This window comes from Astyanax mexicanus, chromosome 15, assembly GCF_023375975.1.
Source record: "Astyanax mexicanus isolate ESR-SI-001 chromosome 15, AstMex3_surface, whole genome shotgun sequence".
In the NCBI taxonomy this organism is placed as follows: domain Eukaryota; kingdom Metazoa; phylum Chordata; class Actinopteri; order Characiformes; family Acestrorhamphidae; genus Astyanax; species Astyanax mexicanus.
In genome coordinates, this window is record NC_064422.1 from 46,194,917 (window position 1) to 46,267,005 (window position 72,089).

Below are 72,089 nucleotides of genomic sequence, written 5' to 3' on the forward strand. Positions count from 1 at the left end.
TTGTTGTTTTGATCAAAAATGGAAAGGGTCTTTTTTATATGTTAAAATAAACCACCGTCCCCTCATGAGGACACTGTTTTTTTTTTTGTTCTTGTTTTTTTTTTGTTCGCTTTTTTGCAAAAATGACTTCCTGCACAAGGACAAAGTATAGTTTTTATACTTCTTAGGTCCTAGTAATCCCAAATACCTAGGAGAAAGTAAAAATTGTCAGGCATATGTCCAATATAAGTATATATAAGAATGGACAGATGAATGGTCCCCCTCGGGGACGCGCACAGCCAGCGGACATGCCGTCTGATAGACTGTGAATTAGGCTAAATGACGAACTAGCGTTAATTTACCCGGCTTTTACAAGAATATATCAGGGAATAATTACCGATAATAATGAATAATTATCAGTAGAAATTTTGAATAGTTTTCATAGCAACATCCACTGTGATTAAACTTCAGATAAAACAATAGTTTCGATGCATTATATTTAATAAAACCCTATTTATATTTAATAGCTATTTACAGCATAAGGACTTCTTTATTTTATTCAGTGTGAAATATTTTAATACTCGCCCTCAATTACCTCAATTACAATTTGCATTTCACCGTCATTTTCACTAAACAAGTTACTTAACTTATCTAACCTGAGTTGGCTAACCTAGTTTACTAGTTAGCTTTAGTGTTAAGTAGCTAACGCTAGGTTAAAAACCTAACTTAGACACTAAACTTGGGGATAAGAACAAAGTATGAATAATAATGAATTGATGAAGAGGAAATGATCCACTTCCCGAAAAAAAAAACTGCAGAGAACGCTTCCCTGAGATTCTGTTACAACAGTTAGTTAACTGCTGAATAAGCCACTGCTTTACTTCAGAAATTTAGTAAAACAGTAAAATACAAATATCAGTAAGATCTGACTGTGAGCTGTAAGCCGTATTAACTGTACAGAAAAACACTGTTTTTTTTTTTACACAAGAGGGGGGGTGTCACGGATGACCCAGGCAGGGAGACGAGGAGGCGGACACAAGTGCTGGTAGGGTGAAAATAAATAATAATTTAATAAATAAATAACAAGAAAACAAGGAACAAGTAACATGAAACAAAGATACACAAATAACCAATAACCAAAACAAATAAGGGGTTAACGATAACAAAACAGGGAGACTAAAGAAACAAACGAGTAACTGAAACAAGACTAAAATAACTAAACAGAACAAGGATAACCAAATAATAAAATAAACCAAATACTAACAAACAAGGAACTAAAACAAGACAGGATTAAGTAAACTGGGCAAGGGAGAAAAGAAGCAAAATAAACAAGGAGCTAGAAGTAAAACGAGATAAACACTGAACTAGGAAACGAGATATGAAAACACAGAGAAACGCTGAGAGACAAAACGACATGGGAAGGTGCAAAGACCGACGGAGGACAAGGTGGCAGAGGAGGGCTATTTATAGTAACATAAAACACACTAGAATTGGAAACACCTGGGGAAGGGGCGGAGCTACAAATGAGAAACACATGGTGGAAATCTACTGACAGGAGACACAGAGAGGCACAGGTCACGTGGGGAAGACACACAGAGACATGAGACAGGGCTAAGACGTGACAGGGGGTTTTCAGAATGTACACAACCCAACTTCCAAAAAAAATCCTGGATGTGTAATTTTAGATTAAATATTCTGCCATCTCTTATTTAGTTGAATGGAAATAGGCGGGGTTTAAAGTACTAGGCATATAGGGCGTAACCTAACCGTAGATATTAAGTAGTGCAGTAATACAGATTAAATTATGTACAAGGTATAGCTGGTATCAGCAGATACAACAAATACTAAACATAAACCTGTGCAAAAATTGTATACCACAGTTAGTTCCTACTCTGCAGTGTGATTGGCTAAGAGGCATTCTATGAGTGTCGTTATCAGCCGGTAATGCACTGTAACCGAAGCTCTCCATGTGCATATTACTCCGCCCACATACAGGTAAGCTAGCAACCATGCAGCGCTTACAAACCAAACAGCACAGCTACAAACAAAGCAGCAATGGAACTATTTTAATTGGTGGAGTGTTTATAACCAAACAGATCCTATTTACTCCTCCTCTTTAACTCTTTAAAATATTTCAATAAACAGTAATAATGGAACTGTGGTATAATTGCTCGAATAATTATACACTTGAGGTTTGTGCTATATTGTGTAATATTGGCATTATATAGTAATAACACGAATCTCAAGTGTAATATTGCTTAAGTAAAGTGTCCAGTAGTGTAATAGATAGATAGATAGATAGATAGATAGATAGATAGATAGATAGATAGATAGATAGATAGATAGATAGATAGATAGATAGATAGATAGATAGATAGATAGATAGGTAGATAGATAGATAGATAGATAGATAGATAGATAGATAGATAGATAGATAGATAGATAGATAGATAGATAATTGTCTCACCTACTACAAGCGCTCCATGTATTACTCCGCCACATACAGGTAACCAAGCAACGATGCAGCGCTTACAAACCAAACAGCACAGCTACAAACAGAGCAGCAATGGAACTATTTTAACTAGTGGAGTTTTTATAACCAAACAGATCATATTTACTCCTCCTTTTTAACTCTTTAAAATCTTTCAATAAACAGTGATAATGGAACTGTGGCATAATTGCTCTAATAATTATACACTCATTCGTGCTATAATGTGTAATATTGGCATTATATAGTTACAGCACGAACCTCGAGTGTATTATTGCTTAAGTAAAGTGTAAATAGTGTCCAGTAGTGTGAATATACAGGATTTACAGTAAAGTGTCAATAGAGACCCAGAGTATAAAGTGCAAATATGTATAATTAGAAAATTTTCTCATCATTTTAGTCAAATTAATCATTTTAGTCTATTCATCTACTTTTAGTACTTCTAGGAATTTCCAAAGCGTACTTACCACTGTACTTTTAGCCCCCCACACACAAAAACACACACACACAGGAGGGGATGATCAGAGGACGCTGTGTTGGGAGATCAGAGAACGGGAAGCTGGAGGAACAGTGGAAACAGGGGTGCAGGTAATGGGTTTAAATGGTTTAAATGGTTGTAAGTGAGGTGAGTTAGAGGGTGAGAGCTTCAGCACAGCGGCTGCAGAGCATCACATTCTCTAATTATCACACCACATGAAAGGCTGTGATTGGATTACAGCGCGGGACGGGTGCTCTGTGATCCTCTGCAGCGGGACGGCGAGCGTTACAGCACCAAAAAACCCAGAGAAACACCAACCAGAGGTCCGGAAATCCGACCAGACCCGGCCTCATAACAAACACACGCAGCGCTTTGACTGTAATTACATTTATCATTTAAATAAGTTATACATCGCTTGTTAATTAGTGTATTTTCTGACTAAAACAGCCTGTGATTCTTCTTCATCTCGCCTGAGTGTCAGAGCATGCAGACGGCACGTGGTCCCACTTTACTATCATTCTATTATACCGAGTTTATCTACAGTTTAACCAGGAATACTCCAGAGACACGAGCGCAATAGTTAAAACTAGAAAAGGAAAGTTCGATAACAATCTTTAAGTTGGTTTGGAAAAGTGCGCTAATAAAGTTGAAAATTTAAAATGGTTGCTAAGCTGTTTCTGTCTGAAGCGTGTGAAGAGTGGTTGCTATGCTGTTGACTTTCGGCTAAACATTAAAGTCCAAAAAGTTTTAGATAACATGGTGGAATGCTAAAAATTGTCTGATATAGGAAGGTGTTGCTAAACGGTTGCTAGGCAGTGGCTAACATTTTCCAAGTGGTTGCTAATGTGTTGCTAAGTTGTTGCTAGGCAGTTGCTATCATTCCTAAAGTGGTTGCTAAGATGTTGCTAGGAATTTGGTACGGTATTCCAAATGGTTGCTAAGGAGTTCCTAAGTGGTTGCTAGGCCGTTGCTAACATTTTCCAAGTGGTTGCTTATGTGTTGCTAAGTTGTTGCTAGGCAGTTGCTTTCATTTCTTAAGTGGTTGGTAAGATGTTGCTAGCCAGTTGCTAAAGTATTCCAAATGGTTGCTAAGGAAATGCTAAGTGGTTGCTAGGCAGTTGCTAATGTTTTCTAGGTGGTTGCTAAAGTGCTGCTAAGTGGATGCTAGGCAGTTGCTAACATGTTCCAAGTTGTTGCTAAGCAATCGCTATTATTTCTAAAGTGGGAAAAAAAACGCACATTTACTAATAATCTAGATAGTATTAACAATGTGATAGATAGCAATTATTATAAGATCCTATTATAGTGCTCTGAGGGGTCCAGCATTAAAAAAAAAAAAAAAACTGTCACTATGATCAGGAGATCGCTTGCTGTCGTTTCGAATCCCGGTTTTGCAGCTTGCCATCAGCTGCCGGAGCCCTGAGAGAGCACAGTCGGTCTTGCTCTCTCTCTGGGTGGGTACAGTGTACAGTAGATGGTGCCCTCTCTTTCCCCTCATCACTACTAGGGTGATGTGGATCAGCACAAGGCTGCATCTGTGAGCTGATGTATCAGAACCGAGTCGCAGCGCTTTCCTCCGAGTGTTAGCGCTGTGATGCTACTCGGCTAAAAGGTTAAAAAGGAGGCGGGGTCTGACTTCACATGTATCGGAGGAGGCGTGTGCTAGTCTTTATCCTCCTGGTGTTGGGAAAACATTGATTGGTTGAGAAATAAGTGATGTGCACTTATTTGTGAGTCTCCTAGTAGAACTTTATGCTAAAGCATTAGGTTTTAACACACTTCTCAACGTCTCTTTCAGTAAGACAATGCAAAGCGACATACTGAATCTATACCAACATCATATCAAAGCAGAAGAAGAGAAGAAAAGAAGAGTCTTGGTTTTAAATAACTAATATTTTAGGGGCTCAGGTGGTTTTTGATTCAGAGTGGAAATTGTAACAGTATTTTTTGCACTATAAGGTGCACTTAAAATTCTTTAATTGTCCCCCAATCATCAGAGCTCCTTATAATCTGGTGCTCCTTATGTATGAATTCTATCAGTCAGGTATTAAGGAGCAGTAAAGACACTCCACTGAAGTACAGAGTTATACAGGAGATTCAGTTTAGTTCTCCAGCACCCAGACTGGAGCAGCATTAGCATTAGCAGCTAACCACGTTAAGAACTAGCTCTTTCACTTTTCAGAGGTGTGCACTTCCTCACTGCTGTTGTCCATTTTCCCTTCTGCACTACAGTCATTACTGGACATTTACAACCAAGTAATAATTACTAAACACATTCTGATATTCAGGGGTCATTTTCTGTCGTTTCAGGACATAAAACCCGTCAGCCTCACATCTCCTATTACCTGTAAAGCAGAACAGTGAAACCGGTCCATCCCTCCAGTGTTTATGAGTAAAGCTAACCTTGTTACCAGGCAGATAAGAACACAACCTGCTCTTATGTCTGAAATCTGAGTGTTCTCCTGTTCTTTACACAGAATGGACGGACTGGTCCGGCTGGGAGAGAAAGAACCAGAGGCGCGATTTGAGCCCAGACTATTCCTCAACCCACCCAATCTCCATTATCAAACACTGAGTTAAATCTACTGCTGAGAACAGGTGAGTATAGAGTTTTAAATTACATTATCACACAGATTTACATAACGCAGCTTTCTAGTGTTATAATATTTTATTCCTAGCGCAACTCGGTCACCTCACTCGCTTATACAGCTCTGTAAAAAATGAAGAGAGCACTTCAGTTTCTGAATCAGTTTCTCTGATTTTGCTATTTAAAGGTTTATGTTTGAGTAAAATGAACATTGTTGTTTTATTCTATAAACTACAGACAACATTTCTCCCAAATTACAAATAAAAATATTCTCATTTAGAGCATTTATTTACAGAAAATGAGAAATGACTGAAACAATAAAAAAAAGATGCAGAGCTTTCAGACCTCAAATAATGCAAAGAAAACAAGTTCATATTCATAAAGTTTTAAGAGTTCAGAAATAATCAATATTTGGTGGAATAACCCTGATTTTTAATCACAGTTTTTTTCATGCATCTTGGCATCATGTTCTCTTCCACCAGTCTTACACACTGCTTTTGGATAACTTTATGCTGCTTTACTCCTGGTGTAAAAATTCAAGCAGTTCAGTTTGGTGGTTTGATGGTTTGTGATCATCCATCTTCCTCTTGATTATATTCCAGAGGTTTTTAATTTGGTAAAATCAAAGAAACTCATCATTTTTAAGTGGTTTATTATTTATTTTCAAAGATCACATAAAAAACAAGTGAGAACAGACTAAAATAAGCATCAAATTTGATGAGAAATCAGATCTGGGATACTTTTACTTTAGTATAAATGTGCATCATGGTGCATTCACATGCCTCCACTGTGCTTGTTGTTGGTTTCTAAGCTGAGGTTTGAGCTGTAACTCTGCAGCAGTGTTATATGTGTACACATGCCCACATTTGTATTATTATATTTATGAGGGATAAAGGTTTAACTGTTTATTAATGTAGCTAAAAACTGCTACACCAAACCTCACTCACCCAATCAAGACAAAGGGGTACAAACTATATCCTTTTCACATGTAATATTAAATAATACAATACATGTACAGCATCCATGCTGGGAAATATCTTATAATACAATTTTAAACACCCAAAAAGTGGACCATAAAAATCACTTTTAACTCTGGTGATCTGCCTGCCTCTCAAATGATTGGTCACAAGGCTTCGGACTTCATTACAGTAGCACAAGCCACAGCTCTTCTGTAGAAGCTGCTATCTATCTTTTCTAAAAACACTTTATTGCCTTTAGTATATCAACCGCATGAAGATTTGAGTTTGCAAGAACTTGAATTCGCGAGATCGCTCCAATTTACAATTCAACCTTAAATGCTGCTAATTTAAAATTTCACACTAAATACGGCTACTTTACAATTCCACCTTAAATGCTGCTCTTTTACCATTCCACTGTAAATGCTGCTAATTTACAATTCCACCTTAAATACTGCTAATTTACAACTCCACCTTAAATGCTGCTTATTTTCCATTCCACCTTAAATGTTGCTAATTTTCCATTTCCCCTTAAAAGCTGCTAATTTACCATTCCATCCTAAATGCTGCTGATTTAAAATTCCACCTTAAATGCTGCTAATTCACAGTTCCACCTTAAATGCTGCTAATTTACTATGTCACCTTAAATGCTGCAAATGTTTACATTCCATCCTAAATGCTGCTAATTTACAATTCCACCTTTAATAATGCTAATTTACAATTTCACCTTAAATACTGGTAATTTTCAACTCCACCCTAAATGCTGCTGATTTACCATTCCACCTTAAATGCTTTGGCTTTTAAGGTGGAACAGATTATTTATATAAGAATCTAGGTTTAGTTTTATGTGGAGCATTATAAATTCTATAAAAAGTTTATATTAAAAATTCTGTAAAACATCAGCAGAAATCTTAAAAATCCTAAAGCACTTAACATCTATTACAGGCACAATATAACATGCACATTTTTTAAGGTGGAAGGGAAATATATTTTAAGGTGGAAGGAAAAGTGTGAACAATAAACTAAAAGCTTGGTACTCTGGTGGCTGCAGTAGTGAGGGATTAGCTGCTCATATGAGTAGAAATGAAGTTTAAAATTATACTTTTTATAGAATATAAATTTTATTTTCAGGACAAGAAAACTACTAACTTAAGAAATGTAAAAGAAACAATCCTAATAACTGTAGCTTTAAGGAAATTATCTCTTCTTTCATCACGCCATTGTCATTACATTATCACTGTGATTTAGTGCTTATCCCAAAACAGAGATTATAACACAGTACACACACACACTCACCTTCAAACACACACACACACACACACACACACACACACACACACACACACACTTTAACCCTCTGGGTATATGTGAGTGTGTTTCTCAGTAAAGGTAGAGGTGGGTTAGTACTCAGGCCACACTTGCCCAATTCGGCCTTTGCTGCCAGCTACGCAACACACACACACACACACACACACACACACACACACACACACACACACACACACACACACACACACACACACACTTCACACTCACTCAGCAGGGCAGCAGGATCGAGCAGGTAAGACCTTTCTCCTCCTCTCAGCTGATCTGGATCGTAAGTGTGTCTCGACGCTGGAGGTGGTCAGTGCTGGCGGTTGTGGACGGTTCCTGTAGTCAGTGCAGGTACTGGTGGTGACTGCTGGTGGTGGTTTTCAGTGGTCGACAGTACTGGTTGTAGGCTGGTTGTACTGGTCAGTGCTGTTGAAGGTCAGTGCTAGGTGGTCAGTACTGGAGGTGATCAGTGCTGGTGGTCATCAGTGCTATTGGTGGTCAGTGCTGAAAGAGGTCAGTACTGCTGGTGCTGGTCAGTGCTGGTGGTGGTTGTCAGTGATGGTCAGTTCTGGTGGAGGTGAACAGTGCTGGTAGTGGATAGTCCTGGAAGTGGTCAGTTCTGAGGGTGGTTGTCAGTGCTGGTCAATGCTGGTTGTTGTGGTCAGTGCTGAAAGTAGTCAGTTCTAATGGTGGTCAGTGCGAGTGGAGCTGGTCAGTCCTCGTGGTGGTTGTCAGTGCTTGATGTAGTGGTCAGTGCTGCTGGTGGTGACCATTGCTGGTGATGGTTGTCAGTGTTTGTGTTGGTTGTGGTGTTAAGTGCTAGTGGTCCTGGTCAGTGCTGGTGGGGGTGATCAGGGGGTGCTGGGATGGTCAGTGCGTGTGAGAGCCATTGTGGAAGTTGTCAGTGCTGGTGGTGGTGGTCAGTGCTGGTGGTGGTCAGTGTCGATCATGGTCAGTTTTGGTGGAGGTGGCCAGTGCTGGTGGAGATGGTCAGTGCTGGGGTGGTCAGTGCTGGTGATGGTCTATGCTGAAAGTGGTCAGTGCTGGTGGTGCTGGTCAGTGCTGGTGGTGGTCAGTGCCGATCATGGTCAGTTTTGGTGGAGGTGGTCAGTGCTGGTGGAGATGGTCAGTGCTGGGGTGGTCAGTGCTGGTGATGGTCTATGCTGAAAGTGGTCAGTGCTGGTGGTGCTGGTCAGTGCTGGTGGTGGTCAGTGCTGATCATGGTCAGTTTTGGTGGAGGTGGTCAGTGCTGGAGCAAGTCAGTGCTGAAAGTGGTCAGTGCTGGTGATGGTCAGTGCTGGGGTGGTCAGAGCTTGTGAGAGCCAGTGCTGAAAGTGGTCAGTGCTGGTGGAGATGGTCAGTGCTGGGATGGTCAGAGCTTGTGAGAGCCAGTGCTGAAAGTGGTCAGTGCTGGTGGAGATGGTCAGTGCTGGGGTGGTCAGTGCTGGTGATGGTCTATGCTGAAAGTGGTCAGTGCTGGTGGTGCTGGTCACTGCATGAGGTGGTCAGTGCTAAAACCTGTCCTGGTGGATCAAACACAGCAGAACTTTATAACTGGTGATGGTGTCAGGCTGTATGTCAGTCAGTCTGTCGCTCTGTCTGTCGCTCTGTCAGTCTGTGGGTTGTGGTCGGACAGTGTTGGAGCAGAATGTGAGGTGAGGTCAGGAACACCCAGTAAACCAGTAAACGCTCTGTATCCCAGGATCGGATGTGGTGGCTGAGTAGAGATAAAGGGCCCGTTGGGGCGGGATGGGGCGGGTCGGAGGGCCGGCGGGAGGAAGGGCGGGACCGGGAGAGCGGGACACTCGAGCCGAGAGGGAGGAGAACTTTAATAAAAGAGTCTGTAGAACATGAATGAGACCGGAGCCGACTGCAACCCGAGACTCGGGATCACAGGAACCCGATCACCAGGCCCGACGAGCGCGACCCGCCGGGAACAGACTGCTGATATCAGATCCAGATCAGACCCTTACAAACTAACACTGAGTCTGAGAGACCTGAGATACACTGATAAAACACTGTGAAGATCAAACACTGGATTATTATTACAATATAACAATATAATAAACATAAAAGACAAATAGACAAATAGCAAATAGAGACATGTGTTACTAGTAGAGCTTTGTATTGGCAAAACACATCACAATACAGGGGTTACAATTCAATATATCACAATATACTCTGATACTTTGATCAAATAAATATTATTACTGTTATTACTGTTATATACGACTTTATAAAAACTGTCATAGTATAAAAACACGCTATAATATTTATAAAAGTAAATGAACATTGGAATTCAACCACAGAGTTTAAACACAACTTGACTCCAAATTAATTTATGATAATAAAACTACTTGACTTGACTTTATGTTCATTGGTAGTGCACCTTATAATCCAGTGCACTTTACAGTCTGTAAAATACGGTACAGGTGTCTCGTACATTTTTTGGAATGTCAGTGTATTTTGTCAACATTTTAAGATGATCTAACCAATAGAAATGCTCCAAAAAGGTTTGGCGATGACATGTTTTCTTTGATTAATCACTAAGAAATAATCCTGAGGTCTGAAGAGTTTGAGTTTTTGAACTGAAGTGAGAACATGTTTGTTTAGTTTTAGTTTTTGTTTGAGTTTCTCATTGTTTCATTGTAAAACATGAATCACGATAAATACAGTACATGGTATTATATCTAAACATTTTGAGTTTCCTTGATTTTTCCAAATTGCTGAAGATGGATGATCATAAGCCATCAAACCACCAAACTGAACTGCTTGAATTTTTGCACCAGGAGTAAAGCAGCATAACGTTATCCAAAAGCAGTGTGTAAGACTGGTGGAGGAGAACATGATGCCAAGATGCATGAAAAACAAAAACTGTGATTAAAAACCATCCAGGGTTATTCCAACAAATATTGATTATTTCTGAACTCTTAAAACTTTATGAATATGAACTTGTTGTTTTCTTTGCATTATTTGAGGTCTGAAAGTTCTGCATCTTTTTTTGTTATTTCAGCCATTTCTCATTTTCTGTAAATAAATGCTCTAAATGAGAATATTTTTATTTGTAATTTGGGAGAAATGTTGTCTGTAGTTTATAGAATAAAACAACAATGTTCATTTTACTCAAACATAAACCTATAAATAGTAAAATCAGAGCTGTGTATACATAATTTTTTTTGCATTACAGATCAATACTAAAGCTATCCAAACTAGGGAAAAAACTGTAAAAAGAATATGTTTTATTATAGTTTACATTCTTAGATTAAGACTGGATTACTAGAATGCCAGTGTGTTTTTTGTCAACATTTTTTTTGATAATTTGACCAATATAAATGCTGCCAAAAGGCTTGGCGATGACATGTTTTCTTTGATTAATCGCTAAAAACCAATCCTAAGGTCTGGATTTGAGTGTGAGTTTAATTTTTTGAACTCAAGTTGAGAGTTGAGAACATGTTTGTTTAGTTTTATTGTGAGATCTCATTGTTTGAGTGAGTTTCTCATTGTTTTATTGTAAAACATGAATCACGATTTCTCACGATGCACGAAATTTCTTGAGGAATTGCCACAAAAACCCTTTCCTAAAGAAAATGATCAGGAATAAAGAGTGGGGAAATGTTTGGGTAAGAGGCGGGCGGGGCTGGCGCTCGCTGCTGTTTGCATTTCAGACGTTCTTTCTGATTTCACTCATCAGATTTTCATATTTCCTATAAACCCTGAGTGAGAGCAGGTGTCAAACAGCATTTCCTCTCCTTCTGCTGATTCTTTCTATTATTATACTTTATTTTAACGTCTGTAGCTCTGCAGAAGGACATTTAATGAACAGCAGACTTTACCCTGGGGCCGAGTACTCTACCTACACAACCTGCAGCACCAATTAGTCCCCAACTACAGGACGTTCCTGCTCCACGCCAATGTTACACAACCGCTAACGCTGCTAATCTTAGCTCCCGCGTTCCGCTTGGGAAGGTCCTGTAATGGACCTGGTAGAAGTTTAGCTAAATAACACACGCACTGCGCTTTTATCCAGCAGAGTACAGGAACAGTGAAGGTCAGAATGGGTGAATCAGGTCCTGCAGCTTAGAGAAAAAAAACTACAAAAAAACAAATGTTCCGTACCAGTGAACCCTGACCGGCTGCAGGAATGTTATTTGCTTCAACTGGGCATGTAATGGACTTGTAAGAAGCGCCTGAAGCCGAACAGGAAACATAACATCAGCAGCGAAGCGCAGAACATGTAGAACACATGTAGAACATGCAGAACCAGTGTTAATGTAATTAATTTCGACCTATTTTTTGTGACAAAAACATTTTAACAAAAACTTTTAATATGAAATAGCTCACTTAGCGTTACGTCACCCATGCACAGGAAACAGGAAGTGGAGAAGGCGGAGGCTTTTGAAGCGGTGAGCAGGTAAATGTAACTTATAATAAATCAATGAGATAAACTTTAATGTAGCTTAATAACAGAACGACAGCACTGTGGAGTCCGGATTATTATTAATACTGTATATTTGTGAGTGTTTGGTTAGTTTATTACAGCGGAGACGAGTTCTTGAATTAATACAGACTTTATATATTCAGTAAACTCAGCGCTGTGGAGTTTATAAATAAATACATTTTAATTTGATGCACAACATAAAGCCAATATTTATGCCTTTTTAATTTATTAATGCCCTATATTTTTGATACATACTTTAATTTAATTTATTAAATTATTCATTATAAATCTGTTACTTGTGGTATTTATGTCTATTTTGCTATTTATTTCTATTTGTGTTTGCAGTGTGGAAATGTATGTTGTGAATTAAAAAATTAAACCAAGCAGTCATTCACTATTAAGTGAAATTTCTTCTTTTCTCTTGTGTATTTTTTAATTGCTTTTTAAGCAAGCAAATATATTTTATCTGATTACTCGATTAATCGAATCGGTTTTTCAGTAGAGAACTCGATTACTAAAATAATTGATAGCTGCAGCTCTAGTCTATTCTACTGAAATGCCAGTAATGTAAAGTCTAAATCTGTACTGCAGTGGAAGTGTTATATCACTTTATTTGTTCCACCATAGTTCCACAGGTAACTTGTTTTAAATCATTTTAAAGTTAGCATTATTTAACTGCAACAAAACTTAAAGGCTATTATTTTAATAAACATTATTATATAAGCTCTGTTCCCCTGTGTTTCAGCGTTTCCTAGTGTGTTTCCCCAGTATTTTTCCATCACGTGTCTGTAATTTGTAGCTCCGCCCTTTCCCCAGGTGTTCATTGTTTGCTGTCGGTCTTTGCACCTTCCGTCGAGACGTTGTCCGTCTCGTCACGTCATAGCTATAGTTTTGCCACGTTTCGTTATTGCCCTGCTCCACGTTTCTAGTTCTTTGTTTAGTTTGTATTATTTGTTTATTTCTTGTTTGTTACTATTCCTGGTTTTGTACATATTTACGTATTTATCCTTGTATATTTTCCCTAGCCCTGTTCAGTCACTTTCTGTTTAGCTTAGCTCTTGGTTGGTTTTCCCTGTTTGTTTATGTACATATTTATATTCGTTATTCCCTTGTTTGTTTGTTTGTTTACTTATTATTCATTAAAGTCTGTCTTACCCGCTTTTACGTCCGCCTCCCGTCTGCTCGATCGTTACACATTAGCAGTAAATAATCTCAAAATAACAACATAAATATAAAATAGAAAACTAATAAAAAATACGTAATACATACTTTTTATATGACTGACTAAAACTAGACTAAAATGTTGTTTATTTTCGTCGACTAAAACTAGACTAAAACTAATATTAACCAAAAGACTAAAATGTGACTAAATGTTTTCCTGGCCCGAAACCCAACACTACTGTACGTACTGTATGAATGGGTAGATGGATTGGAGGATGAATGGGTAGATGGATTGGAGGATGAATGGGTAGATGGGTGGATGGTGTGGTTAATGTCAGAACAGCCACCTTCCTGAAACTCTACACCCACACGACAAAGCCGAGTGTCGACATTAATAAGCATGTGTCAGAAAGAGAGAAAGAGAGATCAAACGAAGGAGAGATGAGAAAAGAGTGATAGAAGAAAGACAGACAGGAGGAGTGTGTGGTTTTATTCTCCAGTGATGATAATCTATATGAGGCTGATTACAGGAATACCATGTTTTTTACACAGTGAGATCCAGAGATAAAACACACTAAAAGTACTTAAAAATTATGAGTTTCTTTGATTTTACCAAATTAAAAACCTCTGGAATATAATCAAGAGGAAGATGGATGATCACAAGCCATCAAACCACCAAACTGAACTGCTTGAATTTTTACACCAGGAGTAAAGCAGCATAAAGTTATCCAAAAGCAGTGTGTAAGACTGGTGGAGGAGAACATGATGCCAAGATGCATGAAAAAAAAAAACTGTGATTAAAAACCAGGGTTATTCCACCAAATATTGATTTCTGAAGCTTGAAAAATAAATATAAACTTTCAAGGTCTGAAAGCTCTGCATCTTTTTTATGTTATTTTTTTAGCCATTTTTTATTTTCTGCAAATAAATGCTCAATTTATTTAACAAATGGAATTTGGGAGAAATGTTATCCGTAGTTCATAGAATCAGAGAAACAGATTCTTTTAATTTTTATGCTTTGTAGATTAATACTAAAGATATGCAAACTCCAAAAATAAAAAAAACAGTAAAAAACAGAATATTTTTTATATTTTAGCTTCTTCAAAGTATCTCCTCTTGTTTAGATGATCAGTTTTGAACATCTCTGCTGGATTTTCTCAGTCAGTTTTATGAGGTAGAGTCTCCTGGAATTCAGGCGTTCAGTTAACAGCTGTGCTGAACTCATCAAGAGTTAATTACTTGAATTTCTTGTCTCTTAATAAAGTGTTTGAGAGCATCAGTTAAAGTAAAGTAGTGAAGAGGTAGAGTTACAGGTATACAGTGAATAGTGAATATTTGAGTAATGTTCGAATCCAGGTTATGAGAAGAAACAACTACTCAACTAGGGTCAGACATACCGAAACATTTTAAACATTTCAGACCATCAAAAATGTTATGATGATGGAACTGGCACTCATCAGGACCACCCCAGGAAAGGAAGAGAGAGAGTTTCCTCCACTGCACAGGATAAGTTCATCAAGTTAACAGCTCCCAAGTTAATCTAATATTTGAAAGTACTGAGTGCGTTTTAATGCGTTATTCTAAACATGATGATCGATATTATACAGAGTGAATTTTAGAAAATAAAAAAGATAAAGAACTCTTTTATATGTCAGTGATTCATATTTTAACTGATGTAAGGAGGTTATATTTGCATCTTGTTCAGTATTAAAGCTTCTTACAGGGTTAAATGAAGCTGCATACTATTCTTTTAAAAAAGTAGCTTTTAATTCAAGCTTGGTTTTAATATTGATTTTACATGTTATACAAGTTTTAGTCCCAAACAAATAAAATCCCTTTGATAGCTTTAACCTACTAGGACCTGACGTCCACATGTGTGGACATCACATTTTGGGTTTTTGCTCTACAAGGGCCTGGTCACTAGTCCTAGTGGTGGCAGAGGAGTTTAACACATATTTGATTTTGTTCAGAAATATAAATAGTAAATAGAGTAAATGTTTATGTTTTTCACTTTATTTATGCGTCTTCGTGTTGAAGCAGCTCTTCAAATGAGCCATATGTTTGCTCAAATCGGCACAACTGTTGTTTCTACTTTTGGTTTGCATTCAGGGAAAAAAAGCTGCTGTGTTCAGACACAAAATAAATGTTTTGCACATCATTACTAATAGCGACGTCATTATTTTCTGTCAAAATATAAAACTAAAGTCCTTATATGTGGACATAATTTTTCTCAGAAACTATATAATAAATACAGATAAATAAACTATAATAAAACTTTATATATTTATATATATATATATATATATATATAAATGCAGCTCTACCTGGTAGTCTACCAAAAGAATCTGAAGCTCTACTCTCAATTTAGTTCTAAAATAACAGTTTTTGTTCATTTTAAACTAATACCCTTATGATTATTCTCACACCAACAGACTGATGATCCCAAAGTCCATACCTCGACTCCACTGAATCAGCTGGAACCACCCCTCAGACTGAAGTGTGGAAGTGTGGACTGATCTCCTGAAGATCTCAGCAGTCCTGCAGTCCTGCAGACGAGACATTCAGGCTCCTGAAAAGATCGTTGAAAAGACGCTTTAATAAAGGTAAAGATTTAAAAGTAAAAAACATGTGTATTAAATATTAAGGGTTGCATAAACTAGTCGACTGGCCAACCAGGACTTTCATTAGTCCTAGTAGTGATATAATACTTTTAATGGACTACAATACCCAGAATGCACCACACACTGACATCATTCCCGTTAACAATCACATGACACGGCACACAGCACTACCAGGAAGTCAATCGCCTGAATAGTGATTTCGCCTGTTACACGCACTACTGCAGCATTACACAGCACTGGTAAAAAAATATTTTTCCATTTGCTATACAATCTATGACTAGTCGATTTTTTTTTTTAAATAACTAAATACAATCAACTAATAAAAAATACTAGTGCATGAATTACTAATGCATATATAATAAAACGCATGCATGAACTGACAACCCAGAAACGCAAAAATTAAAAAACAATTAAAAAGGTAAAATAATAAGAATTACCACAGTATAAAGTAAAATTCTGAACAAGTTTCTTTCTATTAATTCCTTATTTTGTGGTGTCATAACGGAGAGAAGCAATTCTAAAAAATAAGTGTATACATTTTTTTCCATTATTTTTCTTCTTTACTAAATACAACCACATTTGTATCTTACTCTTTTTATTTGTATCTTGTCTCTTGGTGCAGATTTTTGCTCATCGGGTTAACTTCAGTGGTATACAAATACAAAAATATAAATAATAACCTAAATATAACTTTAATCCTGATTACCGACACCTGTGTACCTGTGGGCAGGTAGCCGTCGTTATTTCAGGCTGTGTGGTATAAACTGTGCCTACATCTAATAATTATACAGCTCCACTTCAGTTTCTGAATCAGTTTCTCTGATTTAGCTATTTATAGGTTTGTGTTTGAGTAAAATGAACATTGTTGTTTTATTCTATAAACTACAGACAACATTTCTCCCAAATTACAAATAAAAATATTCTCATTTAGAGCATTTATTTACAGAAAATGAGAAATGTCTGAAATAACAAAAAAGATGCAGAGCTTTCAGACCTCAAATAATGCAAAGAAAACAAGTTCATATTCATAAAGTTTTAAGAGTTCAGAAATAATCAATATTTGGTGGAATAATCCTGGTTGGTTTTTAATCACAGTTTTTTTTCATGCATCTTGGCATCATGTTCTCCTCCACCAGTCTTACACACTGCTTTTGGATAACTTTATGCTGCTTTACTCCTGGTGTAAAAATTCAAGCAGTTCAGTTTGGTGGTTTGATGGTTTGTGATCATCCATCTTCCTCTTGTTTATATTCCAGAGGTTTTCAATTTGGTAAAATCAAAGAAACTCATCATTTTTAAGTGAAATCTTATTTTTTTTCTAGAGCTGTATAGCATAGTCTCTCTGAATCCTCAGCATTTCTGATTATTTGATTATTCTGTACATTTAAAGCATTATAATTCTGTATATTTGGGGTTTTCTGGTGTTCTGTGGGTTTAATCTGGTATGATCTGGTACTCATGCCCACGTATGGCGCAGGTTGGCGCCGGTACCCGGGTGACATTGTTGATTTGAGAGACTGGGAGGCTAATTGTTTGCTAAATGGCTGCATTTTCACCTGTTTTTAGTTTATTCTAACAGGATTTCACAGTGTTTAAAGTGTGATTAATGAGTAAATTGATTTAGGCCGAGCCGTACGCTGGCGGTCAGCGTGGATGAACTGGGCGGTCGCTCTGGATCCGGCGAGGGGCTGACGAGGCTTTGAAGAGCTAGTGAGATACGAATTTAACGATGTTAGGACGTAATGCATTTTAGGAAATGTAGGAATGTTAGAGGTAAATTAGCGAGCTGTTGGCTGTAATTAAGTAATTAGGGGTCTGTTGTTGTGAAAAGCTGACCACGCGTTCCCTGTTGAACACAGTGCAGGATTTGTTCTTCCAGGACGCTCTAAAGGCGTCGGCATGCTTCATGAGGAGAAAGCGTTTGCTTGGGTTTAATAAAGTATGTGGCGTAATTACGGAGATCATCTGATCATCTAAACAAGAGGAGATACCTTTTGCTTTTCCTCATACATTTCTTCAAACGTAGAATGAAGCGTGGAAGAAAGTAGTGGATGGCTCGATCAGTAGCTTGTTGGATTAGACAGAATGCTAACGTTGAGCGTTTTTCTCGGATATAAAAATCATGAATTCAGCTGTAACTGGAAATATCTGCACTGCTAAACGTTTACAAGCACGTGCCCAACCATGTGGATGGAGGCCATGCGTGAGGTTACCTCGTGTTTACTCCTTCCCCTACCCTCTCGCGCTCCTCCTCCCCCGCTCACGCTTCTCAGGCAGCAGCAGCCTGTCACTCACACAGACACAGAGACAGCGCTGTGTATCTACTTCTTGTGTCACGAATCACAAAAAACATTGCAGCATGACTGGTTTGATTTAATTGCCTTAAGTGACATTGCACGTCCTGCGATGTGACCATTGCACATGCGCTTATCGTGATGACGATGCTTAAACGATATATCGTGCAGCCCTAATTACAGCTGCATGTTTTTAGAAACATAGGAATATTACGTGTATTACATTCTGCCCGGCTCGTGTGACTGCACAGCCGAACCTGGCAACAATAATCATGCCCACATCCAGGGAAAAAGCCAGAGTCGGTACTGATGGGGTCCTGGAGCCGGTCCTGCAGCGGGTCCTGAAGCGGGACCGTCCGTGTGTTCTCCAGAACTCAGTAATGGTCAGGATATTAAAGGAAGAATCGCTCCTAAATCCGCGCTCCTAATCTGACCACACGTCCAGTTCACACAGTTCAGTCTCTCAGCGAGTGGAGTCTGCAGTGCAGCAGGGTGGGGTTAGCGTTTAGCGCTGAGGACGCTAGTCGCGGTTTGGCCGGTTCTGCTCTGGGAATTGCAGGTTGAGATGATTCCAGTTTCCATCTTTCCTTTTCTCGCCCCCTCGCTCACCCCGGGTGTCTGGAGTACAGCAGCAGTTCCTCCGCTGGCAACCGGAGCGAGCGCCACGCTCCACCCAGCCGCCGCCGCCACCGCCACCTCGCACGGGTTCAGCCTCCAGCCAGAACCCCATCAGACCCGATCAGCCCGAATCATTAACCTGCCACGGCATGACCCGCCACAGCAAGACCCGGCACTGCATGACCTGCCACAGAACCGCAGAAACACGAGTGGCAGGAGGACCCAACAACCAGCCGTGCCCCACACCGCTGTCAAATTAGCCAATCACTGAGATCAGCAATTATATAATTATCTGTTAGCATCAGTATTAGTATCTGTTTTAAGTGCGTCTCAGACCATCTCCTGAAGTGATGTAACAGATCGAATTTGCAAATGCTTTAAATGTGTCTCTGACCACCTTCTGAAGTGGTTTGAGTTATTGCTTTAGAATTACATTTGTTTTAAGTGCGTCTCAGACCATCTTTTGAAGTGATCTGACTGATCGTTTTGGATTTACATGTGTTTTAAATGTGTCTCAGACAATCTCTTGTGGCGATTTGAGCAATGATTTTGGAATTCAATTTGTTTTAAGTGCTTCCTAGACAATCTCTTAAAGTAATTTGAGTGATTATTTTGGATTTGTATCTGTTTAAGGTGCGTCTCAGACCACCTCCTGAAATGGTTTAAGTTATCGCTTGAAATTTGTATCTGTTTTTACCTGTGTCTCAGACCATCTTCTGAAATGATTTAACAGATCGGATTTGCAACAGTTTTAACTGCGTCTCAGACAACCTCCTGAAGTGGCTTGAGCTATTGTTTTAGATATGTATAGATATATCTGATTTAAATGTGTCTCAGACCATCTTGAGTAACGTTTTATATGATAGTTTTGAATTTGTATATGTTTAACTTCGTCTCAGACCATCTTCTTTTGGATTTAGAGTGTGTCTCAGTGTTGGATCTGTTTACACTTGTGTTTTTAAGTGGTTTGGTTCAGATATAATTCTGATAACTGAGATGTATGAAGTGATCATGTACGCTGTGATGTTTGGGTTTGGTGAGATTGGAACAAGATGTAGTAAAGTCTAATTTAGAGGATCTAAATTAACATGTTAAAAGTGCATTAAAATGAGAAAAGGGTTTTGTTTGCAGGTTTGAATCCCCTGGTAACTGATCTGTTCTGATTATCTGAAGAGACTCTGAGTAAAGAGGAAAGTGGGAAAGACGAGTTAAATATTCCCGGATTCCCGAATCTTAAAATAGAGCTCGGAAGTGCACAGAGAGTTCCACTCTACCAACAACAGAACACACAAATACAATTATAATAAAACCCACTGCGGAAAAACGACACAATACATTCCCTCCATCCGCTTACAACCACCAATACAACACACACACACTACACACACTATACACACTACACACACACACTATAAACACACAGAAAAATACATACAACACACAATCCACACAATACATCACAAAATACATATTCCCAACACAAACATACACACACCACACAAACACAAACATACACACACACCACACAAACACAAACATACACACACACATATATTTTGTGTTTGTGTGGTGTGTGTGTATGTTTGTGTTTGTGTGGTGTGTGTATGTTTGTGTTGGGAATATGTATTTTGTGATGTATTGTGTGGATTGTGTGTGAAAATACATATCACACACACACACACACTATACACACAACTAAAACCAAAACATATACGCCACAGAGAGAAGAGTGAGAGAGAGAAAGAGAGAGAGAGAGAGACAGAGAGAGAGACAGGGTGTGTGTGTGTGTGAGAGAGAGAAAGAGACAGGGTAAGTGTGTGAAAGAGAAATGGACAAAGAGAGAGAGACAGGGTGTGAGAGAGTGAGAGAGAGAGACAGTATGAGAGAGTAAGAGAGAGAGGGAGACAGGGTGTGAGAGAGACATGCTGTGTGAGAGAGAGACAGTATAAGAGAGAGAAAGAGAGAGAGAGAGACAGGGTGTGTGTGTGTGTGAGAGAGAGAAAGAGACAGGGTAAGTGTGTGAAAGAGAAATAGACAAAGAGAGAGAGAGACAGGGTGTGAGAGAGTGAGAGGGAGAGAGAGAGAGAGAGAGAGAGACAGTATGAGAGAGTAAGAAAGTGAGGGAGACAGGGTGTGAGAGAGACAGTATGAGAGAGTAAGAGAGAGAGGGAGACAGGGTGTGAGAGAGACAGTATGAGAGAGTAAGAGAGAGAGGGAGTAAGAGAGAGAGTGAGACAGTGTGTGTGTGTGTGTGAGAGAGAGAGAGAGAGAGAGAGAGAGAGACAGGGTATGAGAGAGAGACAGGGAGAGAGTATGGGCTGGAGAATTCCAGTGATGGGCCAGTCCGCTGTTTGATAGGTAGCAGACGATTTGGCTTAATTATTTCCTTTAACGGTAAGAGCAGGAAAAGCAGGCGGAAAATGGGCGAGCGAGAGCCGGGTGAGTGAAAGGCCATGTGGTCCACCGACAACAACACACTCAGATGGAGCATGCCTGCATCTCAACACGGCCGCAGAGCTCCAGCGCTGGCAGCAGCGCCGCAGCGCCGCTCATTTATCTGTCACTTACAGGCAGAGCTCCGGCAGAGGAAATGGAAATAAAACTTTATCTGGGTGGGTTTAGATTGTGGGGTTGTGGCGTGATGGTCCTGCGTCAGGGCCAGCGCTAAACACACTAACAATAACGGCTGCACCATAATTCAACACAAAACACACAGAGCCAAAGAATGTGCACCAATCACGCAGAACATCATGACTAAACCTTGTTCCTACACCCATTATTCACTTTTACATAGGGACCTATTTTAGTGATCTATAGGAGAGCCTATACCGGGAACCATGCGGCTTGATTTAGAGTGTGTTAGTGAGTCTTTGCTATCGTAACGACAGGAAAAGTACACGCAAAAAGTCATGTACTAATTCTCTTAATTAATCACGTGTGTGGTTAATAATAATTTTGGGCGTAACGTGAAATAAACCAATCAGAGTGTCTCTTGCTCATCATTCCCTTTAAGAGCCAGGTGAGCTCTGACTTTGGCGGATTGCTATTTTAGCAATTCATTTGTTTATCATAAGTTACACCCACTGCTGCCTTATTCTACAGACGTGCAACTGCACACACACAGCTTGTCTAATCACTGTAGAAAAGAAGTATTGCAGGTTGAATAATAAATAATATTGTTAGGCGTGGGTTACTAGAGGGGTATAAACCCCCAGTATTGGAAGGAAGTGAGTAATACTGTCTACCAACATTTAGAAAGTCTCAAAAGTCTTCTATGGATAGTAGAAACAGTTACTCCAACAAAATCAGGACAAATTCTTGAATGCTTAATACTTGAGGATACGTCTCAACACTTTTGTACATAAGGGGCTCTATTTTAGCAATCTATAGGCAAGTCATCAACGTGCACTGTGCAGCTTTATTTAGGACGTGCCAATGTATCTTTGCTATCATAACGATGGGAAAAGTACACCTTGTGCATCTCAAAACGAAGCGCAAAAGGAATATACTAATTCTAATCTTAATTAATGTGGTTAATTTTGGGCGTAACGTGAAATAATAAACCAATCAGAGTGTCTCTTGCTCATCAGAGCAAACCAGTTGAGCTCTGACTTTGAGAACCTAGGGGATTGCTATTGTAACGGTGCAGCTACCTGGACGTGTCCAACAAACTCTTCTCAGCAGAGGAAACTGAGCTGCTGGTTGACGCTGTGAAGGAGCTCCAGCAGCTCATTTACGGGAACAGCAATGTTATTTTATTTACTATTCTGTTTATTGTTGATGTAAAAGTTGGGTTTGTGCTGCTGTGTGTTCATGTGTGTGTAATAAGTGGGGGGTACGCTCGGCTCGGAGCACCTGTGTTACCGAGATAGCGATGAACGTCTGACTGTTGGCGTCTGTCTAGGTTGTATTCAGTCAGTGGAGCTCCTGTGTTTTCTGTAACCAAGATAAACAAGCAAAACTACAGAAATGTACCTGAACACACCTCAAACGATAAAGGAGTAAAGAGTGAAAATAGACTGTTGGCGGGGTGTAAGATAGTGATGAGCATCACCAAGCTGTTTGTGCCTGTTTTGATCTCTGTAGGCCACAGACAGCCCAGATCTCAGTTCTAATAAAATATATTAGCATCTGTATTCGTTTGTATTTGAGACATTAAACATGAGAAATCTCATAACCTGTAAAAACGTGACTCTGCGTTTATCACTGGTGCACGTGAACAATGAGTGTACGAGTGTGTGTATAAGAAATGAAGCATTAATAATCTGCCGCTGTGTTCAGGGGGAAAGTCCACAGTGATACTATACAGAGATACTGTACCGCTAGTGACGCTGCAGCTCCACTATAATACATATTAATTATATTATCTGTGTAACTGCAGAACATGAAACACGTTTTACAGTAAAACCCATTTACAGAATTATCAGTGGATCTGTGTCCACACTGTTAATCTCTGACCAGACCGGACCTGATCCAGATTACAGAAACTACACACACCGTCCTACTGTTCCTCCAGAACCTGAACCAGAACTGAGATACAAAACAAACAGTAGAGTAGTGCTGAATAATACAGCCAAAATATAAAGCTAACACACTAATGTTATCGGGGAGAGAACTAAAGCTAGCAACAAGCTAGCTAAACGATTTCGTCTCTTGCTCATAAATATTCACACATGCAAACATGTCTCCTCTGATTGGCTAACAGCACTGCGACACCATAAAGCAGCAAGACGGGAGAACAGTTAGAAACGTTTTAAAATAAAGACATTTTGACACTAATAACAGTGATCTTTACAATGTTATATGTTACTTTACAACATGTGTAATAATGCCCTGCTAAGTGCAGTTCAGCCACTGACCTAGTCTTAGAGTCTCTGCTGTAAAACACCAAATCCACCGGAGATCCTATTTAAACCTATAGATACTTACACACAGACAGAGGTGGGTAGTCCAGGTCTAGGAAGTTGCCTTTTTTTTACTTTTATCTAGTGTAAACTTTTTTCTGAATATTTTCTTTTTAACTAGATACTGCAGACAATGAGGAAGAGGATGAGGAAGAGTTTCATCATGTATTGATGAGGAGAGTTTCACCCACTGTATTTCAGAATACTGAAGAACAAGAAAAAGTGGATTTTACACTTTTCTGAGATAGTAAACTGTAATATAAATGAAAATAAATCAAGATAAACCCAGTTCTATGATGGATTGGTCACTTCCTCTCAGAGTATGGGTCATTCGGCTGTTTGGACGACGCCTGGGGAAGTCCTGAACCATTACTGATCCCGCCCACTTGTACTGGTGGCCTGCTGAGAGTCTGTTTCCAGTTCCCCCAGTGTTAAATCACCACTATAGAATGACCAGTTCCCCCCAACCACAACCCTTCCTCCGCCTCCACCCAAACAGCTCCGCCCACACCGCCGGCCGTCACTCTCCACAACACCGATGACCAACACACCAACTATGCATGTGTTTACTAAACAGCACTGCTTTTACTGTTCCCATATTTAGGCACTTTATTAAAATACCAGAGTGTGGAACACAGTGTTAAAAATGAATAAAAAAACAACCCACAAAACAATAAAACTAAAATGATTTCAGGCACTGAACAGAAGATCTGTTAGACACAGTCAAACCTCAGCCAAGCATCATAACCCTGACAATACTGTATTATAGTCCTTATTACACTGTAGAATTAAGAGAATTCATTTTAACCATGTTTATATATATATATATATAAAAATAAGAAAACACGTCTTCACACATGGTTTCAGTCATGAGTGCACATGAATAAAACCAAAACCGGTATTTACCAGTGGGAAACGTGATCAGCCCCATTTATATATATTTTAACTAGTCCTGACTTTGTTTGACTTTGTTTTTAATAGTGTACACTCATCATAATTAACTATATACAGCTCTGGAAAAAGAAATATAACAGATCACTTAAAAATTTTCTTTGATTTTACGAAATTGAAAACCTCACAAGCCATCAAACCAAACTGAACTGCTTGAATTTTTGCACCAGGAGTAAAGCAGCATAAAGTTATCCAAAAGCAGTGTGTAAGACTGGTGGAGGAGAACATGATGCCAAGATGCACAAAAAAAAAAAGTGATTAAAAACCAACCAGGGTTATTCCACCAAATATTGATTTCTGCAAATTAATGCTCTAAATGAGAATATTTTTATTTGGAATTTGGGAGAAATGTTGTCTGTAGTTTATAGAATAAAACAACAATGTTCATTTTACTCAAACATAAACCTATAAATAGAAAATCTGAGAAACTTTCTTGATGTATTTCCAGAGCTGTAGATACTACTGATTATTCCACTGGATAATGGAACAGTATTACAGTACCTGTAATTGTAACCATAATTGAATACTGGGTTAAACTGCTCTTTGTTGAACTAAATCATTACACATCTTATCAAATCTACTGGATTTATCCAGAGCCTTTACAGAACAGGCAGAGAGTCCTTTTATTTTGCTGTGATGTTTGACTTTTGGCAACCCTGATTAGCAGCAGCATCAGGGCTATTGTGACTCTTATAAGCTGCTACGTCTGATTGTGATCATGTTATTATGTTCCTCTGACTGAATCAGTCTATTCACCGTATTCAATAGATCAACAGAGTTACAGACAAACATCCTCAGTAAATACTGTTCTACTCGTCTACTGACACCAGACATGTATACCAAGAGTACCAGAGATCCAGACTTGAGTAAAAGTACAAGTGATTTATCAAAAAAGTGACTTAGTAGAAGTTGAAGTGTTTTTTTTAGACATCACACTTAAGTAGACGTACCAAAGTATTCAACATTTGTCAAATACTTAAGTTTTCCAAGTAGTTTACTCTAAAATGTTCTACTCAAGTACTGAAAACAATTACAGGTTTTGTGTTGTGTAGTTTTTACAGAAAGAGATCTAGAAATTTGAAGTTTGGATATCAGTAGAGAGAAAATGTAGATTATCATTGGCGGTTCCTGAGCCCTAAAAAGGACTGGCGACGCCCCTGGTATCGAGTAACTATGCAGATTAATTAACCCCGGAACACCATTGCTGTTCCTGGGATCTCCAGGTCATGGACATAATAGGAGGGTTAAAAGAAGAATGTAAGAATGTTGTGTTAAGTCTATATAATATAAACACTAATATTTTAATAATAAAAGTGTTTCTTGTACAATTACAACATTTCCTATTTAAACTACATGACCTAAACGATTTATTTAAACTACATTAAATAAATGAATGGATTTTAAATCGAATCGGGACCTCGTGAATCGGAATTGAACTGGGAAATCAGAGACGATACCCACCCCTATGAAACACACTGCACAGCATCACCCCGTCACTCCGTCACTCTGTCAGTACCGAAGCCTAGATTCTGATATGGCTTATAGAAGCTCACGAGTCTGTCTTTGTTTCCAGTTTTCAGGTTCTAGGTTCCAGGTTCCTGGTTCTTCAAGACGTCATCATGAACTCCAGCACGGCGCAGTACTCTAACATCCAGCACTGCGTCAGTAACAACAACCGCAGCAGCTGCGGCGATGACGACTGCTGCGGCAAGAAGAGACGATACGTCCGCAAAGACGGAAGCTGCAACATGATCTTTCGGCACGTCCCCGGCGAATGGCACCTGTACGTCACAGACATCTTCACCACCCTGGTGGAGATCCGCTGGAGGGTGATGTTTGCGACGTTTGCCCTCTCCTACATCCTGTCCTGGCTGTTCTTTGGGATCCTGTTTTGGATCATCGCTCTGGCTCACGGCGACGTAAAGGATGTGACGAACGAGCCTTGCGTCTACGAGGTACGGAGCTTCACCGCGGCGTTCCTCTTCTCTCTGGAGACGCAGACCACCATTGGATACGGCTCTCGAGGCATGTCCGAGAACTGCATGCTGGCCATCATCATCGTGACCGTCCAGGACGTCATCAGCGTCTTTATAGACACGTTCATAATCGGTATAGTCATTGCCAAGATGGCGTCCGCAAGAAAGAGGGCGCAAACGGTGGGATTTAGCAACACTGCGGTCATAAACCAACGCAACGGGCATCGGTGCCTGTCTTGGCGTGTCGGCGACTTCCGACGCAACCATATGGTGGAAGGGACGGCGCACGCCCAGCTGGTGCGACAGACGGCACACATGACCGGCAAGATGGACATTTCCTACCATGACCTGGAGATCCAAAATAACCACGTCATTCTGGCCACGCCCGCCACCATCGTTCACAAAATCGATTCCACCAGCCCTCTCTATAAGACCAGACTGCAAGACCTGCGGAGAGACAGCTTCGAGCTGGTGGTGTCCTTTACCTACACGGACGACTGCACCGGCATCCTTCACCAGACCCGCACCTCCTACACCCCCAGCGAAATCCTGTGGGGGCAGCAGTTTCAGGAAATGCTAAGAGTTACTCGCAAATACTACAGAGTGGACTACGCCCTTTTCCACCAGACCTTTAAAGTCCCGCTGCCCGAAACCAGCGCCGAGGAGCCAGGACTACAGACGGACTTGAAACAAGTTGACCCATTGAAACAAGAGCCACTGAACGCCAGTTCTTCAGCACTGTGTGAGAGACTGTGACGGGCAATAAAAAAAATCACAGCTGGGTTGAAGGTGTACTTTACCTTAAATCAGTGTCTTTGAGTTTATTCCTGTATATATATATATATATATATATATATATATATATATATATATATTCATTCCAGTAGAGTCGTTTATCTTTAGCACACTTAGACTGGGTGAAATATATAGGCCACATGGGGGCGCAATAGATGCGCTGTAGATGGTATGATAATTGTACTGGAACAAATACAGCTTCTGGAAAAATCGAAGAATGCACTTCCGTTTCTGAATCAGTTTCTCTGATTTTGCTATTTATCGGTTTATGTTTGAGTAAAATGAACATTGTTGTTTTATTCTATAAACTACAGACAACATTTCTCCCAAATTTCAAATAAAAATATTCTCATTTAGAGCATTTTATTGCTATTTTAGCGGTGCAGCTACCTGGACGTGTCCAACAAACTCTTCTCAGCAGAGGAAACTGAGCTGCTGGTTGACGCTGTGAAGGAGCTCCAGCAGCTCATTTACGGGAACAGCAATGTTATTTTATTTACTATTCTGTTCATTGTTGATGTAAAAGTTGGGTTTCTGCGCTGCTGCACATTCATGTGTGCATGACAAGCAAGTGTGTAAGAGTGGCGTGTCTGTGTTACCAAGATAGCAATACGCCAGAAATTGACCTGATCACACCTCACTACCAGACCACAATAAAAAAATCTATAAAAACTACTATGTAAAGATTACAGATTTTCCACAATGACACACAGTAAACGTGCCAGCTTTGATAAATAACAAAGAGTACAACATACTTGTTCGTTTGTTTCTTTCTTTCTTTCTTTATAATTTTAACACCACATTCCCGTTGGGATTTTAGATTTCAGATATTCTGATTTTAAAGTTTTTTATTTGGTATGCTATACTGTATTTGTACTGTACATAGATATCAGGTACAGTAATATTATGTAAAAACAATGACAAATATTTTCAAATGCTGTCAATACAAGATCAAAATAAAATAAATAAAAGAGCATTTCACCCACCACTGTACCCGCTGGTATATGTAGTGTATTACTCACCATCATGCCCCTCGCTGCAGTCTGGCCTGGCATCTCACTGGAATCTCATTTCAAGAAATCTGTTGAAAAAGACAAGCAGGTTCTCTTATATTACAGTAATCTTGAATAACTGACACTTTTCTTGTACTCTATATACTGCACATATAATATATTTATATGTAAATCCCCCCAGATGGCCACCAGCAGCAAAAGATGGTATGACACCAAGTTTGGACACACCTTAATTTTAATATATTGTTTTATTATTATTTTTAAAATGTTCTGCACTAAAGATTAACAATAAAAAGTCATTCAAACTATAAGGAAAAATTATGGAATTATTTAGTAAACAAAAAAAGTGTCAAATAAACCAGAAGATGCTTTATATTTTACATTCTTCAAAGTAGCTCATCTTGCTTAGGTGACTGAAACTAGCTCTGGATATTTTAAAGTAAACAATGAAGCTCTGTTGTAAGTCGCTCTAGATAATGTTAAATGTGACAGTTTTTCACATTTGCAATTTGTCAGTCAGAGTTGGTATACAGTGAATAGCCCCATTTGAGTTATGTTCTTATCCATATTATGACAAGATCTCCTCAACTAAGTAAAGAAAAAAAATACTTTAGGAACAAAATTAAGGTCAATCAATATGAAAAACTTTTTACGTATTCTCAAGTGCACTGGCACTCATCAGAACTGCCCCAGGAAAAAAAAGAGCAAGATCAAGCTTCAGAAACTGCAAGTTAACAGCTCCCCAGAAAAGAGTCCTTAATGCTTCAGAGAGTATTTTTAAGTAGGAAAAAATAATAATAAATCAAATAAATCACTCTGCAGCCATAAAGAAACTCTCATATTTACCACATTACTGTACTATTAGTGTTAAATTAACACTGGTTAATTTACTGTGTGTGATTTATTATTTATTACTGTAACAGAGATACTCTGAGAGGAGATTTGGGTCAAAGCTAATGACAGTAATGTTAACCTGAGGTCTGATCTACAGCTAAAACTCCATTCTCCATCCTTCAGTATAACCTGATACAGTGCAGATTTCAACTGTGACCTACTTCACATACTTTCACACTACCTCACTTTACCTCACACTGCCTCATTTTGCCTCACACTGCTTCACTTTACTTAACACTACCTAACTTTACCTCATATTACTCTACTTTATCTCACACTACCTCACTTTGCCTCGTTTTACCTCACACTACTTTACTCACATTGCCTAATTTTGTCTCACACCACCTTACTTTACCTCACACTATCTTTCTTTACCTCACACTACTCTATTTTACCTCAGACTTCCTCACTTTACCTTTACACTGCCTTAATTTTTCTCACTTTACCTCAGACTACCTTACTTTACCTCACACTGACTCATTTTACCTCACTTTACCTCACCTTACCTCAAACTGCCCCACTTCTACCTCACTTTCCCACACTTTACCTTTCACAAACTCCTCACGTTAGCATTCAAGCTAATGTTTTTGACGGAAAGAACGAGAGTTTTTTTCCCGCCCATATTCAAATACACTCCGCCCTTGATTTGGAATGAATAACTAGCCAATCTCAGTACAGAACAACATACTACTAGCCAATAGGAGCGCATGGGGCGGGCTTTACCGGAATACGGGTAGTAAACATGCTGGTAAGCGTAAGACAGTGTTCTGTGGTTGCTACGGCGACCCCCGTTTGAGCCACTCACAGCGCAGGGGGGCGGGGTTTGTGGAATACGGGTGGGCGGAAGTGTTCAGTGGTTGCGTGTTTTCTGTGATCACATGCATTAAAATAACTTAATTTCATTAAACCGTAATTTATTTAACTAAAATGTTTTATCTGTATGTTTACTAAAACATTTAATAGTATAAATAAATTAAATAAAACTAAGAAACCTTTAAAGCTTTGATGCCATTTAGCAAATTCTGATAAATATTTTTTAAGTAAATAATATTTCCCAAATAGAATCAGCAGATCAGAGACATTACAATTAAAAACAATAATTACTTTTATATTTTAAAAAGGTACAAATATATAAATAACTTTCTGTGTTTGTACAAATAAGTGAAAATATGGAATAAATTACCATTCGTAAGTAATAATTTTTAAAGCAGTGGTGTAAATGTATAATAATTTATAAAAATGCATGTATTGTGTGTATTGTATGTAAAATTGCATTGTTATTGATAGTGTGTCTGCTGAGATGTTAAAATGTGTACTGTTTAAAAAATAACAGAAAGACAAAATAAATTTAGGATTTATTTAGGATGTGTTTAGTATTTCATATTCAGTATTTGGATAAAATATTCATTTTGGTACAGTCTAAATATCTACTTTATCCTGCTTCTTTGGAAAATGTGTATATATTTTTAGAATAAAAAAATAAAAATATATATAATATAAAACTATTATACTTAGGTTAATATTATACTGGTGTAGTTTAATGCTGTCCAACTACTGTCCAATTACTTTCCTAGTATTGTCCAGCTACAGTCCAAATTATGTTTAATTACTTTCCTAATACTGTCCAACATATAAATGCACTTTTCTGAGTTTATTATAATTTATAGCATATTATAAGTTTCAGAAGAACTCTCAGCCAATCGCAGTGCAGAACGCAAATACTGCTGTCCAATCCGAGCGCTGGGAGGCGGGGTTTGACTGAAAACAGGTGTGAAATAAAGTAGCGCCCCGCCTCCAGGTCTCCACCTTGTGGTGAAGAACAGCTGCGCGCGCGGAGCTTCTGTTTACCTTTGGGCTGCGCGCGGAGCAGCGCGCGGGCGGAACAGGGGTATAAATAGTCCGGTTTATTTATAGACCAGAAAAGATCTGAACCGGGCGGCTCGAGACCAGCTTTACAAACACTGACCGAGCGGCGCGCGGGTCATCAGCTCCGAGCGGCGCGTGACGGAACCGGACCGAGACTGATGGACCTGTTACACTGATACACGAACAGAACTGAGGAATTAAAGAGGGAGGGGCTTAAATATGCATATCATTACTTTTATTTAAATTATAAAGGGAATGTACACATGAATTATTAGCATGCCAACATATTCTTAATTAGCATATTACAATAAATGTATTGTGTGATTGACAATGTAATCATGTCATTATAATATGTATTTGAGTTTATTGGAAGTATTTTAGCAATTAGTTGAAAATTTGTTAATTTAAGGCATTAATTTGTTACTTTGGGCATTGCCAAACACCCTCACCATCATCATCATCATCAGCAGCAGCAGCATCTTCTACTTTATCTTCATCATCATTTTCTAAAGATAAGGCTTATCTTTTCCGTGTGTCCTCATTTCCTCTTTTTATTCACAATAGTGTTAATAAGCACATCTAACCTATAAATACTATTATCTTATAGCCAAAAAGTGGTGGAAATTTGTTATTTTTGTACTTTTTTGACATTTTAAACAATAATAATCTTCAGTATCCCAAGTATAACAAATCTCTCTTGTTGTTCACTTTGGATTTTTTTTTACAATTTATTTTAGATGAATGAACCTCAAAATGGTCTAAAAGACTTTCTGGAATCCAGTGTAACAATCTGATTGGGTTTACTTTGGTCTAAAATAACACGGTTTTGCTTTAAATAGACAATCAAAGAGAAGAAACTAGTCTTAGTCCTGGTAAACTAATCAGGATGACTGTGGAGCTGAATAGACCTTCAATATAAGCAGAACAGGGTTTACTTAAACTAATATATACAGACTGTTTCTTCTGTCCTCATTTGGGGACCTCATTAGGAGTTTAATGCTGTCCAACTTCTTTACAAACTACTGTCCAACTACTCTTCAAACACTTTCCTAATACTGTGCAAACTGTCCAATTACTCTACAAACTACTGTCCAACTACTGTTCAAACTACTGTACAAACACTTTCCTTAAACTGCCCAAACTACTGCACAACAACTGCTCAAACACTTCCTAACTACTCTACAAACTGCTGTCCAAGTACTCAACAAACTACTGTTTAAACGCTTTCCTAATAATACTGTCCAAACACTGTCCAACTACTCAACAAACTACTGTCCAACTACTTTCCTAATAGTGTGCAACTACTGTTCAAACACTTTTCTAATACTGTCCAAACTACTGTCCAACTACTCTTTAAAGTACTGTCCAACTAATGTTCAAACAACTGTCCAAAGACTGTCCAACTACTAACCAATTGCTGTTTAAACTACTGTCCTAACTCTTTTCTCATACCATCCAGATACTGTCCAACTACTCTTTAAAGTACTGTCCAACTACATTTTTAACTAATACTGTCCAAACTACTGTTCAAACACTTTCCTAAAACTGTCCAACTACTGTGAACACTTTCAATTTATTCCAGTTTAATATCAATGTCTGAATTCCTCTCCATCTCTCTATCTGTCTTTTTTCTCTTTCTCTCTCTTTTTTCCTCAATGTTTGATTGCTTGCGCTCTCTCTCTCTCTCTCTCTCTCTCTCTCTCTCTCCCATTTATTCCCCTTCCACAGCCCGCCCCGTCTCTTCTGTGATTGGTTACCGGCTGGGCAGGGGGTGGGGCGACCCGGCGCGTTCCATTTAAATGGGTTTGTCCGCGCGCGTGAGGGAAAATTCAGATCTAGCCGGAGTTGTGCACGTGGGACCGGAGTGTGTGAAGTGTGTGTGGAGATAAGAGGTTTTGGGTTGGATTTAGCTGAGACTCCATGTTTTACTCGCACTGATGACCAACAGGTAAGAATGAGTCATTATAATAATAATAATAATAATAATAATACATTAAACTAGGCTACTATATACTTGTTATATATATATATATATATATATATATATATATATATATATATTGCATATAGTTTCATACTGGTTTTAAGCTGTTGGTTGTTTTTTTGTAATGTAAATATATAATATAATATATATGTATATAATGAAGCCTAATGACATTTAACATTTTACTCACACTGCATGTTCCTTAATGTCCGTAAAGCTGATCCTTTTAAAAACATTATGGGAAAGTTTCAGTTAGTTTGTAAAAATAACTTTAATATCTGTTTCAGTTTAGAACCAAAGACTTTTCAATAATTCACTAATGCATAACTTGCATATTTTTGTATCAGACAGTTGATTAAAACAATTAAAACATTTAGTAAGACACATTTAAAGACAAAAACTAAATTTGAGTATGTGTTTTAATGTATTTTTGAGTATATTTTTATTTAAAATACTGCAGACAAACCATTTAGAACCGGCGTTCTTAGCTTAGCATAAATGCTCCTATATTTATAACAGTTATGTCAGGTATGCAACATGTGTTACAGAAAGTGACTCTGCTTAATACACAGAAAATATATCAGTGTTTTATCAACAATATTAGGATTAACTTAACACTGTGAGTAGGCCTGTCACAACAATTCAATAAAACAATATCAATTTATTGTACAATAAATGAACATGACCTCAATAATTTTCGATAATCGTTATATTATTCGTCTGTTATGTTTATTTGTATGTTTGTTCACATATATAAAACAGTGCACAGTATTTTAGCCAGTCATGCTTCACAGTGTGGACTATAGTAGGTGAAGAAATAAGTATATCATTCCCAAACTAATTATAATAAATGATCATTTAAATGTTTGCTGTGTTTAAAAAGTGTATAATTACTGTTTTATGTTATTCGGTTATCATTATGTGTAATTAGGTTAGTGGCCTTAATAATTTTATAGTCTTAAAATTATAAAAAATATTGTGTATCCCAATCATTTTTGGGACAGTATATTGTCTGTGAGAGTTTAAACATATAAGTTAATGTAAGTATTGAAAGTTATATGATAAGAACACTGTTATAACCTGTAAAAGTGTTTCTCAGAAGCTTGTGGAAGCTTAGTTTTCAGTGCAGCAGTAGAAGCAGCTCTATATTTCTAAATTTACGAGTAAAGGATAAGCAGAGAGTGTAAGAGCACGAGTGTTGGTGCGAGTGTGTAATAGTGTTTATCAGTGTTTAAACTCAGGAGAGAATACGGGTGTTATACGGGTCTGTATATAACTGTACAGAGGGAACGGCGCTGCTGCACCTGTCGCAACTCGTTCCTGCCTTTCCAGAGATGCATTCCCCCCGGATTACACCCAGCACACACACCACTACCGTCTACACACACTACACACAGTACACACACTACACACAGTACACACAGTAAAATACTAGAGTACAATACTAGTACAGTACTAAAGAATACAGCACTAAAGAATACAGTACTACAGTATAACAGTACTAAAGAATACAGTACTACAGTAGTACAGACTACTGATCGTCTGTTCTCAGTCTAGGTCAGTACTTGTGTTAATCATGCTATTCTCTAATTGTTTGTATTTTTAACTCTTTATGCTTTATTTTAGGCAGATGTGCTTTATTACGCTTTATTTTAGTGATATAGTGTGAACAATGTATCACAATATTTAAATGCATGAGTCACATCAGATTCTACAGTTATTTAAAAATACTGATTTTTATTCATAACATGCTGCACTTCATCCAGAAAGTGTAATTAGTGATGAAATGCAGCTAATCAGTGTGTGTGTGTACTCAGATACTCAAAAAACACTCATATATACTGAGTTATACTCAGATATATTTATATTATACTAAGATATACTCACGATATGCTCAGATATTTGGGGATATACTAACAAAATCATGAAATATAGTCAAATATATTCGAATATACTCACAATATACTCAGATATAATGAGATATACTCACAATATACTTAAATATAGTCAAATATCCTGAGATATACTCACAATATAATAAATATATACAATATATACTCATGATATGCTAAAATATTTTGAGATAATTTTTCATATATACTGACAATAGACTTGCAATATTCTCAGACATACTGGGATATACTATCAATAAATTCAGATGTACTCACAATATATTCACAATATATTCAGATATACTCACAATATACTCGCAATTTATTCAGATTATTATTATACAGATGATTTATTCAGACATACTGAGAAATATTATATTCAGATATACTAATATAGTTGCAATATATTTAGATATACTCACAATATACTCCCAATATGTTCATATATACTTACAATATATGCAAACATACTGATAAATATTCATAATATTTTCACACATACTAACAATATAGTCACAATATATTCAGATATACTCACAATATACTCACAATATATTCAGATATACTCACAATATATTCAGACATACTAAGATATACTCACAATATTTTCAGACTTACTGAGATATACTCACAATATACTTAGACATACTGAAATATACTTATAAATATAAATATATAAATATAAATATTGTCATATTGCCCAGCAATATACTTATAAATATAAATATATAAATATATAAATATTGTCATATTGCCCAGCTGTTCCGCGTCCCTTCGAGTCCGTACAGTACGTGATGAGCCGTTTGGTATTGATTGATAAGAGGTTAGTGAAGAAGTTCTTAGAGAGCTGTATCAGACGCAGAGGGTCGTAATTGCTCAGGGGAAGGAATTCGCCCAAAATATCCAGCCTCAGAAATCTGCTCAACGAGCATCAGATTGCATTAGATAAAAAAGCAGGAATTTTTTATGTAACTTTTTCCACTGGGTTTCCCTGTTCCACACTCCTAAAATAAACATCTCTCCTAAACTCTGAAATTTCTCCTAAACATTGTCATATTGTGTTTCTCCTGCTGCAGTGGAACAGTGCCATCTGTCCTGCCCTGCTGAACCTAAAATGCCCTGCCAGGTACTTAACTCTAAAATAGAGTTAACTCTTTCAATCCAGCTGAATTCCACACTGATTCAGATTCAGATTTAATTCAGTCAAAAACTACAGATCAGTCTGATAAAAGGAGAATTGATTATATGATTCATTAAGACGCTTCAAGAATATCTTTACAAGGTGGAGGGTATGGTGCACAGGGTGTTACAGGATACAATTTGTAGGGTGCAGGATGTACAAGATGTTACAGGGTGCACGTTGTTACAGGGTACAGGTTGTTACAGGGTACAGGTTGTAGAGTGCAGGGTGTTAAAGGTTGTAGGGTCCAAGGTGTTACAGGGTGTTACAGGTTGTAGGGTCCAAGGTGTTACAGGGTGTAGGGGCATATTAAAGTCTCTAGGGTTGTAGGGTGCAGATTGCTAGATAAAGGATGTAGGTTGCAGGGTGTTGTTGGGTGTAGGGTAGAAGGTGATTGGTGCAGGTAGTAGAAGGTGATGGGAACAGGTTGTAGAAGGTGATGGGTACATGTTGTAGAAGGTGATGGTGCAGGTTGTAAAAGGTGATGGGTACAGGTTGTAGAAGGTGATGGGAACAGGTTGTAGAGGGTGATGGGAACAGGTTGTAGAAGGTGATGGGAACAGGTTGTAGAGGGTGATGGGAACAGGTTGTAGAAGGTGATGGGTACAGGTTGTAAAAGGTGATGGGTGCAGGTTGTAGAAGGTGATGAGTGCAGGTTGTAGAAGGTGATGGGAACAGGTTGTAGAAGGTGATGAGTGCAGGTTGTAGAAGGTGATGGTACAGGTTGTAGAAGGTGATGGTACAGGTTGTAGAAGGTGATGAGTGCAGGTTGTAGAAGGTGATGGGAACAGGTTGTAGAAGGTGATGAGTGCAGGTTGTAGAAGGTGATGGGAACAGGTTGTAGAAGGTGATGAGTGCAGGTTGTAGAAGGTGATGGGAACAGGTTGTAGAAGGTGATGGGAACAGGGTAGAATTGATAGGTACAGGGAGAAGGTGATGGTGCAGGTTGTAAAATGTGATGGGAAAAGGTTGTAGAAGGTGATGGGAACAGGGTAGAATTGATAGGTACAGGGAGAAGGTGATGGGTACAGGTTGTAGAAGGTGATGGTACAGGTTGTAGAAGGTGATGGTGCAGGTTGTAGAAGGTGATGAGTGCAGGTTGTAGAAGGTGATGGGAAAAGGTTGTAGAAGGTGATGGGAACAGGTTGTAAAAGGTGATGGGAAAAGGTTGTAGAAGGTGATGGGAACAGGGTAGAATTGATAGGTACAGGGAGAAGGTGATGGGAACAGGTTGTAGAAGGTGATGGGAACAGGTTGTAGAAGGTGATGGGTACAGGTTGTAGAAGGTGATGGGAACAGGGTAGAATTGATAGGTACAGGGAGAAGGTGATGGGTACAGGTTGTAGAAGGTGATGGGAACAGGGTAGAATTGATAGGTACAGGATCGAAATTGACAGGTACAGGTTGAAGAAGGTGATGGGAACAGGTTGTAGAAGGTGATGGGTACAGGTTGTAGAAGGTGATGGGAACAGGGTAGAAATTGATAGGTACAGGGAGAAGGTGATGGGTACAGGTTGTAGAAGGTGATGGGAACAGGGTAGAATTGATAGGTACAGGATCGAAATTGACAGGTACAGGTTGAAGAAGGTGATGGGAACAGGTTGTAAAAGGTCTATAGGGTTGTAGGGTGCGGATTGCAGGATAAAGGATGTAGGTTGCAGGGTGTTACAGGGTTAATGGTTTTAGAGTAAAGTCTACATGTTGTAGAGTGAAGGGAACATGTAGATCAGACTGAAGGCCGTAATGAAGACGTTCAGCTCTGCAGGGCAGATTTCTCAGGCTGTCGTTATAGAGCTGAGAGGGAGGGGGGGTGAGTCCCAGCGGACGAGTTCTCGACTCCCCCCCACCTCTCGGCGCTGCACCCTGCAGACCGAACACCCCAGAGTGCTGTTTTTCCTCTCAGCTGCAGCCGGAGCGATCGCTCGTACATGTTCCATTATTTCTAATTAGTTTAGTCGTCAGAACACAACTCCAACTCCAACTGCACCATCTTTTCCCATAAATAAAAATCAGCGTAATCTGCAGAGTCAGAAATACTGTACTGAGACAGAAAGGTCATGTTCCACAGAGTTTTCCATCCAGGGACCTTTTTAGTTTGACATTTTTTAGTGTCTGTTACTTTAGACTAAGTTCTGTGAAATGTCTGCGATTGAGCTGGCGGTTCAGCTCCTGGTCCTGGCCTGGTGATTTTGAGAACTCGAGCTGGAATTAAAGCAGTGCACTGATAAAGAACATAGTCATGCAAAACATTTTCCATCCTCGTTGACTGTGATTAGAGAAGTATGTGAAAATAGGCATTAATAATGCACCGGTGAGCAATAAGAGCGAGCGCTGCGACAGATACGGCCGAGTGGCGTTAGTTAACGGGAGCTGCTGGCGAATTTCCCTCCAGGCGATTAGACATTCCTGTCCGATCTGCTCGCCGTCCAGCAGTAATTGCAGCAGCACGTTTATGGTTTGTTCCACAGGTGGAACTGTACAAAAAACACACGTCGGATAAGAGCTGCTGGCTCTTTGTATACAATTTGTAGGGTGCAGGATGTACAAGATGTTACAGGGTGCACGTTGTTACAGGGTACAGGTTGTTACAGGGTACAGGTTGTTACAGGGTACAGGTTGTAGAGTGCAGGGTGTTACAGGTTGTAGGGTCCAAGGTGTTACAGGGTGTAGGGGCATATTATAGGGGCAATATATCCCTAAAATATCACATATTTATCATCCATTATCACATATTTCAAGGTATTTTTAATTTTTTTTGCAATAATGATTTTGCCAATGACATGACAAAACACTGACGTTTAAAAAAAAGAATTCCCAAAAATATATACTACTGCAGTAAAATAGTAAAAAGGTTTTATGTGGTATAAATATATGAATTAGTTTCATACATTTAGTATAAACCTAAAAACAAATCTAAGAACGTTTGTATTTTGTAAATTACTCATAAATACAATTTTATGAAATGTAAAGATGTTAATTGATTTCAAACTTTTTTTACAAAATCACAAGTATATAATGGAGTATATTTAATGATGTTGAATTTTAGCTATATTATTATTGCATGTGTTACAGCGCACCCGTCACTCTCTGCTCTCTACTGCAGGTACTGATGCTCTGAGGTGTATCATGTGTCACCAGGGTTTAGACAAACGTTACTATTAGTAACAGGAGATTTTTCAGGCTGAATGTCTAATTAAAGAGTCCTGAGACTGAAAGGAGGTTCCTCAGAATGAACAGAATCACAGAGGAGATTGTGTTGTGCTGTTTCTCAGGTTTCACTCAGTTAAGACTAACTGTCTCCTTGTCTCTTGTTTCGGGCAGGACGGCTCATTGATGACCAGGAGGGACAGATGAGAGCGGAGTGATCGGAGCACCTCTGCCGGGTCCTGCAGACCTTTCCTTTCGTCGGAAGGTTGAACCGGAGCGACGCGACGCCCTACAGCGTCCGGCTCTCGTCAGTCTCACCATTTCCTGCTTGTGTTGGTCCCTCAGCGCTTCAAAACTGTTTCTCCAACGCTTTTTCCAGAAACTCAGACTGTTTTCCAAAGCAGAAGCAGCACCAGCCTCCCAGACTGAGGGGATGGGAAGTGTGCGGGCTAACCGCTACAGCATAGTGTCATCAGAGGAGGACGGAATGAAGTTGGCCACTATGGCGGTACCCAATGGCTACGGGAACGGGAAGAGCAAGGTGCACACCCGGCACCAGCCGCAGAGCAGGTTCGTCAAGAAGGACGGACACTGCAACGTCCAGTTCATCAACGTCAGCGAGAAGGGGCAGCGGTACCTTGCTGACATTTTCACCACCTGCGTGGACATTCGCTGGCGCTGGATGTTCGTCATCTTCTGCTTGGCGTTCCTGCTCTCGTGGCTGTTCTTCGGATGTATCTTCTGGCTGGTGGCTATCTTCCACGGCGACCTTGAAAACAAGAGCCCGAAATGCGTTTCGAACGTGAGCTCCTTCACAGCGGCTTTCCTCTTCTCCATTGAGACGCAGACCACCATCGGCTACGGCTACCGCTATGTGACGGACGAGTGCCCCGTTGCGGTCTTCATGGTGGTGTTCCAGAGCATCGTAGGTTGCATCATTGATGCGTTCATCATTGGTGCGGTCATGGCCAAGATGGCCAAGCCCAAGAAACGCAACGAGACGCTGGTGTTCAGCCACAACGCCACTGTAGCCATGCGGGACAATAAGCTGTGCCTGATGTGGAGGGTGGGGAACCTTCGCAAGAGCCACCTGGTTGAAGCCCACGTTCGGGCTCAGCTCCTGAGGTCTCGCACCACAGCAGAGGGAGAGTTCATCCCTCTCGACCAGATGGACATCGATGTAGGTTTCGACAGCGGCATCGACCGCATCTTCCTGGTCTCGCCCATCACCATCGTCCACGAGATCGACGAGGACAGCCCCTTTTACGACATGAGCAAGCAGGAGCTGGACAGCTCAGAGTTCGAGATCGTGGTGATACTGGAAGGCATGGTGGAAGCAACCGCCATGACCACGCAGTGTCGCAGCTCGTATCTGGCCGGCGAGATCCTCTGGGGCCACCGCTTCGAGCCGGTGCTGTTTGACGAAAAGAACTACTACAAAGTGGACTATTCTCGCTTTCACAAGACCTACGAAGTTCCCAGCACCCCCCTGTGCAGTGCCAGGGAACTCGCAGAGAAAAAATACATCCTCCCCAACCCCAACTCCTTCTGTTACGAGAACGAGGGGGTGCTTGCCAACAAAGAGGAGAAGGAGGAGGTCGGGGACGTTGGCGGACCGGGACAGACGATCACTGGCTTGGACTCGGAGCTCAATCAGCTGGGCGTTCCATCAGAGTCGCGGCCGCTGAGGCGGGAGTCGGAAATATGACTGCGCCGACCTCTCGGACGGGTCTAGCAGAATCCTGCGGCTCTAACAGACACTTAGTGCTGGACTGAAGAATAAGAAGAAGAAGCCCCGCGGGGGGCGCAGACTTAAGCTGACGGTACAGCTGTGAAGATGGGGTTGACGGACAATCTGTACAAGAGTGTTCTTACGAATATGCATGACTTAAAATACAAAATACAACACAAAAAAACAGACTAGAGGCATTGCACTGTGAACGGAAGTGCACAGAACGGAGGACAGGGGGATTCGTCCCGTTATGCAACACTACCTTTTAGACTGGTCATTCTGTACATCCCGCCGCGGGCAGGGTGCATCTGCTACGTGCTAAAGCTACAAAACTTGAAAATGTCAGGCATGTTCTCCTGTGCATTTATCCGCCAGCGTGAAGCGCTGAAAACGTGAAATATCGAATTTAAGATTTAGGTTTTACTGGCGATGCTAATGCTAACGCTATTTCTAATGGTAGACACATGGTAGAGCTAATCTACCTGAAACCTTACTTACTCTAATGAAGAGCAGACTGAGCCGATTTAACAGGGTTATACCTTAGATTTGTATTATTCACTAATCAACCAAAAACAGAAACAACTAGAGTAGAAAATGATGCTTTCATGATATTAAATTATAGCTACTGTCAGTGTTACCCAGCTTTCCATAGTAAACCATAGTATATAGTATTTATTGATCTGTATCACCAAGTTCTGCTCATTCTGGGTTCTGTTTAAGGTCCAATCCCAATTTTGTTAGATTCTTGTTAGGTTGGAGGGGTTAGGGGATGTGTTGGGGCTGGTAAGAAGCAGCAAAAAAGACCAAAGAAAGCCACAAATTAGAGTATTTTCCTTGGTAAAATTATGATAACCAACATATTACCAAAGGTGTAGTTTTAATGTTTTAAGGCCATTTTCTTCATAACAAACATTTAAAAGATGATAGTAGTTCATCTCAGTAGCTTGCTAGCGTTCACTAACTCCCCTGTTCCACCTTAAACGGTGCAACAGATGGCACCAGAGGCTTCAGCATTTAAGGTAGAATGAAAAAAATGTCGAAAAAAAAAGCTTAGGTTGCTGAACTTTAGCAAACTCTCCACTCCTAAAATACTGTAACTATCACTCTGTTCCAAAGGGAGAAGTTACACTTAAAAACAAGGGGTAGGGGTACAACAGAGAATTGGGACTGGGCCTTAATCCAATATTAAATTGAGTTAAAGGTCGTTGCCATGTGGGTCAGCCAGACGTCTTCTTAGCTTAGGGTCTTGAGTAGATCAGAGCTCAATTTGAAAACGTTAAAAGTCCTTTACAGGGTTTTTATTGATATTTAAATATATATATTAATATATATATATATATATATATATATATATATATATATATATATATATATATATATATATATATATATAAACATGTGACCTGTGGCCACAATGTAACGAATTCACTTACTGTTAGTGTTAGAAGGCGGAGGCTCAGTGGGGAGCGTGAGGAGGCGGAGTCTGGGGAAAATAACGCAGAGAACATGCCTGTTTACAGCGCTAGCTCCCACCGGATTAGAACCGTGACACAGTCAGACACAGCCGTCGCTCGGCCCGCCGGGACGCACAGAGTGAGAATGTGCTAATGAATGTTTTTCTATACTTGCTGCTACGTTGCATATTATTGTGGGGTTTTTGGAGGAGACTGAAACCAAAGAGTATTTCTACAATAATCTGTTATTAAGAGTGCATCAGATTCTTATACGGATTATAGACCTGGGTCTGTTGGAAGAAAAAAAAAAACACAAGACTTTCTCTAATGATGAGAGAATAAGAGAGAGAGAGAGAAAGAAAGAGAGTTTCTTTCGTATGTTTGTTTGTTCATTTGTTTGTTTGTTTGTTTGCTTGTTTTTCAATACACACGTTTATTTTATCAGCTATTTTTTCATATGCAAAGCCAAATGTTTCGTAAGACAAAGATAGTAGTAAAGAATTAGCGTATAAGAAGAAACCCCGACACGTTAGACACGTGCGACGGCTACAGGTTAGCCTGATTTTCGCACGTTTTTTAATCTTTCTTTTCGTTTTATATATATATATTTTTAAAAAGTAGTCTCCGCCCCTTTTCCCCCCCTAGCGTCAGTGTTACTAATACTTTAATACTTCTCTGATACGTCTGCGTAAGTGTTTTTTGAGGTTGCTAGAAACCTGTAGATGAACCTGAAGCGTCAATTTATAATTAAATATGCATATAAATAAATATATATTCTTTTACAAAGAAAAACCTAGATTTGTGCAATCTGTAAAACTGCACTGTATTACGGCCCCGGAGAGATTACAGGTAGCTATAAGTTGTAGCATTGGATAGAAAAACGAGGTCTACCCGTTACACGTGACCCTCGCAGACTCCGCCTCCTTTAATGTTTTGTCTTTTTTACAACGCGTCTTACGCAATACGACCTGTACGCCTCGGCCAATCAGAACGGGCGCCAGGGCACCGGAGGCGTGTAGGAATAGCTAATCAGACTTGGATCACCTCAGCGTGATCCAATAACACGATACGTCACCAGTACCTCGCTCAGGACTGCAGATCAGACCAGCGGACGTAATCAGACCCATCTCTGTACGATACGATATTTACAGCAGAGCATCTCTCTCCAAACGCTCTCTAAACGGAGAAAATAAACTCCACCAATTCAAAAAACTAATCTAATAAAACGAGAACAGAACCTGATCAATCGAGATCTGAATCAGACTAATCAAGATTCAAACTTAAATTAATCGAGGTCCTAATCAGATGAATCGAGAACTGAATCAGATGAATCAATGTCTGAATCAGATTAGTTGAGGTCTGAATCAGATTAATCAAGGTCCTAATTAGATTAATCAAGATCTAAATTAGATGAATCGGGATTTGAATCAGATAAATCGAGATCTGAAACTGATGAATCAAGATCTGGATCAGATGAATCGAGATCTGACACTAATTATTCAAGATCTAAAACTGATGAATTGAGATTCAAATCAGATGAATCGAGATTCTAATCAGATTAATCAATGCCTGAATCAGATTAATAGAGGTCCGAATCAGATGAATTGAATCTGTATTAGTTTTATATAGTTTTAGAGGTTGTTTATTAGGTTGTTTATTAGGTTGTAGGTCAGTGTTCTTGATCAGTTCTGATCCAATTCTACAGCCGGTTCTACACAAACCCACAGATCCGGTTCTAAACGACTGAAGGCCTGAATAAAGTCAGCGATTCTCTGCAGTGTGTAAATATTAATATCCAGACTTTTTGTATCAGTCTTCCTGTACTGCAAAAAAAAGAATACAAAAACAAAAAACAATGGAATGTACAGATTTTTATATTATGATTAATATTATTGAAGTTATTATTATTGTAATAATTATTGTACATGCTATTTTATTTCCTTTTTTCAATAAAACATGAAGGAATGATCAGAGTGTGCTGTGCTTGCTGTGATCACTCCTGATGTGTGCCAGTTTCATCATTTAAACATTTTTGATGCTCCTTATATATGAATTAGAACACTACAATATTTTAAACAATTCACTGTATACCTGTAACTCTACCTCTTCACTACTTTACTTTAACTGATGCTCTCAAACACTTTATTAAGAGACAAGAAATTCAAGTAATTAACTCTTGATGAGTTCAGCACAGCTGTTAACTGAAAGCAGTTTTTTTGGTAAATTTACAATTTTAAACTCTTGAACTCCTCTGATTTAAATTTTAAGTTAGCAGTGTTCACTGTAAAAAGTACTTTGCCACTGGACACACTAGACTATAATTAGACATGGTTTTGATTATTAATTTAATACATATAATTGTACAGTTATATAAAAAATATAAAAAAATCATCCTCTTTGTATGATGATAATGAACATTTATAACTTTAGTAAGGACAATCTTGATGTTATCATTGTTATGCAAACATTTACACTGATTTTCACTTTATATAAAATTAAATCAGAGACTATATATATATATATATACAGCTCTGTAAAAACTGTAGAGATCACTTCAGTTTCTGAATCAGTTTCTCTGATTTTGCTATTTATAGGTTTATGTTTGAGTAAAATGAACATTGTTGTTTTATTCTATAAACTACAGACAACATTTCTCCCAAATTACAAATAAAAATATTCTCATTTAGAGCATTTATTTACAGAAAATGAGAAATGACTGAAATAACAAAAAAGATGCAGAACTTTCAGACCTCAAATAATGCAAAGAAAACAAGTTCATATTCATAAAGTTTTAAGAGTTCAGAAATAATCAATATTTGGTGGAATAACCCTGGTTGGTTTTTAATCACAGTTTTTTTCATGCATCTTGGCATCATGTTCTCCTCCACCAGTCTTACACACTGCTTTTGGATAACTTTATGCTGCTTTACTCCTGGTGTAAAAATTCAAGCAGTTCAGTTTGGTGGTTTGATGGTTTGTGATCATCCATCTTCCTCTTGATTATATTCCAGAGGTTTTTAATTTAGTAAAATCAAAGAAACTTTTTTAACATTTTTAAGTGCTCTCTTATTTTTTTAGAGCTGTATATTGATATTAATAATCATTATATCGTGCAGATATACAGTACCAGTCATATGTTTGGACACACCTTCTCATTCAAAGTTTTGATTATATTATTTAAATTTTCCTACATAGTAAATGAACAGTGAAGTGATGTATCAGATTATGAAGGAACACATAATGAATCATGTAGTAACTTAAAAACAGTGTTAAACAAACTAAAATACTCTGTGAAGTATTTAGATACTCTTATCTGAGGAGCTGTTTGTTAACTTGTGGTTTCTGAGGCTGGAAACTCTGATAAACTCATCCTGTACAACAGAGGACACTCTCGCTCTTCTATCCTTTCCTGGGGCGGTCCTGATGAGTGCCAGTTTCATCATTATAATTTTTTAGTTGTTGCTTCTCATAATCTGGATTAGAACATTACTCAAATATTCACTATTCACTATTCATTTCCTGCAGCCTCTATCTCTAAGGGAAAACACTAATTACCAGAATTTACAGTAGTTATCGTTTATTTAAAAGAGTTTTTATTTATTATTATACAGCATCGCTCCAAACAGCCGCTGCTACCTTTTAGTTTTTTTAGACCAGGCAGTAAATTATAGCTGTTAGTTGATGTAATTTGAACTCCATTGAATTTCAGCACAGGTCAGTTTCCTGTGTTTTGACTGTTAAATAAGTGGGAAAGCTTTAACTTCACTCTGTAACTCTGCTGCCTCACATTAAACAGTGTTAAATTCATGGGTGGAGTAATTTTAGCACATAAACTCACCTACTAATCTCTGTACGGCTCTTAACAATGTGAACTGCTCTTCCTTTCCGGCAGGAAGTACTGCCTCAGCGTGCCTTTCCTGGTCACCATGTTAAATTAATAATTCAATAAATAAATGCAATATTAAATGGTGTGACCGGAAAAGGGTAACTCCTGCCTCCTGCATATTTTCCCACCACCACCACCGCAGCAGCAGCAGCAGCAGCAGCAGTTCATTACACACACTTTATTTATCAACTTCCCGAAACTTTATAACCACTGAAACACCTTCATTCATTTCAGCAGCACAGTGTTTATAATCCAAACGCCACACAAACACAAAGCAGTGTTCAGAAATCCTGCAGTATAATTATATATTATATACTATCAAAATAATCTGAATTTCCCACTGTGGGACTAATAAAGAATTATATCCTATCGTTATTACAGTAGATAAACAAAGAGTTTAAGTATAAAGTAAAGAACCCACTGCACGCGATCACTCGGGTTTGCTGGTGTTTCAGGGTGTCTCTGTGTCTATGTTACCTTCTGTCTCTCTGCCTTTAGTTAATCTGTTTTATTCAGATCTGCAGGAGTCATTAGATAGATAATCTCACTCTGATAATATTTTATATTCTCTGTTTTACATAAATCTTAAATAAACACTCAATAATAAATGGTCTGACCTTCTAAAGTTTCTTCCTCCTAATTTAAGGGAGTTTTTCCACAATAATCAGCATCTCTGTGGTGCTGCTCATAAGAGGTGTGGATCTGTTTTTCTCTGTAAAGCTGTTTTGTAAAACTTCTGTTGTAAAATCACTATATAAATAAAATTGTATTGATTTTCTGTAAAGCTGCTTTACAACATCACCAGTTGTAAAAAGCCCTTTATAAATACATTTAATTTTAGGTATAGCTTTGCTTTTTAATCCAATGCTACAAAACATTTACCATAATACACTGCGGTTTTAGGGACGTTACTGTAGTTTTAGGGATGTTTCTGCAGTTTTAGGGATATTAATGGAGTTTTAGGGACGTAACCCATTTTAGGGATGGTACTGCAGTTCTAGGAATAGTGCTGCAGTTTTAGGAATGTTACCGCAGTTTTAGAGACATTACTGTAGTTTTAGAGACACTACTGCAGTTTCAGGGACATTCCAGGAGTTTTGGAGACGTTACTGCAGTTTTAGGGACGTTAATGCAATTTTAGGGACGATTCTGTAGTTTTAGGGACACTAATGCAGTTTTAGGGACACCACTGTAGTTTTAGGGACATTATTGCAATTTTAGGAACACTACTGCAGTTTTAGGGACATTATTGTAGTTTAAGGAACACTAATGCAGTTTTAGGGACATTATTGTAGTTTTAGGAACACTACTGCAGTTTTAGGGACGTTACTGCAGTTTTAGGGACGTTACTATAGTTTTAGGGACACTACTGCAGTTTTAGGGACACTACTGCAGTTTTAGGGACATTACTATAGTTTTAGGGACACTACTGCAGTTTTAGTGACACTATTGCAGTTTTAGGGACATTATTGTAGTTTTAGGGACACTAATGCAGTTTTAGGGACGTTAATGTAGGTGTTCAAATAAAGCTCTTATTAAAGCTCATCAATCTCAACAATACTCTTCTGTTGAGCATTAAATCATTAATTGTAAGGTCCTGGCCCTGTTCCCTGTCTGTCCTCGTGCCTGTGTTGTCCCACGTGACCCGTGCCCCTGTGTTCTACCTGTGTTTTTCCACTCACCTGTGTTCTTCTGTAACTCCGCCCCTTTGTCCCAGGTGTTTCATGTTTCCTGTGTGTGTGCACCTCTATTTAAGGTCCGTGTTTCATTTCCCCGGTGTCGATCCTTGTACGTTTATCGTCTGTCAGTGTTCCATGTTGTCCCGAGTTTCCTCAGTCTTGTTTTCAGTCAATTCCATGTTTATTTTGTATTTTTGTTAATAAATCCCCTGTTGTTTGCAATTTGCGTCCGCCTCCTCGTCTACCCTGCACCCCCCGCCCTGACAGAAGGATCGACCGAAAAATGGACGCAGCAAACCAGTGGACCGGCTCCAGGTTGGCGATTTGCCACGCTTCATGCGGGACCCCGGCGTTGGAATCCCCGAGGCCTAAAGGACGCCACAGGCCTCGGGGTAGACGTTCTAAGGGGTCCCGCCAGCCGAAGGAGGATCCCTTTTCCGGGGAGGATTTGCTTGGGGGGGCGCTGCTGGTGTGTGCGGGGAGCCTCGGGACTCGTCTCAGGTTGGGTGAAACCTACGAGTACCCGAGGCTCGTGGAGCGGAAGCCGTGGGACTTCCTCGGTTGCGATCCCAGCAGCTCCGAGGAGGAAGAGGAGTTCTACACCGCACCAGCCAGAACCCCCTTACCGTACCCCACAGGGGCGGTGCTCTACACGGCTCTCGGACGCACAGCTAGAGAGGCCGCCCAGACTCCCGTGTTGCCCGCGGCTGAGGTTCCACGCCATGGGACCCTCGCGACTCATTCGCGCTCCGAGACCCCCGCGACTCATCCGCGCTCCAAGAAGCACGCGGCTGAGGCTCCACGCCCCGTGACTCCCGTGGCTCAGCCGCTCCCCGAGACTTCAGCGGCGGCCGCGCCGCTCCCCGAGACTTCAGCGGCAGCGGCAGCGCCGCTCTCTGAAGCTCCAGCTAAGCTAGCTAGCCTGCTGGCTTCACCGCGCTCCAAGAAGCACGCGGCTGAGGCTCCACGCCCCGTGACTCCCGTGGCTCAGCCGCTCCCCGTGACTTCAGCGGCGGCCGCGCCGCTCCCCGAGACAGCGGCGGCGGCAGCGCCGCTCTCTGAAGCTCCAGCTAAGCTAGCTAGCCTGCTTCCAGCTCTCCAGCCCGGCCGACTTCCAGCACTCCAGCTCGACCGGCTTCCAACTCTCCAGCTCGGCCGGCTTCCAGATCCTCGACTCCGGCTCCGGAAGCAAGCTCCGGTCCGGCGTTTACAACCACGCCCACTGCTGAATCTGCGGCTCCAGTCCGGGTCTTGGCGGCAGCCGCACTCTCAGCTCCCGCTGAAGCGGCTTCTTCGCCGGCGGTGCCAGCCGCCTCCACGTCAGCGGTGCCTGCCGCGCTCACGCCAGCAGGACCCACCGCCTCTGTTTCGGCGCTGCCCGCGGCTCCGGCCGCCTCTGTTTCAGCGCTGCCCGCGGCTCCGGCTGCCTCTGACTCTGTGCCCGCGGCTCCGGCCGCCTCTGACTCTGTACCCGCGGTGCCTGCCGCGCTCACGCCAGCAGGACCCACCGCCTCTGTTTCAGCGCTGCCCGCGGCCGCCTCTGTTTCAGCGCTGCCCGCGGCCGCCTCTGTTTCAGCGCTGCCCGCGGCTCCGGCCGCCTCTGACTCTGTGCCCGCGGCTCCGGCCGCCTCTGACTCTGTGCCCGCGGCTCCGGCCGCCTCTGACTCTGTGCCCGCGGCTCCGGCCGCCTCTGACTCTGTGCCCGCGGCTCCGGCCGCCTCTGACTCTGTGCCCGCTGCCTCCCCAGTTCACGTGCCTGGGCTACCCGCCTCTGCTCCTGTGCCTACTCCCAGGTCACGAGCTCCTAGGATCGCCGCGCCTGCTCAAGCAGCACCCGCTGCCCCAGCTCAAGCACCAGCAGCTCCCGCTGCTACAGCCTCAGCTCCAGCACCAGCAGCTCCCGCTGCTACAGCCTCAGCTCCTGCAGCTCCCGCTGCTCCGGCCTCAGCCTCAGCTCCTGCAGCTCCCGTTGCTCCGGCCTCAGCCTCAGCTCCTGCAGCTCCCGCTGCTCCGGCCTCAGCCTCAGCTCCTGCAGCTCCCACTGCTCCGGCCTCAGCCTCAGCTCCTGCAGCTCCCGCTGCTCCGGCCTCAGCCTCAGCTCCAGCTCCAGCAGCTCCCGCTGCTCCCGTATCGGCTCCTCGAACTTTGTATACCCCCAGGCCTGCCCCAAGGCCCCCTGTCTTTGCCCCCAGAACTGTGCCCAGGCTGGCTCCTTGGACTTCCCTACAGACTTTTGCCAGTCCTGGGCACCCACCAATGTTTGTACCCCTGTCTCTCCCTATCCTGGTCCCCGTATCTGTGTCAGTTCCAGTTCCTGTCCCCGGTGGTTTTTCTGTTCCTGTCCCAGTCACTGTATTTGTTTCTGTCCCCGTCACTGTTTTGGTTCCAGTTCCCCTGTCCAGTTTTGTCCAGTCCCCGTCTTCTGTTCGGTCTGCTGCCCAGTCTCCGTCCCTGTCTAGTGTCCAGCCCCCTGTCCAGCCCTGTGTCCTGTCCCCTGTCCAGTCCCAGTCTCCGTTCCCTGTCCAGTCTCCGTCTCCTGTTCGGTCCCCTGTCCAGTCCCAGTCTCCGTTCCCTTTCCAGTCTCCGTCTCCTGTTCGGTCCCCTGTCCAGTCCCAGTCTCCGTTCCCTTTCTAGTCTCCGTCTCCTGTTCGGTCCCCTGTCCAGTCTCTGTCTCCTGTCCAGTCCCCTGTTCAGCCATGTGTCCTGTCCCCGTCCCAGTCTACTGTCCAGTTTCCGTTCCCTGCCCAGCCCCACGCTCAGTGTCCGTTCCCGGTCCTGCCCCCGTTTCATGTCCGGTCTCCTGTCCAGTTCCCTGTCCGGTCTCCGTCCTAGTTCTGTCTTGTCTTGTTCTTTGTTTTCCGCCCTCTCCTGACCTGCTCCTGGGGTTTCGTTTTTCGCGCCCCGGGAGTTGCGCGTTAAGGGGGGGGTTATGTAAGGTCCTGGCCCTGTTCCCTGTCTGTCCTCGTGCCTGTGTTGTCCCACGTGACCCGTGCCCCTGTGTTCTACCTGTGTTTTTCCACTCACCTGTGTTCTTCTGTAACTCTGCCCCTTCGTCCCAGGTGTTTCATGTTTCCTGTGTGTGTGCACCTCTATTTAAGGTCCGTGTTTCATTTCCCCGGTGTCGATCCTTGTACGTTTATCGTCTGTCAGTGTTCCATGTTGTCCCGAGTTTCCTCAGTCTTGTTTTCAGTCAATTCCATGTTTATTTTGTATTTTTGTTAATAAATCCCCTGTTGTTTGCAATTTGCGTCCGCCTCCTCGTCTACCCTGCACCCCCCGCCCTGACATTAATTAGCTCCAAATGAAGACAAATGCAACTAATAATCTGAAATTACTCTAGTATAGTTAACGTTTATACAAGAGATGCACCAAAATTTATTTTTTTGGACGAAACTTGAATGTTCTAATGTTACGGGAAACACAGCAACGCGACTTAAACATTAACTGCATTTTTTTCCAAATATTCTCTGCATCCCTAACAAACCCCTGTGACGTTACATGTGCAGTACCAAGTGACCGTTATTAGTATTAAATTGCGTGCATGTTTGAGCAGAAAATCAAATCCCAGCATTTGCAGCATCTTTTAACCCATAATGCCCAAAAAACAAGACATTTCAGCTTGTTCTGGCTGCTGCGCCTGCGCAGATCTCCTTATCGAGGTATGTCAGGGCTTTCCAAACTAGCACACTGGGAAAAGCACCTGAGAAAACAAAACTGTAATTATTAAGAAACACATTTTCTTTTAATGCAAAACGAGTGCTGGATGTTTATTTGGGTGAGTAAAGCGCTTCTGTTTATTTACAGTAAACTTAGATTTACAATATTTTAGCATGGTTAGCAGGTGAGGTAAAGCACTGATGATTTTTGGGAAAATTAAAGAATTTTTAAATGCGCCTTATAGTGCGTAAAATACAGTATATCCACTCTCCTGAGTGGAGCGTGGGCACGGTGTGGAGATGATAAGCAGATGTTGGGTAATAGTGATAAAGCAGCGTGACTCTGCACTTTTCCTCAGTCGGGTCACAGTTCTGATGAAAGGATGATGAGGGGATGAGAATGGGGAGATGGATGGATGGACAGATGGAGGAGAAGTGCTCTCAGGGTTCTGCTTAGTGTCTAAAGAAATTAGCAGCTCTTTCTGAATGTTTTATTGATGTTTTATGAAAGTTTTATAGGCTGTTTAAAGCCGGCCGGTCTGTAACCTGTAGAGCTGGATATGAGTGAGAGCTCTGATGTTTCCATGATGAATATTATACAGCAGAACGGAAAAATCTGATTTAACACTTTACTGCCTGAATTATCATCAATTATATATTAGCGTTTTATATTGAGACACATAATGATTCACATAATTCATTGTATCTTCTGAAATTAAGATTATTAAAGAGTAAATAGTAGTAAATAGTGTCTCTACCGTCCAGAGAAGACTTTATACTTTCATATTTTATAGAATGATAACATTTAAAATCATACATAGGAAAATACACTTATATTTTTGAGTATACAACACAGAAACCTGCATGTCCATCCTGTCATCTTCTCCAGAATGCTGGCACTTCTATTACTGCTGTACACACATACCTGTAGATATCTTACTGCTAATTCCAAGAAGATTAGTTGGCAGGAGAGTTTAATACTCTTTATTGTTTTATTGTTATGTCATATTTATTTGTAAAAGCAACAAGACATCTGAGGCTGTTACATTAGTAAAAGGTAAAATAGCTCATCCCAGTGTATTTGTAATAATTAATAAGTTATATAAACATGACTGAAAGTGACTGTAAATGTGTTATATGGAATTAGCAGTAAGTCACAGGTATGTATTTATTATAGTAATAGAAGTGCCAGCATTCTGGAAAAGATGACAGGATGGACATGCATGTGTCTGTGCTGTATACTCAAAAATATAAGTGTATTTTTGTATGTATGATTTTAAATGTTATCATTCTATAAAATATGAAAGTAAGGAACTAAAAAAAAAACATGTGCATTAAGAAGGCAGGTGTTTTACAGAATTTTATAAGGGAATGTGGGATGTCAAATGGAAACCACATGTTTAATTAACATATTAATCACTGGTATATTCATATAGTGTACAAAGCCTTCATTACCCTCATATTCATTCATTCATACACACATTAGTTAATGGTCAGGAATTTTACATTGCAGTTATTAATGTGTTTGTTCCTGCTTAATTCATCCTTACTTACTGATGAGTTCATCCTTAATGAATCCTTAATTAATGTCATGACATGTACCCTTATTATAAAGTGCTACCTATACATAAGAGAGTGCTTAAAAATATTGATTTTCTTTGATTTTACCAAATTAAAAACCTCTGGAATATAATCAAGAGGAAGATGGATGATCACAAACCATCAAACCACCAAACTGAACTGCTTGAATTTTTGCACCAGGAGTAAAGCAGCATAAAGTTATCCAAAAGCAGTGTGTAAGACTGGTGGAGGAGAACATGATGCCAAGATGCATGAAATTAAAACTGTGATTAAAAACCAACCAGGGTTATTCCACCAAATATTGATTATTTCTGAACTCTTAAAACTTTATGAATATGAACTTGTTTTCTTTGCATTATTTGAGGTCTGAAAGCTCTGCTTCTTTTTTGTTATTTCAGTCATTTCTCATTTTCTGTAAATCAGTGCAGAAATGGCATCTTGTGTCTTCTGGTGAAATTGTGTTAAAATTCCAGAGAACACAGAGAACAAATGTACTGCAATGTCGTTTTTGTAAACTCTCTCCTGTTCTGCACCTTTAAAACCCTCGTGAGCAGCTGTGATCAGACACTCAGTAAACAATGCAGCTCTTAAAAACATCCAGAACAATCGTGAACAACCCCCCCCCCCCCCCCCCCCCGACGCTCAGCGGAACTCACTTCTAACAGCAGCTGGTCTGAGAACAGAGTTCTCACTCTCAGAGACCCGCCGCAGACCTGTGATCCTCACACTGTTGTGTCTGTCTGCGCTGGGTCACTTCCTGCTTCACACGGACCCCGCCGGACCCGGCACAGCCCCGCCAGACCCGGCACAACCCCGCCAGACCCGGCACAACCCCGGTGACGGCCCACAACGAGCCGTACAGGATCCCAGCTCAAAGACCAACATCACACTGCATACACAAAAAACTGTAAAAAGAAACGTTTCAGCTAAAAAGCTAATTTACTGATTGTTCCACCCATTCAGCAATTACCCAGCTGTACACGCCCCTATCACTAGTGATGCTCCAACACCAGGTGGGTGAAGATCAGCACACGCCTCCTCTGATACCTGTGAAGTCAGACTCCGCCTCTTTTTGAACTGCTGCTGATGCTGTAGCATTACCGAATAGCATCACAGCGGCGCTAACGCTCGGAGGAAAGCGCAGCGACTCGGTTCTGATACATCAGCTCACAGATGCAGCCTTGTGCTGATCAACATCACCCTAGGAGTGATGAGGGTAAAGAGAGAGCGCCATCAACTGTACTGCACCCACCCAGAGAGAGCAAGACCAACTGTGCTCTCTCAGGGCTCTGGTACCTGATGGCAAGCTGCATGACCGGGATAGGGGTATGAATACTTTTGCAAGCCATTGTATGCATTGTATAAGCGTTTTGTACTTTAAAATGACATACCATAAACCTTCTTCAAAATAAAACACCATGAGAAGCAAAACAGATTGGGAAAACAGGCCAAATCCAAAACCTGAAGACTATTATGTAACAGTCTTGACTTTCATTTAAATCACACAGATTTATGCAACCAGACACATAGTACCGAAAGCACTGGACACGTCCAGGTAGCTGCACCGTTAAAATAGCAATCCACCAGAGTCAGAGCTCACTTGACTCTTAAAGGTAATGATGGACAAGAGACACTCTGATTGATTTATTTCACGTTGCGCCCAAAATTACCCACACCCATGATTAATTAAGAGGATTACTGCTGTGCAAAGTGTACTTTTCCCGTTGTTACGATAGCAAAAACACAATGACAAGCCCTAAATATCCTCCAGTGATTAGCAGTACTGTGAGTATGTGTAATATATTTATGATTTTGAGAGTATATGTAATATATTTATGATTTTGAGAGTATATGTAATATATTTATGATTTTGAGAGTATATGTAATATATTTATGATTTTGAGAGTATGTGTAATATATTTATGATTTTGAGAGTATGTGTAATATATTTATATTTTGAGAGTATGTGAAATATATAATAATGATTTTGAGAGTATGTTTAATATATTTGTGATTTTGAGAGTATGTTTAATATATTTATGATTTTGAGAGTATGTGTAATATATTTATGATTTTGAGAGTATGTGTAATATATTTATATTTTGAGAGTATGTGAAATATATTTATGATTTTGAGAGTATGTGTAATATATTTATATTTTGAGAGTATGTGAAATATATAATAATGATTTTGAGAGTATGTTTAATATATTTGTGATTTTGAGAGTATGTGTAATATATTTGCGATTTTGAGAGTATGTGTAATATATTTGCGATTTTGAGAGTATGTGTAATATATTTATGATTTTGAGAATACATGTGATATATTTATGATTTTGAGAATACATGTGATATATTTATGATTTTGAGAATATATGTAATATATTTATGATTTTGAGAGTATATGTAATATATTTATGATTTTGAGAGTATGTGTAATATATTTATGATTTTCAGAGTATATGTAATATATTTATGATTTTGAGAGTATGTGTAATATATTTATGATTTTGAGAATATATGTGATATATTTATGATTTTGAGAATATATGTAATATATTTATGATTTTGAGAGTATATGTAATATATTTATGATTTCGAGAGTATGTGTAATATATTTATGATTTTTCAGAGTATATGTAATATATTTATGATTTTGAGAATATATGTAATATATTTATGATTTTTCAGAGTATATATAATATATTTGATTTTGAGAGTATATGTAATATATTTATGATTTTGAGAATATATGTAATATATTTATGATTTTGAGAGTATGTGTAATATATTTATGATTTTGAGATTACTCTTCTGGTAAAGGATCAGCCATACACATGTTCATTGCATTTTTAATGGAAAGCTTAGCGTAACTCAGAGTAACTCAGTCCGAGACCACAGTTCAGAACTCTCCTCTACAGAACCGGGTGTAGAAACCGGAGGAGAGCCTCCAACTGCTACTTCCTTCCTCTACATCTGTTCATTGTATGGTGTGAGGGGCACTGCGGCGGCTGGTGCTCCAGCTCTAATCCGGCGGCTGATGTAATAAAGCTCTAGAGTTTCTAATGCTGAACACAAAAGAGGAACTATTTCTGATCCGTCATGAAAATAATACCAATAATTCCAATAACTACAGGATAACTGTGTACAATTTTATAACACAATATATCTTACCACAATTTACCTTTATAATAATTTTACTCTCTTTATTATAGTACTATAGAGAACATAGCCATCGTCATCATCAGAATGGAAGCCTGCTTTATAATTTCTACAACATTTTATTTCTAGCCTAAAAAGAGGGTGGTTTTTCATATTTACAAGCATGGAGGACTTGATCTGCAAACAGAAAATGATAGTGACGATTGGAACAACTATTAACAAACTATTAACACTAAGTTCTGACTGTTACAGTACAGATGGTTATTCAGAATCTATATTACCACTGTAAAACTTTACCATTTCAATCGAAATATTCCTAATGACTGTGTTAAATGTGCTGCAGATAAGAGCCAATGTTCAGAGCTTCAGATTTATTGGAAAGGGGTTAGTACACTTGTTTATTTATCTATTCATTTATCACATATGTTTAATTGAATGTGATATGCCAATAGATTGTAAACTCTGGTGTAAAATGTACTTTTGTTGTAGTAAAACATGATAAAAAGTTCTTATCTTTGATGAATAGCTCACCTCCGTTCTCCCACAGCGTTCAGAGATCCAGAAATTTTAACAGTTTATCCAACAAACACCCTTCAGACTGGGAGATACGGGGCATAATTTACCCTGATAAATCACTTTTTACACCGTTATCCAGCTCAAAGTAGCTCCACACCTCCTTACTAGAATTCAGAGAGTCCTGACATTTAAAACCAGGCATTAATAACTTAAAAAGTGCAGAAGAAGCTTATTAAAAATGTCATTATCAGTACAGTGATGGCGGCGCTCGGAGCTGAAGCTAGTAGTGTTATAGGATGTAAACAGTGTTTTTTTAATAAGCTTCTTCTGCACTTTTTAAGTTATTAATGCCTGGTTTTAAATGTCAGGACTCTCTGAATTCTAGTAAGGAGGTGTGGAGCTACTTTGAGCTGGATAACGGTGTAAAAAGTGATTTATCAGGGTAAATTATGCCCCGTATCTCCCAGTGTGAAGGGTGTTTGTTGGATCTCTGAACGCTGTGGGAGAACGGAGGTGAGCTATTCATCAAAGATAAGAACTTTATCATGTTTCACTACAATAAAAGTACATTTTACACCAGAGTTTTGCTTTAACTCCTTAACAGACCAGGATTTTTGTTAATTTTCTGCCTGACATTACACCCCTAAATCTTTATATTTATATTCAAGCAGTACATAAAAAGCTTTCAGATTTGATCAGGAACATTACTGAAAATGATAATTGTAACTGTATTAGAAAATATAAAAGTAAATCTGCTAATGTCAAAATATAGTGAATAAAATCATAAAATTGTCTCTTTCCTGAACTTTATTTAAAAGTCAGTATTTTTCTAAAAGTACAAATCAAACAGTTTATGTCTCCAAACCTTTTGTTTGTCTAGTTTTATCATTTTTACATTTTAGATGATTTTTGATTGTAAATGGCTTAAAATTAATTTAAAAGACATTTGTGAGAGAAAAAAAGGTAGAAAGACCCACAAACAGCAACACCTGAAGACTGAGGCTGCTGCAGTAAAGGCCTGAAAATAAAGCTTTATAATAAAGTTAAAATTAAACGTCTGTGTGTCTCTCGTGTTTAAAACATGGGTTAAAATTACGCCAGAAAAGGAATAAAACACTGCAGGGGATTAAGTTCAGTTCACAGGAGGATTTCACTCATTATCCTCACACTGAGAATATTATATAACCTCACAGCAGCTCCTCCACGTCCACGCCCTGAAACATCAGGACAGACCTGCAGCGAGACACTTATCAGCTCCTCACACCTCATTCATCCTGCAGGTAAAGAGCAGGAGCTCCTGCAGGAGCTGAGATAAAGCTGAGAGACTCAGAACAGAACAGGACAGAACAGGACAGGACAGAGCAGGACAGAGAAGGACAGAGCAGGACAGAACAGGACAGAGCAGGACAACAGAAGCTCTAGAAGATCAGGTCCAGCAATACAAATAAATATTAAACAGATAAAAGCTAATTTTTACCAGGATAAGAAATAGTTAACTGTGAGCATTACTGTGGACCTCTACCTCACTCTACTTTTATTCCACCTTTACATTACCTCTATCTATCTTTCTTTCCTTCTCTCTATCTTTTTGTACCACCACTCTTTTCCTTCTTTATCTACCTCACCCTACCCTCGTTCTACCTTGCTCTGACCCACTCTATATTCCTCTACCTCGCCAAATCGTTATTTACATCACTCTACCTTTACTCCATTCCTATCTATATTTCTCTATCTCACTATATATTTCTCTACCATCACTCTACCTTTACTGTGTCTCTATCTATCTTTCTCTATCTCGCTCCTTCTCTACCTCACTGTACCCTCATGCTATCTTGCTCTACCTCACTCTTTCTTTCTCTACCTCACTCTACCTTTACTCTATCTCTATTTTTCTCTACCGCACTGTATCCTCATTCTACCTCTTTCTTTCTTTCTATCTATCTATCTTTCTCTAATCTCACTCTATCCTCATTCTACCTCGCTCTACATTTCTCTACCTAACACTACCATCATGCTACCTTGCTTTTTCTTTTCCACCTCACTCTACCTTTATCTTTCGTTTTCTACCTCACTCTATTCTCCTTCTACCTTGCTCTACCTCGCTCTATATTTCTCTACCTCACTCAATCTCTATGTGTCTTTCTCTACATCACTCTACCTTTAATCTTTCTCTACCTCTATCTATCTTTCTCTAACTCACTATATTTTCTCTATATCACTCTACCACACCATTTCTTTCTCTACCTCAATCTATCTTCACTCTACCTTTACTTGACCTTATTCTTCATTTCTCTATCATAGCTACAGAAAGAAAAGTAAAACAGACAAAACCTGAGAATCATCAGTTTTACCACAGCACAGTAACTGGTAGTGGTGTACGATAATAACAATAAATCCTGATATTGATGTGAAACATGATAAATTAAGATCTTGAATTAGTTTAATCATTATTATAGTTTGGTTTGGCTGCTGTCATTTTTCCCAGGATACACTGAAAAAAGAGAATTGTTGGACCAACTTAAAAAAATTACTTCAATTGGTAACACATAAATAAATTAAGTTTTTACAAATTAAGTAAACAAGTTAGATCAACACAATTCCTTTAAGTTAGCTCAACGTAATTATTTGATTACTTTCAAGTTGACAGTTTTCATTATCTCAACTTAAATTTAAGGCAAATCAACTTAAATTATCCAGTTTATCCAACTTAATTACGTGCTTCATAATTTTAAAGTACATGTAAAACATTTCAAGTTGTTTAAACTCAGCAATATAAGTTCTCCTGCTGCCTTAAAAGGCTGAGTTAACTCAATGTGGTATTCTCAACATATTTGGTATATTATTATTTAACTGCAAATACTGACAGTATAATACTGGAGTAAACTCAGCAAAGAGTGAACTCTGTAGCTCAAAGCCAGCATACTGTGATCACTAGAAACACAGAATAAAGTTAATGTGCTCTTACAGCCCACAAACACTGAGGCCTGGCAATCAAATTATATTATAATATTGCACGCCTAGGATAAGGTAGCTTTGGGCAACAGACAACACAAAGATGGTAAGTAAGGAAGAGGCCACACCCAATATGCAGATATATGGTGCTAGGAGCCTATAGGAAAGCTGCATGAACCAACACTCTAGAAAGAGCATTGACACAGGTAGTGACTAAAAGTTGGTTCAAATCACATTTTTTCATTGGTTCAACCAACATTTTTAAGTTTTCAGGTTGAAGTTCTCTGAACTCATTTTATTGAGTTATACTGGCTGATAAGTTCACTCCACTTAATAATATTAGTTTCCACTGACTAAAACACAGAATCACTTTTTAGAGTGTAGGAAGTAGTTTAAGTGTTCACTGTGGACCTCTACCTCACTCTACCTTGCTGTACCTCACTGTGCCCCTCTCTACCACACACTACCCACAAACTACCTCACTCTATTCTCACTCTACCCTGCTCTGACTCACTCTACCTTCACAATGTCTTCTTGTACTTTACTCTTCCCTCACTTTACTTCGCATTACCTCACTCTGCATCGCTTACTTTACTCTATCCTCACTAAACCCAGCTCTACCTCACTCTACATCCAGCCTCATTGTGTCACATTAGCACAGTCTGCTATGAGAAGAGTTCTATCTGTTGCTGGACATTGGGGGGTTTCAGTTAGAATTTGCCAATATTCACAGAATTATCACAGCTCTTATAATGTGCTTATCATAACAAATAATATCATGATCAACAGTAGAAATATGATTTATATTACAGCTCCAGTAACTGGGTGAGTAAAGGTGATGTTGTACATCTCCCCGGTCTGTCAGGAAAACTTCAAAGATGAGCGCTAACAGCAGAAGCATGGTTTAATACAGTCTGGTCACTTTCTTTTGAAGTCAGATGGACAGATACTGTCTCTAAACGAGAAGAAGAGCACGGATCTGTCTCTGATCACTACAGGTTTAACACCAGTTCTCTGAAACACCAGTCTGGAAGATCTCAGACTAATTCCACCAGAACCCAGATCTGACAGGAAGCAGAACTTACAGACTGTTTGTTGCTCCTTCATTTGGACAGTGTCATCCAGCATAATCAATAACGATAAAAATCATTTCCTTTAATTAGAACAGACTGAAGCTCCGCTCAGATCAGATAAAGATCCTGAAGCTCCTACAGCTGCCTGTATTAGAAACGATGGATCCAGTTTATTTACTAACAGGTCTTACTGTTCTCACACTGACTTTTACATTTACGGCATTTACATTAAAGTATGCTCTGTTTATACTTACAGTACACCATGATTAACACACGGCATCTCAGAATAGAATAAAACAGCTGTTTTCCATTTAAAAATCTGAGATTACTGCTGCTAATATGAATTATGCAATGTGCTAACAACCTTTAGCTCGGAATTTAACAGAGAACTGCACAACCCCAAATCAGAACGAGTTAATATAAGAGTTTAATTCAATCACTTTGACTTCTATTCGATTGCAGACCATATAAACCATATAAAACGATAGGAAAGGTAAAGAGGCAAAATAGTGGTCAAAAAACACAAAAAGGAGTCAGTAACAAGAAAGAACAATCAAAAGAAACACTGTACCTGGCGAGGGAACAAAGGAAACAGAGGGGTATGTATACAAGGAAGTCCAGGTGTAAGCAATCAGAAGCTCGGCGAGAGTGAACGACGTAGTGTCAAGTGATCAGGGAAGCAGGGAAGTCCAGTGAACCTAACTACACCAACTATTTAATTTCACGCATAGGTGATTACAATTTTTTTTCAGGATCTGTTTGGAGGATGATGCTCCAACTGCGTAACAAAAAAGAAATATTAACAGTATTATCTACACAGTCGCTTGATTTAACATTGTTTATTAGAGTTATTATTACAGAGCTTATGATTCACCATTAAATGAGCTGTGAGAAACAAACTGAGGTGATGAAGAGACTAAAGCAATAGGGATATGAGTCAGTATTTTAGTATTAGAGAACTCACTGTGGAGGATTAATGATTTATGAAAACCCAGAATTCTGATTGCAGGGAAAATATAGTACCAGTCAAAAGTTTGGAAACACCTTACATTTAGAGAGTTTTTTTTTATTTGACGATTTTAAAATGTTCTGCATTGTAGATTAATACTAAACTCATCCAAACTATAAAGAAAAAACATATGGAATTATTTACTAAACAATAAAATGTTAAACAAACCAGAATATGTTTTATATTTTACATTCTTTATGAGGTAGAGTCTCCTGGAATTCAGGCTTTCAGTTAACAGCTGTGCTGAACTCATCAAGAGTTAATTACTTGAATTTCTTGTCTCTTAATAAAGTGTTTGAGAGCATCAGTTAAAGTAAAGTAGTGAAGAGGTAGAGTTACAGGTATACAGTGAATAGTGAATATTTGAGTAATGTTCGAATCCAGATTATGAGCAGCAAAAACTACTCAACTAAATAAAGAAAATTAAAAAAATACTTTAAGAAGAACTCAATCGGTCAATCAAAAAAAAGAAGAATTTCAAGAACTTTAAAAAAGTATCCTCAAGTGCAGTCACCGCAAAGACCATCAAAAATGCTATAATGATGAAACTGGCACTCATCAGGACCGCCCCAGGAAAGGATAGAAGAGCGAGAGTTTCCTCTGTTGTACAGGATGAGTTTATCAGAGTTACCAGCCTCAGAAACCACAAGTTAACAAACAGCTCCCCATAGACTGGTTCTGTATAAAGCAAGAAATTAAAAGTTGTTTTACGTAAATGTTTCGTCATTTCTGGTAAAAAAGAAAAAGCTCCTCCTTTTTCCTTTAAAAGCAGAAAAGCAGAACTTCGCTCAGTCCGGTGACGTCCAAGCCCCTCGTCCCGTCTGCACAGCTTCACCCCATCCTGTTAAAAGTGCTCAACCTAAATATTTAGATCTGGAATAAAAAAATGATATAGCAGATAATCACTTATGAGGCCAGACGGGTTCTGGACAGTTTTTACTCTCAACAGTCCAAAACTCAACCTCACAAAAAGAGTACTGGAGACAAGCCTTCAGCACTAAAACACAATTCATTAACATTTATTCACATTACAGCACTTAAAATGATGAGTTTCTTTGATTTTACTAAATTAAAAATCTCTGGAATATAATCAAGAGGAAGATGGATGATCACAAACCATCAAACCACCAAACTGAACTGCTTGAATTTTTACACCAGGAGTAAAGCAGCATAAAGTTATCCAAAAGCAGTGTGTAAGACTGGTGGAGGAGAACATGATGCCAAGATGCATGAAAAAAAAACTGTGATTCAAAACCAGGATTATTCCACCAAATATTGATTATTTCTGAACTCTTAAAACTTTATGAATATGAACTTGTTTTATTTGCATTATTTGAGGTCTGAAAGTTCTGCATCTTTTTTGTTATTTCAGACATTTCTCATTTTCTGTAAATAAATGCTCTAAATGAGAATATTTTTATTTGTAATTTGGGAGAAATGTTGTCTGTAGTTTATAGAATAAAACAACAATGTTCATTTTACTCAAACATAAACCTATAAATAGCAAAATCAGAGAAACTGATTCAGAAACTGAAGTGATCTCAGTTTGTTCGAGAGCTGTATGTGTAGCCAAACACTGGTTTAGTCCTGATTGATGGGAAATGGCCGGAGCCCATGACCTTGACCTGGCTGTACTGTGTGGTGGAGGCCCTCGGGCAGCTGGTCTCTGGCAGGCAACCTGAGCTAAAACCGGGTTAACCCCAACACATTTATAACACACAGCTTCCCGAAGAGGGGCGTGGCCTCTGAAACGCTGGAGACGCGAGGAATCTTCCGTAACAGTGGATCACATGACGTCTCAGAGTGAACAGGAGGACGACCCCGTCTGCGACGTTTTAAGTCTACGTCCTTACAAACAGCTATAGTAACTATATGTCTCATTCCATATAACTATAAACTAAAAAAAGGAAGGGCCCTATTTTAGACCAATGACCAATCAGCCGTGCACTGTGTAGCTTGATTTAGGGTGCGTCAGTGTGTCGTTGCTATCGTAATGATGGGAAAAGTACAGCTTGACCGGCTCAAAACGAGCAAAAGTCATGTGTCAAGAACCAGGTGAGCTCTGACTTTGAGAACCTAGGGGATTGCTATTTTAACGGTGCAGCTACCTGGACGTGTTCAACAAACTCTTCTCAGCAGAGGAAACTGAGCTGCTGGTTGACGCTGTGAAGGAGCTCCAGCAGCTCATTTACGGGAACAGCAATGTTATTTTATTTACTATTCTGTTTATTGTTGATGTAAAAGTTGGATTTGTGCTGCTGTGTGTTCATGTGTGTGTAATAAGTGGGGGTCCGGACCCGGACCGCAGTCTGCATATATGTGATCCCTGGTCTAGACCATATACATGGTTCTGTTTTATAAAACCACTCCTTGCTGCCCTGCAGAGAACAACAAGTTCAATGTTCAGTTTTACAGTGTTAAATATGTCAGGTCAAGAAAGGCTTTCTTTATTTTATATATTTTTTATAAAAACAAGTATTTATGTTTAGTAAAATCAAGAAAGACCATATTTTATTTTTTATAAAAACAAATATTTATGTTAAGTTAATTTTTTTATTTTTATAAAAAAAAAACCTTTTAACTTAATAGAGATACATTGTTGCTGTTAAAAATGCATTTTCCAATAAAGGGAGTATTGGCAAAACTGGTTATAGTTTTTATGTTAAGGCGGCGCCGCGGTGGGAGGTGGTGTCTGCAGCTGCTGAAAGTAACTTGTAAAGTAACTTAGTTACTTTTAAAATCAAGTAATCCATAAAGTAACTAAGTTACTTTTTAAAGGAGTAATCAGTAATGAGAAATCAGATTACTTTTTCAAAGTAACTATACCATCACTGATTATAGTCCATATTAATATTATATATAGATGCTCTCATCTTAATATGCTGCTATATTTGGATGGTTGGGTCAGAATTTGGCATGAAACTACATCATGAAAGCACGGATCCATCCTGCTTTGTATCAGCGGCTGGTTCAGGCTGGCGGTGGTGCTGAAATGGTGTGGGGGAGATTTTCCTGCCACACTTTGGGTCCATTAGTACCAATTGAGCATATAATAGCAGCCTATAATAGACATGTAGTAGAATGTTAGTTGAATGTCAGTTGAGCATCAAAGAGGCCATCAAATGGACCATCCAAGTAAAGTGTTACCGAATTTTAATGTATAGTATAAAGACAGATCAACTCTTAACAAGACACTTGTTATATGTTAAATAATGTTAAATAATGTTGAGGCAATTAATTTGCTGTAGTTTATGGTGTAATTCCTTTTTTTTTTTTTTTTTTACAGTGTAATCCTGTTGCCACAGGGCTATAGGAGTACAGCTGACATTCTTCAGCTGATGCTTAATACAGTAATACAGTAATATAATTTCATGATTATCTGATTTCCAGTATGATGAAATATCTGCACCACAGCGCGAGAGCACGACACTCGCGCAGCCTGGAGAACTCTAAATATAGCAGCTCAGATTACAGCAGCTCAGATTTCCTTCCTTCTCCTCCATTCAGGCGCAGTATTGATGGAATTACAGCTGGAGGAGGAAATTAGGATCTTCTGATCTGATCCAGCCGGCAGTTTGGGCTTTAGCCTAGCGCTCTGTAGCATAGCGCTAACACACAGCACGTCCAGGGAGCTGTTAAACACAGCCGTCATCATCATCATCCAGCACCATCAGCATCATCATCATCATCATCATCATCATCTTCTTCTTCTTTAGTATGGAGATGGTGGCGCTGCATCATTGTGATAATTTGATCTGCCCACAGCCGGCCTTTATTTAGAGCATGACTCAACCCACCTCCCACTACAGCACTGGAGGTCCTCGCTTACAGACGTGTGTGTGTGTGTATGAGTGTGTATGTGAGTGTGTGTGTGTGTGTGTTCTCATGAGTGTAGTGGTACAGTATGTAGGGGAGGAAATGATATGGTCCCAAAATAATATCACAATATTTCAGGGTATTATCGTGCAAAACATTATTTTAAACATTTTTTAAATAAAAGTTCCATTTAGAATGATTATAATAGTTTTATACACTCAGTATATAAAAAATAATGTATAAACATTTATAGTCTATTTGGTCCCACTTTATAATAAGTGTCCCTAAGTACTATGTAGTTACACGGTAACAATCCATGTAACTACAGTGTAACTACTGATGAAGTACACACTGTTACAGATTAACTACAGAGGTACAGGTTATGTACTTGCACATGTGTATTAAGGTTAATTTTGACTTGTGTAAGAACAAGTGTACCAGGGTGAGTGTACTTACACAAATAATAGAGCAAGTGTACTTACACATGTGTAACAATGTGTGTGTACTTACACAAGTGTAATAGTGTGTGTGTGATAAGTTGAGTATAAACTTATCCAACAGCTATTGTCTAGTATGTAATTAGGGCTGATTGAGTACACACACGTTGTTACACATGTGTAATTACATAACCTGTACCTCTGTAGTTAATCTGTAACAATGTGTACTTCATCAGTAGTTACACTGTAGTTACATGGATTGTTACCGTGTAACTACATAGTACTTAGGGACACTTATTATAAAGTGGGACCGTCTATTCTGTAAACAGTACCTTACTATGACCCTGACTTTTTATATACAAAAAAAAAAAAATAATAATAATAATATAACAAAATAAAAAAATAACAAATAATGGTGTAGTCTAGTTTTGGTTTGAGTTGAGTTGGTCTGGTTTAAGTTGGGTCTGCCCTTGGTTTTGGTTAGGTTTGAGTTGGGTCTTGTCATGGTCTTGGTTTAGGTTTAAGGTGGTCTGGTCTTGGTTTAAGTAGGTCTGGTCTTGGTTTGAGTTGTTCTGGTTTGGTTTGAGTTGGTCTGGTTTGGATATGTCTGGTTTGAGTTAATCTGGTTTTGGTTTTAGATTGGTCTGGTCTAGTTTTGGTTTGGTTTCAGATGGTATGATTTGGTTTGAGTTGCTCTGGTCTGGTTTTGGTTTGAGTTGGGTCTGGTTTAAGTTGGGTCTGGTCTCTGTTTGGTCTGAGTTGGGTCTGGTCTCTGTTTGGTTTGAGTTGGGTCTGGTCAAGTTTTGGTTTGAGTTGGGTCTGGTCGGGTTTTGGTTTGAGTTTGTCTGGTTTGAGTTGAGTCTGGTCTTAGTTTTGGTTTGAGTTGAGTCCGGCCTGTTTTTTGTTTGAGTTGGTATGGTTTGAGTTGGGTCTGTTATTATTTTTGGTTTGGTTTCGTTTAGTTTGAGATGGTCTAGTTTTGGTTTGAGTTAGTCTGGTCTGGTTTTGGTTTAAGTTGGGTCTAGATTGATTTGGTCCGGTTTGAGTTGAGTCTGGTCTGGTTTGGTTTCAGTTGGTCAGGTTTAAGTTGGGTCTGGTCTCTGTTTGGTCTGAGTTGGGTCTGGTCGGGTTTTGGTTTGAGTTGGTATGGTTTGGATTGAGTGTGGTCTTGGTTTGAGTTGGTCTGGTTTGAGTTGGGTCTGTTATTATAATTGATTTGGTTTCATTTAGTTTGAGATGGTCTAATTTTGGTTTGAGTTGGTCTGGTTCTGGTTTGGTTTGATTTGAGATGGTCTGGTTTAGGTTTGAGTTAGTCAGGTCTGGATTGGTTAATACAGTGAAAACAGGATGTAGATAGTGTTCTGGACTATTGTATATTTTTGTATCTTATATATTGTGTATGATACAATATGGCAATATAGTATAAATTATCTACAGTTATATATTTACGTGAATAGAAAGTCCTCACTAGAACAGCAAAACCATTGTGTGTGTGAGTGAGGTTTTTGTTCCTTTTTTGTAGGTTATATAAAAATAAAACTAAACAAAAACAATGACAATAACCTGGCCGCAGTAATAACATGTGGTGGGGTGGTGGGGTGCTGGGAATGTGTTTGTGCCGCCGCCGCCGATGCCTGGCAGATCTGCCACAGTGACTAAGGAGGATTGCACAATGGAAATATGTGTGTTATGTCTGTTACAGCACACAGCGTGCCCCCCGAACACGCCGCGCTAACAAATTACCCACAAATCAGCTGTACAGACCTCTCCATATAAAAGATAAAAATAGAAAAAAGGACTAAATAAAAAGAGAAAGACCCAACTTATTAAATAACATCTCAACATAAAGACACATAACTCATTCCTGACTGTTTACATGACTTACACACATCAATATGTTCATGTCAAACTAGCCTAGCTTTAGCCAGTTAGCTAATCTAGCTTTAGCTTCAACTCAGAGTTACTCAGTAAAGCAGTGTGTGCAGTTCATTTACTTTAGTGTGAATCAGTTAATAAGACTGTAGCTTATTTTCTGGGTTTGATTTTGTTTGGTTTATGTTGGTCTGGTTGGTTTGAGTTGTTTTTTTACTTTTTGTTTTAAATGGTTTGGTTTGATTTGAATTGAGTGGGTATAGTTTGATTTGAATTGAGTTGGTTTGTTTTGGTTTGAGTTGAGTCTAGTCAGGGTTTGGTTTGGTTTGTTCTGATCTGGGTTTGGTTTAGTTTGATTTGGGTTTGGTTTGAGTATGGTCTGGGTTCAGATTGGTTTGGTTTGTTTAATCTGGTCTGGGTTTGGTTTGAGTTTGTTTGATCTAGGTTTGGTTTCGTCTGATTTGGGACTGGTTTGATTTAGTTTGAGTTGAGTTGGTTTGGGTTTAGTTTGAGTTGAGTTGGTTTGTTTGGTTTAATCAGGTCTGTTCTGATCTGGTCCGGGTTTGATTTGACCTGCGTTGGGTTTGGTTTGTTGTGTCTGTTTAGTTTAATATTGGTTTCTTTTTATTTTGGTTTGGTTTGAGTATGGACTGCTTTTGGGTTGGGTTGGTTTAATCTGGTCTGGTTTTGGGTTGAGTTGGGTTTGACTTGGTCTGGTTTTGGGTTAAGTTGGGTTTGACTTGGTCTGGTTTTGGGTTAAGTTGGGTTTGACTTGGTCTGGTTTTGGTTTGAGTTGGGTTTGACTTGGTCTGGTCTGCGTTTGGTTTGAGATGGTTTGGTTTGCGTTAGTTTGGTTTGATTTGGTCTGGTCTGGTTTTGGTTTGATTTGGTCTGGTCTGCATTTTTTGAGTTGGTTTGGTATGGTCTGATCTGGTTTTGGGTTAAGTTGGGTTTAACTTGGTCTGGTCTGCATTTGGTTTGAGTTGGTCTGGTCTGCGTTTGTTGGTTTGGTTTGCGATGGGTCTAGTTTGAATTGGTATTCACATTTTTCAAAACAAAATTCACCAGTAGTAAAAATAACCTGATTTAGAGAGTCTGTTTTAACTAAACCAATAAGTTCAGGTGTAAAAATGCTCTACACACATTATGTAATGCTTCATATTCTCCTCAGCAGACTAAAGAGCCTCAGTCATTTCCACAGATCATTCCTCCTGCAGACAGCAGCTGAAGCTCCGCCCACCAACCTGTTCCTCTGTTTTATCTGAGTCATGGCAATTAGCCTGAGGTTCCCATATGAAATGGTTTGCAGGTCTTATCTCTAAATATATCCCCAGACACACAGCCTACAGCTGGCTGCTTTTCCACTGGAGACCTATAGCCGGGGGGGGGGGCATTTATATTCCACTGTAAAACCGGCTGAGTAAGCAGGACTGAACTGGACCTGTTCAACTCAGCCAAGCTAGAGTTCCTCATAACTCAAGTAAGCAACTAACGTTCAGTTAACAGCTGTGCTGAACTCATCAAGAGTTAATTACTTCAATTTCTTGTTTCTTAATGTGTTTGAGAGCATCAGTTAAAGTAAAGTAGTGAAGAGGTAGAGTTACAGGTATACAATTTTTAAAAACAGCAAAATTTTAATTATTCATTTATTATAATTAGTTAGGAAATTATATGCTTATTTCTTCACCTACTTTAGTCCACACTGTGTGTATGGAGTCACAGTTATTGAAGCTTGACGGGCCAAAATACTGTTTACTGTTATATCTGTGAACAAACATACAAATAAACACAATAGACAATATCACGATTATCAAAAATGATTGAGGTCACATTCATTTATTGTACAATAAATCGATATTGCGATTATTGTAACAGGCCTAAGTGCAGTCACTGCAAAGACCATCAAAAACGGTATAATGATGATGGAACTGGCACTCATCAGGACTGCCCCAGGAAGAGTAAAAAAAAAACGTTCAAACATTTGACTGGTACTGATACTGTAAATCAATAAATGAAAAGTTTAAAATCGATAAAATATCGTTTATTAGGCAGGAAACACCGTGTTTTTATTGGCCTTCTTTAGCTATCCCAACATTCTCTGATCTAGGGTTTATATATTTCTCTTATATATTGAAATACTTTTATTCTTTCAATCAAAAAAGTTTTTGTATTTCAACTTGTGTCTCTCTGCCCCTATAAACACTATAAACACTCCAATCACCAAAACCATCCATCCATTCATCTGTAAATCAGTTTAAATTGTGAGTTTGGTGGCAGGAATCATCATATGCTTCTGTGAGCTGATTGGATGCTCCTCCCTTCAGGTTGAAGGTTGAAGGTTGAAGGTTGAGGGGTGGAGCCACCCTGGCTCCACCCCTCAACCTTCAACCACCATCAGAGCCCCGCCCACTAGATCAGTTAAAAAAAAAGTTTCCGTTGGGTCTGATGGTTGAGAACTTAAGACAATACAAAGCAATAATAGCCAGCAGACTTCGTCTGAGGGAGGAATCTGTACCTACTGTCTGTGGCGAAGTAAGAACTTTTAAATACTGAGTTTTGTGCTTCTTTCGCAGTTAAGCATAAACTAGCTTAAACTAGTATATTTGGAAAATAAGTATGTTAGAAGTATATTGAATTACATTAAACTAAAAGTGTACTTCATAATAGCCTATTTTTTTTTAAATACACTATATTGTACTTTTTGAAAGTGTGATCAAAGTTTACTTTCAAACAGTTGATGAAAGCATAATATTAATGTACTTTTAACATATGTTAAGTAAGTACATAAATCCACCAGTATGTTTACTGCATATGTTTTAAATACATTTAAGTATATATTTTTTTCACCAGGTGTTTTAGCTCTAAATATACTGTAAGCAGTAAAATCAGTTTAATAATTTACCCCACAGATCTGGTACACTGCCCCGGTGACGGCTACCCGGCAGTAAAGGGCCACCCAGCCTCTCAGGGCCGGTGTAGATCAGTGGCAGGGTGCGCGACAGCTGTGGTGCAGTGTGGCAGCATGGGCGCGAGAGCAGCGTCAGAGCGAGAGGAGTTGTGAAGGTCAGGAATGTTGGGAACAATAGGAAGAGCTTTGTGGCTCGGTGTTTAGAGCTGCAGTTGTCTGGTGGCACCGGGAGCTGCCGGGGATAATTCAGTCTCCGGTTATATAATAAACTTTATTATATCAAAGGGAGAAAGAGAGAGAGAGCGAGAGAGAGAGAGAGTTAACCGAAGCGTGAGAGCAGCGAGAGAACGGATACGCCGGACTCGTGTAACTAGGTTAATAAGGTTCGAGTAAAGAGAGAGAGAGAGAAAGAGAGCGACGGCAGAGCGACACCCAGCAGCTCATCTGTTTCCCGTTATTTTAACAGTTTATTTACTCAGCGACGCTCATCCCCCCGACACGCCGCAGCGACCGCAGCCTCACGCCTCAACGCTCACAGACTAAACCCTCACAACACAATCACACTCACCAACAGTGAACGGCTGGCATCAATCAAACCACTCACTACTGCACCACCTTCACTATCACTACTGTCTTCAGATCAGTCCTGCAGAATAGCTCTGATTAGATAACACAATAACAACATGTTAGACAGGTAGGTGGATAATTAGATAGATCAGTAGGTAAAAAGATTGGTCAGTAGGTTAGTAGCTGGGTAGGTGGATAGATAGGTAGGTAGGTCAGCAGAAAGGTAGATTGATCGGTAAGTAGGTCAATCATTA

The 72,089-nt window shown here is 39.4% G+C and overlaps 2 protein-coding genes and 1 long non-coding RNA gene across 4 annotated transcripts; 2 read left to right on the forward strand and 1 right to left on the reverse strand.

Annotated features, from left to right (window-relative positions):
- The first annotated feature begins 7,960 nt into the window (after positions 1-7,960).
- kcnj16 (potassium inwardly rectifying channel subfamily J member 16) lies at positions 7,961-28,553 on the forward strand. Of its 2 annotated transcripts, none has more exons than XM_049464319.1 (2): positions 7,961-8,049; positions 26,363-28,553. In XM_049464319.1, exon 2 carries the CDS (start codon positions 26,409-26,411, stop codon positions 27,519-27,521), a length of 1,113 nt encoding a protein of 370 aa, XP_049320276.1. In that variant the 5' UTR covers positions 7,961-8,049; positions 26,363-26,408; the 3' UTR covers positions 27,522-28,553. The 2 variants fall into 2 exon arrangements, with proteins under 2 accessions (XP_049320276.1, XP_007236193.3); XM_007236131.3 differs by lacking the exon at positions 7,961-8,049 and adding an exon at positions 15,915-16,004.
- LOC111191493 (uncharacterized) lies at positions 15,884-30,094 on the reverse strand. The gene is made up of 3 exons (XR_002649498.2): positions 30,015-30,094; positions 28,583-28,641; positions 15,884-15,970 (listed from the first exon to the last, which is right to left on the reverse strand). It is a non-coding gene; the product is annotated as an uncharacterized LOC111191493 (long non-coding RNA).
- Positions 30,095-33,164: 3,070 nt separating this feature from the next.
- On the forward strand, positions 33,165-42,618 carry kcnj2a (potassium inwardly rectifying channel subfamily J member 2a). The gene is made up of 2 exons (XM_007236132.4): positions 33,165-33,281; positions 39,711-42,618. Exon 2 carries the CDS (start codon positions 39,970-39,972, stop codon positions 41,242-41,244), a length of 1,275 nt encoding a protein of 424 aa, XP_007236194.3. The 5' UTR covers positions 33,165-33,281; positions 39,711-39,969; the 3' UTR covers positions 41,245-42,618.
- The last annotated feature ends 29,471 nt before the right edge of the window (positions 42,619-72,089 follow it).

Coding starts and splice junctions, on each gene's coding strand:
- kcnj16 (XM_049464319.1), top strand. CDS start 26,409: ATGAACTCCAGCACGGCGCAGTACTCTAACATCCAGCACTGCGTCAGT.
- kcnj2a (XM_007236132.4), top strand. CDS start 39,970: ATGGGAAGTGTGCGGGCTAACCGCTACAGCATAGTGTCATCAGAGGAG.